The following is a 70,206-nucleotide window of genomic DNA, read 5'->3' on the forward strand; positions in this document are numbered from 1 at the left end:
CAACAGACCCAGGGAATGATTTTAATATGCTGTTCTTAGAAGCTCTGAAAAACTGAGGGACCTCATTATATGAAGTAGAGATGTCAGACTGTGATGGAAGATTCTGGAAGAAGAGCACAAAAGACTGAGTGAAGATGTCATGCTACAATATAATGGGTCTATATATCAGACCATAAAACCTGTTGTTCTGACTATGTTCTCCAGAAAGGCTTGAAGGACGCTGTATTTAACAAGGCCATACCAAATGCCCTGGTATGAGGGGCAGAAGCATCATTGAGAAACTCGTTAGTGGTCACCTTCTGTAATCTGGAACTGATGGTAGGAGATGCTGTTGTAAAGCATAAACGGGGATGATGGGATTTCCAAATAGTAGAGGACAGGTGGTAGCATTTTATTATCAAAAACAAGGTGGGAGTAATTACCTTAAATAGGCAACCAGGGACCCCTAGCCCACAAATATCTGGATATATCTAGTAAACATAAGGATATGGATATATCTAGTAGAACATGGTGTTCCTAAAGCAAGATGGCTAGGAAGCCCCCCAAATTTTAATTAATATATAATCAAAAGAGATCAGGGAGAAAGACGATCAGAAGGCTCATGTCAGTCACTGTGACTTATAAAGAGTCATAATCCTTTGCTGATTTTTAAGAATGGACTTTCAAGAATACTCTGACAGAAAAAAAAGAAAAAAAAAGCATGAGTTCCCAGAAGGAAGGGCCTTATATCACCCTGGCAAGGGTAGAGAGGAAAGATTTCCCAAGATCTTCTCAAAAAGAACCTATGACCATTTGTGTGGCCAATCATACCCTGGAGGAAAGAACTGTCCGTAGCTTTTGAGGATGATTGCATACTTAGTCCAAGCTGACAATGAAGAGTGCCCAAGTGCCATCGTGGCTCTCTCGTGGGGGTGGAGCATGTTAAAGTCAGGCCTGACCTCTGAAAACCCCAGACGAATCATGGCAGAGGACCATGGATTACCACAAATTACCCAATTAATTGCTCCAATGGCAGGTGTTGCTCCAGAGCTTGTATCTTTACTAGAGCAGATTTAATCTAGCTTCTGATATGCGGCTTCCCAGGTGGCTCAGACAGTACAGTATTTTTGCCTGCAATGTGGGAGACCTGGGTTTGATCCCTGGGTCAGGAAGATCCCCTGGAGAAGGAAATGGCAACCCACACCAGTATTCTTGCCTGGAAAATCTCATGGACAGAGGAGCCTGGCAGGCTATAGTCCACGGGGTGACAAAGAGTCAGACACGACTGAGAGACTAACACTTTCACACTTTCTGATATGTAGCATGTGGCTACTGATAGACCGAATGGATTGCATACCCAATGCATACCTGTTAGGAAAAGGAATGGGATGGCATGCAGTCACAGGGGGTGAACAGCAGCGTACCTGTTGTCCCCCAGCATACCTGTTGTCCCTGCTTTTCCCCAGGTCTAGGTCAATTTCCCACTTTCCGTCCCAATACAGGTTGAAGGAACCTAGACTGTGTCGTGGCACCTCAGATTACCATACCTATCCTCCATACTGACAGCGCCGTGTCCTTGGGACCTAAAGCCTTGTTAAGATACATGAGCTCCCAAGGGTGGAGGCAGCCTATGGATGGAGTGTTCAGGGGTGCGGTGATCTAGTGAATGTTGGGACAGCCTCTCAAGAAAAGGACAAGCGATTGCACTTTGCACCTTCAACCAGTAAGAAAGAACTACAGCTACTGGTAAACCACTCTGGCTTCTGAAGTCAGCATATTCCACACTTGGAAACACTGCTTCACTGACTTCTCAGATGATGTCAAGTGTTGAGGGGGCTAGTTTTGAGGGAGTTAAGATGAGATCATACTGGATTAGGGTGGGCCCCATATCCAGTGGTTGGTGCCCTTATAAGAGGCCATGGGAAAGCATCAGAGAGCAGAAGGCATATGATGATGGAGGCAGAGATTACAGTGACGTGTTTGGAAGCCAAGAAACACCAAGGACTGCTGGGAGCCCCCAGGAGCCAGGAGGGAGGCTGGGGATGGCTTCTCTCCTGGAGCGTTCAGAAGGGAATCAACCCCACCAACACCTTAATCTTCAGCTCTGGCCTCCAGACAGTGAGACAACAAATTTCTGTTGTTTTAAGTCATCTTTGTTTTTGCTGTTGTTCAGTTGCTAAGTTGTGTCCTCCTCTTCGCGATGCTATAGCCTGCCAGGTTCCTCTGTCCATGGGATTTCCCAGGCCAGAATACTGGAGTGGGTAGCCATTCCCTCCTCCAGGGGATCTTTCTGACCCAGGGATTGAACCTGTGTCTCTTGCATCAGCAGGTGGATTCTCTTCCCCTGAGCCACCAGAGAAGCCCCAGTTTGTGGTAATCTGTTACACACAAAACTTAAATCAGCCTCTCAGAACTGCCCACCCCAGGGACAGGAGACAGGGCATCTCTGCAGGAGTCTCCACTCTTCCTGGCTGAGTGGGGTTAATAACTTCCCTGCATCTCTGAATTGCACCTGCTCAGGGGTCAAGGGAGATGCCAGGGTACTGGAGAAGACCTTGGGCAGAAAGATTCCCATGGCTTATCTGAGCAGGGATGCCTCAGAAGGAGGTGAATCTGAGCTTACAGATAACTGGGGGTTGTGAACAAAATCAGGGGCGTCCAAGAGGATGTGATGGGACTCTCAGAGATGTCAGCTACAACCACCACCATAACTGAGGGCCTGGGGAAAAGCTGTCTCTCCTTGTTCACTCACACTTCCTGCCATGACTCTTCCAACCTTGCCCAAGATTATTTCATTCACTCATTCATTCCTGGATCACTCACTCCCTAAACTCCTGCTCTGTATTAGGCTTGTGAATATACAGATGGATGGATCCAGTCCCTGGGCTCAGTGAGTTTCCAGTCCAGTAAGCCTTGATCCCTGGAAGCAGAGCAGGTCATGGGAACACAGAAGGCAGAGGCAGCTTGGCCAGAGCTTGGGGCTGCGGGTGGAGAGGGCTGGGTGGAGAAGGACAGAATGGCTTCCGAAGAAGACGATGGAGGCAGAGGGAGGAGCACGTGGAGTGTGGAGGATTTGGGGGAGGACGTGCTGTTCGGTGTGGTGGGAGGGAGTATGGTGGGACAGATGGCAGATGAGTGACGGGGTCCTGCCTCTGCAGCTCTCCAGCCCCCTGCCCGTCCATCCTTCCTGCAGCAAAAACCTCTCTTCCCTTGCAGACTGCCCTTCCCTGCTCCAGGAGGTCCTTGAGGGGCTTGAAGCCCTTGCACCCAGTTGTATTCGTTTCCTGTTAACACATAACAAAGTTCCTGGCTTGAAACAAAGTTATTCTCATACAGTTTTGGAGATTGAAAGGCCAAAATCAGTCTCAAAGTCTCCTTCAGAAGGCTCTAAGGGAAAAGTCGTTTCCTTGGTTCACTTGACTTTCCCACCTTCTAGAGGCTGCCACGTTCCTTGGCTCATGACCTACTCCCATGTTTTCAAGGCCATCAGACTTGATGAAAACCTTCTCATGCTGCTATCTCATGTTCTTTCTCTCTTTTCTGCCTCCATCTTCCACTATAAAGAGCCTAATATGCCAGCAAATTTGGAAAACTCAGCAGTGGTCACAGGACTGGAAAAGCTCAGTTTTCATTCCAACCCCAAAGAAAGGCAATGCCAAAGAATGCTCAAACTACTGAACAATTGCACTCATCTCACACGCTAGTAAAGTAATGCTCAAAATTCTCCAAGCCAGGCTTCAGCAATACGTGAACAGTGAACTTCCAGATTTTCAAGCTGGTTTTAGAGAAGGCAGAGGAACCAAAGATCAAATTGCCAACGTCCGCTGGATCATGGAAAAAGCAAAAGAGTTCCAGAAAAACATCTATTTCTGCTTTATTGACTATGCCAAAGCCTTTGACTGTGTGGATCACAATAAACTGTGGAAAATTCTTCAAGAGATGGGAATACCAGACCACCTGACCTGCCTCTTGAGAAATCTGTATGCAGGTCAGGAAGCAACAGTTAGAACTGGACATGGAACAACAGACTGGTTTCAAATAGGAAAAGGAGTACGTCAAGGCTGTATATTATCACCCTGCTTATTTAATTTATATGCAGAGTACATCATGAGAAATGCTGGACTGGAAGAAACACAAGCTGGAATCAAGATTGCCAGGAGAAATATCAGTCACCTCAGATATGCAGATGACACTACCCTTATGGCAGAAAGTGAGGAGGAACTAAAAAAAAACTTTCATCACCTCTTGATGAAAGTGAAAGAGCAAAGTGAAAAAGTTGGCTTAAAGCTCAACATTCAGAAAACGAAGATCATGGCAGCTGGTCCCATCATTTCATGGGAAATAGATGGGGAAACAGTGGAAACAGTGTCAGACTTTATTTTGGGGGGCTCCAAAATCACTGCAGATGGTGACTGCAGCCATGAAATTAAAAGACACTTACTCCTTGGAAGGAAAGTTATGACCAACCTAGATAGCATATTGAAAAGCAGAGACATTACTTTGCCAACAAAGGTCCGTCTAGTCAAGGCTATGGATTTTCCTGTGGTCATGTATGGATGTGAGAGTTGGACTGTGAAGAAGGCTGAGGGCCGAAGAATTGATGCTTTTGAACTGTGGTGTTGGAGAAAACTCTTGAGAGTCCCTTGGACTATAAGGAGATCCAACCAGTCCATTCTGAAGGAGATCAGCCCTGGGATTTCTTTGGAAGGAATGATGCTAAAGCTGAAACTCCAGTACTTTGGCCACCTCATGGGAAGAATTGACTCATTGGAAAAGACTGTGATGCTGGGAGGGATTGGGGGCAGGAGGAGAAGGGGACACCAGAGGATGAGATGGCTGGATGGCATCACTGACTCGATGTACGTGAGTCTGAGCGAACTCCGGGAGTTGGTGATGGACAGGGAGGCCTGGCGTGCTGTGATTCATGGGGTCACAAAGAGTCGGACACAACTGAGCGACTGAACTGAACTGATGATTGGAGAAGACTCTTGAAAGTCCCTTGGACTGCAGGGAGATCCAACCAGTCTATCCTAAAGGAGATTAGTCCTGAGTGTTCATTGAAAGGACTGATGTTGAAGCTGAAACTCCAATACTTTGGCCAACTGATGCAAAGAACTGACTCATTGGAAAAGACCCTGATGCTGGGAAAGATTGAAGGCAGGAGAAGGGGACAACAGAGGATGAGATGGCTGGATGGCATCATTGACTCAATGGAGATGAGTTTGAGTAAACTCCTGGAGTCGGTGATGGACAGGGAGGCCTGGTGTGCTGCAGTCCATTGGGTTGCAAAGAGTCGGACACGACTGAGTGACTGAGCTGAACTGAACGATTACACAGGATTACCCAGATCATCCAAGATCACCTCCTCATCTCAAGGACATTAAGAACCTTAATACCATCTGCCATTTTAACTCCTTATCTTAACGTCATGAAACTTGACATCATCCCAGATCCTAGAGATTATAACATGGACATATCTGGGTGCAGGGATGCTGCTTATCACAATAGGATACACCAGTGCTAGCATTTCAAAGTATCATCTCATTTTGTCCTCAGAACAACAAAGTAAAGTAAGTACTATAATAATTCCTATTTTATAAATTAGAAGTAGGAGTAGGAGAGAGAAAGTGAAGTCACTCAGTCGTGTCCAACTCTTTGCCACCCCACGGACTGTATAGACTACAAAGCTCCTCCGTCTATGGGATTTCCCAGACAATACAGAACTTCCCTGAAGGGCAGGAGGAGAAGGGGGCGACGGAGAAGGGGGCGACAGAGGATGGGACGGTTGGATGGCATCACCGACTCGATGGACGTGACTTTGAGCAAACTCTGGGAGATGGTGAAGGACAGGGAAGCCTGGCGTGCTGTAGTCCATGGGGTTGCAAAGAGTCAGATACGACTTAGCAGCTGAACGACAACAATGACAAAGGCAGGCTTGAGGACCAATGGATTGTTGCTAAACTTTAATCTAAGTAGGAAGCATCCTATTAACTGAAGAAATTTTATTTTACTCCCGTAAAGTCTGCAAATTTGGGCCAGAGCAGAATTGTTCTGACTGCAGAGCAGATGTGGAGGCAGCCACTAGGGGTCCTCCTTCTCCACGCCTGCCGCCTGCTTCCCATAAATAGGAAGTAAATACTTAGAAAACATCAGTCCAAGAGGAAAACTGTTAGCCTGCTCAGAGGTCCCACTCATTGTCACTCTCTTCACAGAGATTCTTCCTTTCAATATCCTGCAGTGGATTTCTATCCAGATTTTTTCCCCCTAGAAGCTGAAGGATTACAAAATAGGAATCTTTATGGGGGAAGATATTGCGGGGTGGGGGGTGGGTAAAATAACAGTACATTTTCTCAGCAGGCTATATGCCATCCTGGCTTCTGACCTGCTTCCATCTTGGTACCCACCACCCAGAAGAGCACCCTGCCAGCTTCACCAGCCCTTCATGAAGGATGACCTGAAGAGATACAGGCCGTCTCCTCTCCCATCCACCCAAAGCTCACCTTCCAAAGCCCAGCTCCCCAGCTGAGGGCCCAGTGCACACCACACACATCACACATACATGCACACACACACACACACTAGAAAGTGAGGACCGGGAGATGATGCGATTTACCCAATCTGTGCAACAGCAAGAAGCAGAGTCACAATTTGAATAAACCTTTTCAGACTGCAGAACCCTCACTGCTTCTATCATAAAAGAAAAAAAAAAGGGCACACACAACTTTTTCTTGGCCTGGATGCCCTACACCCTTCTCATGTCACCACTTAATATTCAAATGTGGAGAATTTCCACGCTGGAGAATAAGAAGTCAAAAGATTTTCCCTAGAAGGCCTCGGAGCTTGATTTCTCACAAATGGCCCCAAGGATGGAAAAAGTCTCCCAAATTGAGACTGGCAGGAGAGCAGGGCCCATTTTGTCTGATATTTCTTCTCTCCTTTCTTGGCACTGGCAGGCTCGGCTTGCGCCAATGGAAAATTCCCAAGTGCCAAGCAGTTCTCAGATAATCTGCACGCAAAAAAAAAAAAAAAAAAGCCTTTTAACTAAGACAGCTCATGAGGGATTAAAGCGGGGCACCAGCCAAAGCATTTTTTTTTTTTTTTTTTCAGATTCCTGACGTCTTTTTTATGTCTATCAGGAGGTTTGCACTCAGCCTCAGTCTGCCACTTAGACCAGTGCTGAGTCCCATTAGAACCTGGTTTTGGGTTTCCTGATGACCCCAGGTCCAGGCTTGGAAGTTCCCCACAAGGAGGAAGGGGGCTGCTTGGAGGGCTGAGGAGGCAGGTCTCTGCTTGCTCCTGTGCAAACTGTGGCCAGGAGAGGTTACAGGCAAGCTTGGAGGTGACCAGACCAAGATTGTGCCAGTGACTCTGAGCCTGCTGGAGAGCTTGGAACTGAAGATGGAAGGGTGGAAAGAGGTAGAGATTCAAAGAGGTGGGAAAGACTGACAGGAAAAAGATCCTAGTTCATAAAGACAAAATCTAGTATGTAATTCTGTACCCATAAGACAAAAGATTTTTTTTTTAATAATCCTACATACATGACACCATCTTGTATTAACAGTAGTGTTCGTATATTCATTTAGGCAATATTTTTTAAACACTTAGGCATCAGGCATCATGTCGGGACGGAGAATTCAACAGTGAAAAAAAGAAAAAAAAAAAAAAACAGCCAAAGCCACTGGTGGCAGGGAGTTTTTAATCCCAAGGGTAAAGACAAGCATTAAAAATAACAGTAACAGAGCTAAGTGGTGTTGCCAGAGCCCTGTGAGAGCGTGGGACAGGGAAAGCCAATGTGTATTTGGCCTTGATGTTCTTATGACGCATGTTCACCCAGGGTCATTTTTAATCTTCCAAACAACCCTAGAGGTAGGTGTGACTGTTATAATCAGTAGCTTTTCCACATTAGAGATGAAGAAATAGGCTCAGAGAAGTTAAGGAGTTGGCTGGAGGTTCCCCAGGGCAGTCTAGAAGGCAGGTGGGTCTTCCCTGGGTCTGGGATGCTTTCCTTCCGTGCAGGGCCGGGGGGCAGCCTCGGCTGCCAGGCAGATCCAGGTGGAGGTACAGGCCCACCACGGCTCAGGCAGTCCAGCTCCACGGTGTGGGGAGGCTGCCTACCAGGCACCCCATTACTCAAGCTTCTGCTAGCCCCATGACCTTAGCAAGTCTATGCCTTTTCTGAGCTCAGCTTCCCAGTAATAGGGTTGGGTCTTTAAGGACCCTTCCAAATCTGTCCTACTCTGGGGTTAAGAACAGGCTGAGATTTCCTCCAGGAAGTCTCCTTAAGCATCTCTCCTGGTCAGTGGGGGCGACAGTGTTGATTTCAGAGCCGTGGTTTGTAGGGAGTGTGTTACCTGAACCGTGCATAGAACCTTGTTAGGATGCCTGTGCGGGATGGTGGATGGGTCTCTGGAAATGGTTTCACGGAGCATCCAGTTCATACGTGGGAGAATTCTGTGAGATGCTGTAAGTGATGCTTTCACTTTTACAAACTCCTTCCAGTGGCATAACATTAGTTTCCTGTGGCTATCCTAACAAGTTACCCACAAACTTGGTAGCTTGAAACAACGGAAATTTGTTCCCTCGACAGGACTAGAGGCCAGAAGCCCGAAATCAAGGTGTCAGTAGGGCTCAAATAACGAATGCTGGAGAGGATGCGGAGAAAATGGAAGCCTTCTACACTGTTGGTGGGAATGTAAATTGGTGCAGCCACTATGGAGAACAGGATGGAGGCTCCTCAGAAAACCGAAAATTGAGCTACAATATGATTCATCAATCCCACTCCTGAGCAGATATCCAGACAACTCGTGTCCGACTTTTTGCAACCCCATGGACTGTAGCCCACCAGGCTCCTCTGTCCATGGGATTTTCCAGGCAAGAATACGGGAGTGGGTGGCCATTTCCTCCTCCAGGAGATCTTCCCAACCCAGGAATGGAGCCCACATCTTCTGCATCTCCTGCATTGGAAGGTGGATTCTTTACCACTGCATCGCCTGGGAAGCCACATCCAGACAACACTACAATCCAAGAAGACTCCTGCACCCCTGTGTTCATAGCAGCAATATTCACAATAGCCAAGACATGGAAACACCCTAAAAGTTCATGGACAGATGAATGAATAAGAGTGGTACATATATACAATGGAATACTACTCAGCCATAAGAAAGAACAGAATAATGCCGTTTGCAGCAACATGGATGCCACTAGAGATGATCATAAGTGAAGTCAGAGAGAAATATCATATGATATGTGGAATCTAAAATATGGCGCTGATGAAACTATCTATGAAACAGAAATAGACTCACAGACATGGAGAACTGACTTGTGGCTACCAAGGGGGTGGGGGATAGAGAAGGGATGGACTGGGACTTCAGGGTTAGTAGATACAAACCAATACAGATAAAATGGATAAACAGCAATGTCCTACTGTGTAGCACAGAGAACTATATTCAGTATCTCATGATAAACCTGTAATGAAAAGAATATTTAAAAGAATGTATATATGTGTATAAATGAATCACTTTGCTGTGTAGCAGAAATTATTAATAATACAATATTGTGAAGCAGCTATACTTCAATTTGAAAAAATACTTTGAAAAAAATGGTGTCATTAGGGCTGAGCTCCTTCCGGAGGCCTTAGGAGAGGACCCTTTTTGTCTCTTCCAGCTCCTGGTTGGCTGTGAGTATTCCTAGGTGTGTGGCCACATCACTCCAACCTCGAACCCGTGGTCACAGTGCCTCCTCTGTGTGCCTCTTATAAGGACCCTTGTCACTGGGGTTAGGGCCCACATGGGTCATCCAGAATGATCTCATTTCCAGATCCTTAATTTAGTCACATCTGCCAAGACTATTTTTCCAAATAAGGTCACATTCACAGGTTACAGGTATTAGGATATGGACGTATCTTTCGGAGTTATCATTCAACACTGCTCATGGCATATTTGAGTTTTCAATGGCTCTTATACTTTATATAATGGAATTGTACTGGAGTGGACCCTCTGTGATGCCTCCATTTTTAGGATGGGGAAATCGAGGCCCAAAAGGACATCTGATTCACCCCAAGTCACATGGCTAAAAGTTGTGGAGATTAGCGACAACTCCTATGTCCCTCCATAGGGAGTGGTTACACGCATTTTGGTAGGTTTTGTTGGGGAATAGTATGCTCCTGTTAAAAAGGATGTGGTTGCTCTAATGAGCTGATATAAACTGAAATCCGAGGCCAATGATTGGATTAGAAAAGGAAGCTAGGGAATAATGCTCACAGCCTGGTTTGTGTGACGTTTTCCCTATTCCTGTGGGGTCTTGAGTACATAGGACTGGAAGGCTGCACAGGGGGAGGTTAGGACCAGGCTCCAGAGACAGACCTGGTCTTCCTCTCCACTCATCAACACTGGCTCTGGGCGAATTACCTGGCTGGCAGAGGACCCTTTTCCTCATCTGTGGTATGGGGACAAAAACAGGGCTTACCTCTTGGGTCATTATGAGATGGTGGCTACAAAGTACTGGATCAATTTAAGTGATGGGCAATAGTTGTTATTACTATTGTTTTCATTATCATCAGTGGATTTATTATTATGTAAATGTCTCAAAAATTTCTATGTCCATACAAACACTGCAGATGAAACACATTTATTTGCACTTCCTCTAACAGGCCACTACAATGATAGGAAAGGAATTTTTAAAAGGCATTCATCTGTGAGGACAAAGAGTGCAGGAATCAAGAGATGTCTGTAAGGTTTGGGAAGATGGTGAACAAACGGGCAAGTGGTATGCAGCCTAGCAGAGCCAGCTCAAGTGAAATCCAAGTCTTAGAGGAGAGAGTCTATAGGTGAGGTGGTCATGCCCAGAACCAGAGGATAAGACCTTGGAATTAGAGGCCCGGGTGTGTCTAGAGATCGGGCGAGAGACGAGTAGAAGCAGAGGGGACTGATAGAAAGTTCTCCCTTGTGTATGTCAAGATGCACACTCATCTCCTGTTCTAGTGAACCCCTGGAGCTTTCTTCTCTGGAGAAATGGACCCAGGTAGGCTCTGGCCTCCAAGATACTAGATACCTCTGAAGGAGGCAACCTGGAACTGGGCTGAAAACAGCATGAGGAAACATTCTGTACTTACAATGGGGAGACCTCATGGTGTCTTTCTCTCCTCAGCTCTCAGGAATCTACTGGCTAGATTCTACCCTCGATACCCTTACCAGGGAAGAAATTGATGGGAATCTCTCTGGGGAATCCCACTAGCTTAAGGGGAAAGGCCCATAGAAACTGTCATTTGGGCTGGATCACTGCCTTACTTACTAGAGGCTTCCCCAATGGCTCAGTGGTAAAGAACCTGCCTGCAAGGCAGGAGACACAGGAGACATGAGTTCGATCCCTGGGTCAGGAAGATCCGCTGGAGAGGGAAATGGCAACCTGCTCAAATATTCTTGCTTGAAAAACCCCACACACAAACAGAGGAGCCAAGTGGGCTATAGTCCCAAGGGTTACAAAGAGTCGGACATGACGGAGCACGCACTGCCTTCCTGCCCCATCAGGTAGCCCGCCTGTCCACAAGACCAGCCCATGCCCACAGAGCCTGTGGGCAACTTTTTTGTGCAGCATCGTTTTTTTTTTTTTTTTTGGGGGGGGGTGCAAAGATCATCCATTTGGGAAACACCTCTAAACGGGAAAGAAGAACTTGGAGAAAAAGAGAGACAATGAAGCAAGCAGAAGAAAACTTTTAAAATATAATTCAAAGCCTCAGAGAAAATACTGCGTCTGTGAAATAAGAACATAATAAGATGCTATAAAAAGGGAACATTCAGAGAACACAGAAGAGCTCTTAAATATTACAAGCATAACAGTAGGAACAAAAATATCAAGGAAAAGAATGAAAGATAAAACAGACGAAATCTCCTAGAAAAGCACTGTAGGACATAGGTGAGAAAAGATCAAAAAAAGATTTTAAAAACGTTACAGTTTCAGTCTAAGCAGCCTAACAGCCAAGCGATAGGACATAATAGGAATTCTGAAAAAGAACCGATCAGATTAACATTTCAGGGTAGTTTCTTGCAACCTAATGCCATGGGTTTCCAGACTGAAATGACTTACCTGGGGCTCAACACAAAGAATAAAAAAGAACCGCACCAAGATACATGATGATGATATTCCCAAGCAACAAGAGTAAGAGAAGGATCCCCAGTGCCTACAGAGATAAGACAGGAATCAGAATGACATCAGACTATCAGTAGCTGGAAGTGATAAGACCACAGAGAAATGGTTCCAAGGTTGCAGGAGCAAATATACACTCAAGTCAACTATCTTTGAAATGTGAGCATGAAATGAAGACAATCTCAGTCATGCAAAATTTTGAAAATTTTACCTCCCATGAACCCTGCCTCAGAAAGCTACTGAAAGAGATCTCCACCAACACAGGAAATAAACCAAGCAAAAATAAAAAAAAGAGGGGGCGGGGAATGAAACTCAGAAAACAGGGGTTCAACCCAAGAGAGTGGCAAAGGAAATGTCCCAGGTGATGTGGAAGAGACATTCAAGGCTGACAGCTGTGCTGTAGTGTGAGGGTAATACCAGTGGTAAGAGGTTAATACTCTCCAGGAAAATTACTTCACTGGGGAAAAATGAATCTGAGAGATTAGTGTGGTATCTGGTACATGAACTGGCCCTGGATAATTTCCATTTCTGAAAAAGTGAGGAGATGAATTAACAACAGACACACAGGAAATTATATAAAACTTAAAGGCAATTATCAACTCCAGGAAGAAGAAAAAGTTATACAGAACAGAAACATAGTAAATGTTAGCATATTATATGGGGTGATTGTGAACACAATTTACATAGTCATAATACTAAATAACTGAACTGAACTGAATACTAAATAATATTGATTTAATAAAAAAGGGATTATAATTAGACTAGCGAGAGGATAACTGGGGGAACTTGTGTAAGAGCTCATTTTTATGTTGGTAATATAAAGTCCACTGATAATGTTGGATACAGGAAAAAATCAAGAATTATCAGTGTAGAGATATTACTAAGAAAGAGGGAAGAAAACACCAAAAGGAATATCTAAATGTCGGAAACGGTTGCATCTAGCTAGAAGAATTGAGGTGGGCAGGATGCAGGCTGCTCTTTTTCATTATAAGTCTTTTAAAATCATTTCACTCTAAAAACTATATAAATTTACTTCTTTCTAAAAATAGCTTTTAAAACCCTACCATCTCTGGGGAGAATATTGGAAATATGCTCTATACTCTTTGTATCATTTTTTTCTCTCCCAGTGGGAAAGTCTTTAAAGTATGGCTTATATTAAAACAAAAACTAATTTTTTTAGTGGGTAAAAAAATGGATCTGGGATTTGAACCCAGAACTCTGACCCTCTTTGGGGACGGGGCTAGTATCTAAGGATGAGGGAGACAAAACTTGGACCAGCAAGACATGTAAGACTTGGAACAGCAGAGGGACTGGAAAAGGGAATTCCCAGCTGGGAAAAGACACCAAATATTTGGCTCAAAACAAGAAATCCACACAGAGATTTTGGTTTGAAGCTTTGGAAAACATTTGTTTTTGTTCCTCGTAAAAAGTGGATGACGAACCAAATTATTTGAAATGAGATTTTAACAAGAAAAAAAAACTAATAACATTTCATTAGCATTCTCTTACCAGACTGCTATTAACAAGTCCAAGGAGTGATTTTGAAGTTCTTTATCATCTCCAGTGAAAACCACCAACACCCGGAGAGAGTTTGGGTTTATTTGTCTGCTATTTGCTTTTTTCCTCCAACATTCTTTCTTCTTCTTCTAAGTGTTTTTCTTATTTTGCGTTTTTGCAACCATGTCCAGAGTGCTTTCAGAACTTATTATTGTATTTAAAAGGCACTTAAAGCAAGTGTGGGTGGACTGAATGGACATAGGCATTTGAACTTAATTTGAATTCCAGATACAGGCTCATTAGCTGTGTGATCTTGAGCAACTGACTTACCCACTCTGGGTTCCAGTATTCCCTGAACAACCAGGTCAGGATGCCCATGCCATCATATTAAACAACAGGAATAAGGGACCGAGTTGGCCCTCAGCAAACAAAAATCATTCTTTCTTTCCCTCAACCACATACAGAAAAGTACCCAAATGCTAAGGACTGAACCCTTATCTTAATTTCATCCTGGCAGAATTTCTTACATTCACCTGTACTTTAAGAACTTCTGGGAAATCTTTGTCAAAAATGATCTCATAGACATCACAGATGGAGGGCAAGAGCTTCTCGGAGAGCCTCAGCGTTCAGCGGCCGTGCCCTGGCCTGGGATCTGTGGTAAAACGGGGTCCAATTCGCTATTATGTCTTCAGGCTCCAGCTCATCCAAGTGCTGGAAAAGAAAGACAGCCAGTTGCAATGCAGAAGGCAGGTCCAAGGAAAAGCAGTGCAGTGTACAAATACAGTGGAAAGAGAACACAGGCCCAGGAATCCAAACATCCAGGCTAATTCCAGTCCGTTCTTGCCTGTGCAACCTTAGGCAAGTATTCCAACCTTTCTGGGCCTTGGCCTCCTCGTTTGGCAAAAGAGAGTTATAATTCCTGCCTTGTCAGCCTTGCTGATTTGGGTTGAGAGTCTACAAGAGGAAGGGCTTCTGTGATAGTCCAGTTGGTAAAGAATCTGCCTGTGCAAGGCAGGAGACCCTGGTTCGATTGCTGGGTCGGGAAGATCCCCTGGGATAGGCTACCCACTCCAGTATTCTTGGACTTCCCTTGTGGCTCAGCTGGTAAAGGATCCGCCTGCAATGTGGGAGACCTGGTTTCAATCCCTGGAGTGGGAAGATCCCCTGGAGAATGGAAAGGCTACCCACTCCAGTATTCTGTCCTGGAGAATTCCATGAACGGTATAGTCCATGGGGTCACAAAGAGTCGGACATGACCGAGTGACTTTCACTTTCTTTCTACGAGAGGAGAGTGGAGCTGGGAGACATATCTGTGTGTTTTTACCCCCCAGAATTTCTGCTTTTCTCTTTTCTCTTCCACCCTGGCTAATGCTTGGGCAAGAGTCGGGGGGACAAGATCCAAGCCTCAGGCTTTCTGGATTCTGAGTCCCAAGAAATTAATAATAGCAGTGACTTTTGAGGCCTTGCTAAGTCCCTGTCACTATTCCAAGCATGTCACATGCATTGACTCATTTAATCCCCATACTAGTCCCAGGCGGTAGGAATTATGACACCCATTACACAGATGAAAAAAACTGTTAACTAGAGAGGTGAACTAACATGCCCAAGATCACACAGCCAGTGAGAGGCCAGTACCTGAACCCAAGCTTCCTGGTTCCAAGAACAGCACTCACTTAACTCCATCCAGCTCCACATGCACACCCAGCCCATTGCTCCTCTGAACCTCAAGGTGTCCTGCATTCACTCTGGACAGGGATGCGGCAGGATATGAGAGCTGGCAGGCTTGCGTGGACATGATGGCCTTTTCCTCCTTTACCATTTTTCCTCGAGTCTGAATTCCCAGGGCTGTTGGATTGGAGGCTGTTGACTTCTCAGCACCCATCTGCCTGCCTCCTGGTCATTTAGGTCGCCCAGGTTCTCCTCTGAGAAATGGACGGTGGTGTGGACCATGACCAAGAGCTGGGCTCAGTGCTCACGGCCCAGTGTGCCAGCCAGCTGCGCCCCAGACCTGCAGGACCTACAGCTGCCCACAGAACCTCTCAAGACTCTTTCTGTGTATGAGATGATAAGTTTTCATTTAATTAATAACTATTAGGGCTTCCCTCATAGCTCAGTTGGTAAAGAATCTGCCTGCAATGCAGAAGACCCGGGTTCGATTCCTGGGTTGGGAAGAGCCTGGACAAATGGCAACCCACTCCAGTACTCTTGCCTGGAGAATCCCATGGACAGAGGAGCCTGGCAGACTACTGTCCATGGGGTCGCAAAGAGTCAGACACGACTTAGTGACTAAACCACCACCACCAAGCCCTACTATGCACTGAGCACTGTTCCAGGTGCTGGAGCATAGTCATTGCCTCAAGGTGCTGAGAGTCAAGTATGGGAGAGACAGAAAATAAACAGGTAACACATGCTCTGCTGTCAGGCAGTGATTTATATGAACATAAAGCAAGCTTAGGAGTGATCTTGCAGTGACAACAACACAATTTTATTTATTTTATTTTACATTTTTGGTTGCACGGGGTCTTTGTTGCTGTGCATGGACTTTAACTGCAGCGAGCAGGGGCTGCTCTGTGTCACAGTGCACAGGCTTCTCGTGGTGATGGCTTCTCTTGTGGAGCACAGGCTCTAGGTGCACGGGCTTCAGTACTTGCAGCTAGTGGCCTCTGGAGTTGTGGGCACCTGGGCTTAGTCGCTCTGCAGCATGTGAATTTTTCTGGACCAGGGAGCAAACCCACGTCCCCCTGCATTGGCAGGTGGGTTCTTACCCACTGTACCACCAGGGAAGTCCCAGCAATGAAACTTAGACAAGGTGGGGGTGAGGGGTAGGAAAGTCGTCTCTGAGACATTGGAGCAGAAACCTAAGAGAGAAAGAGAGAGAGAGTATGCAGGTATACAAGTACCCAGGGGAAAGCACTGCCGGCAAAGGGCAACAGCAAGTGCAAAGATCCTGGGGCAGGGGCACGTGTGCTATGCTTGAGAGACACCCAGAAAGTCAGAGGAATCACCATGGCCTGAGCAACTGGGAAAGTCATAGGAGTGCGGACGGGGTTGGGCGGGTGGCAAGTGGAGGATGGAGATCATGTAGGCCTTCTGGGCCTGGTATTATGACTCTGTACTTTGCTGTGAATGAGATGGGAAGCCATTGATGTGTTTAGAGCTGAGGAATAAAATGATCAGATTTCAGTCTTTTAAAGATCCCTCCCACAGGTGCTATGGCGAACTGGACAGGATGGGCCAAACAGCAAGATCAAGGGTCTTGGAAACCATCATAGCAAAACTCACCAAAGGCAGAGGAACAGCAGAGATGTTTGCTTTGGACTTAGGCTGGACCAGATAACCTGAGCGCCTGACCTCCCTCTGCTCCTCCTCCCAGTGGGACCCCCAGACTGTCACAAACTCTCTCCAAGCCTCAGTTTCCTCACATGGCCCATGAGGACCCGCACCCATGGCTGGCTGTCTACCCACCCAGCTAGCTCTCTGATTCTGAGCCTAAAACTTTCTAGAACCCCCACCGCAGACACATCACCCCTGAATCGAAGAGCAGGTCCTGCTGGTGTGCTCCCAAGGGCACGTCCTCATAAATCTGGGACTCCTGGGGAAGCAGGGGGCATCCTATTTTATGAAGACTTGCTTATTAGCTGAGAGGTGGCGCTTACCTCTGCCCAAACCCCTGGGGCCATGCAACTTTGCTGGCCGGGTCAGCGGTACTAAACCCTCAGGAAGAAATACCCACAGGCTACCTGGTACACTCATTGGAAAAGACCCTGATGCTGGGAAAGATTAAAGGCAAAAGGAGAAGACAGTGGTGAAGGATGAGATGGTTGGATGTTATCACCGACTTCAAGGGACATGAGTTTGAGCAAACTCTGGGAGATGGTGAAGGACAGGGAAACCTGGCGTGCTGCTGTTCATGGGGTCGCAAAGAGTCGGACACGACTGAGCAACTGAACAACAGCAGCAACCTGGTACACAGAGCGAGAACTGGCTGCATAGACTGTGGGGTGCGGGGCAAAATGAAAACGCACACCCCCTGTTCGGAACGCAGAGGGGAAGTGTGTTAATGGGGTTCATGTAGAAAGTGTCTGCCCCTCTCTGTGGTCTCGCTCTTGCCCTGTCTGTTGCCTATGCGGGATCACTTCCTTGCGCTCACAGGGACAATGGCAGGTGTTCCGGGGACACCACACGGTGACTTGGCTGCAAGTGCACAGCCCACCAGCTGCCAGCTGTTCAGCTCCCCTTTCTGCCAACCACCAGGCCTAACCAGCGATGGGGAGGTCAAATCAGTCAGGCACCTTCTCCTCCTCCTTGACAAATGGGTGATTCCCAAAGGTGTTTCAGTCTCTGCTGGGATGCGCTGGGTCCCGGATCCAGGTGGACAGGAGGCTCGCCCCTCCCGTGTTGCCTGCTGAACACGTGCCCCACCTTCAGATGCCCTGGGGCCTGCCTTTCCCCACCCGGGCACCCAGGCCCCTGCCAGATGGTGGGCAGCAGTGGTCATGGGGCAGGGGCAGAGGGGGAGGCTGGGTGGGTCCTGGTCGCCAAAGAGGAGGGGAATCAGGCAGCCAGAAACTATTGCTGGGAGGCAGCTGGAGGCAGGTCCAAGCCGCCAGCTCATAAGACATCACTTATGAAATGTAAGCACAATGATAAAATTACTAAGGACTTTGAGATGGGGGATGTCAGCCTTAAACCCCCAGCTTCGGTTTAAACCCAGCCTTAAACCCTCTTCTGAGAGTGGGTCCCTGTGTGATGGCACTGGTCGCAGGCCCATGAAGCCCATGAAGCCTTCCATGAGGAAGATGAAATCAGAATGGCCCCTGCAGCCACGGATCTGAGAGGCCGGGTCAATGAACTCCCTGGAGTTGGGGTCCAGTGACTCGGCCTCTCAGATCCATTGCTTCAACCCTGGACTCTGAGCAGCTTGATTTAACCTGGAGGAGCCTTAGATCTTAACTGATAGGCACTTTAAGAGAGCTCAGGAAGATTCTCAAAGCGCCTCCCTGGACCATGAAGTTTCCAGCTCAGCCCCCATCTCTCCTATCTCTCCTTGTCTCCTTGGAAACCACTTCCCCCAGTCCCGCCCCAAAGTGGAGGAAAAACTGGGTATTCCGGTCAAGTGTCTAGGGTTCACCCGGAAACTGCTTTGTGATCTTGGACAGGTCACCTGATGTGTGCAGACTACAGCTGACCCTTCTGGGAAAAGGAGTAAAAGACAATCTTTTCTTTAAAGGTCCTGGGGTGGATGAAATGAAATAACACGTGTTAGGCACCTGGTACAGAATCTGGCTCAGAGTAAGCGCTCCTTCAGGGGATGTGGCCAGCATGTGCTTTTCCACCCTTAGCCCTACTGAGCACTGGCCTGAAAAAAACCTAACAGACCATAGCCTGCCCTCCATTCACAGGAGGAAAGATGTTGACAGATGTACTTGGTGCCAGACTTGAAGCATGAATAAAGTGAAAGGAGGGACTCAGGGAGCTGAAGGTCCCCTTTTGTTAATAACTCCAAGGGAGCAGAGGTGCCTCAATAATGAGGCAATTGAGGGGGGAGTATCTTCACTCTTTGGACACGTAGTCCCTTCCCTCCAGGCACCCACCCAGCACTCACACAACCCCGAGAGTGAGTGCTTCCCCAAATTTTGCACCCTGAGCTCCTGGCTTAACTTCCAGGTTGGAATCTGGTCTGGCCACATGGCCTTGGGCAAGTACCGTCACTTCTCTGGACAGCAGTGTGCTTTTCTGTGCAATCAGTTCAGTTCAGTCGCTCAGTCGTGTCCGACTCTTTTCGATCCCATGGACTGCAGCACGCCAGGCCTCCCAGTCCATCAGCAACTCCCTGCGTTTACTCAAACTCATGTCCATTGAGTCAGTGATGCCATCCAACCATCTCATCCTCTGTCGTCCCCTTCTCCTCCTGCCTTCAATCTTTCCCAGCATCAGGGTCTTTTCAAATGAGTCAGTTCTTCCCATCCTGTGGCCAAAGTATTGGAGTTTCAGCTTCAGTGTTATTATTGTGTACAATAATAATCCTATGTATGTCCTCGGCTCTTGTGAGGATTAAATGGGATGGCGCAGGGCGGGCGTTGGGCTCAGAGTCTCCGCACCTGTGCAGGACACAATACCAGGCAATCCCCTGCCTTCTCTGGTATCCAGGCCTCAGTTTGCTAAGCTGCGGAATGAATTCGGGGCAGGCCCGGGAGAATGGCTGAGCTCCGGGGAGTGGGGAGCGCAGGCCGGGGGTGGGGTCTCACAACTGGCTCACAGCTGGGCCTCCAGGAGCCAGGCCGGGTGCCAGAGGGAGGAGGGGGGCGACGGAGCTGTGAGCCGCATTAGCCTTGGGGGGTGTCGGGGACGGGGTGGGGGAGGGGCGGACCCTGCCTCACAGCTGAGGCCCAGCTGGCTCCTAAGGTCTCCAGCGATTCTGGAGACTCCAGGGTGGGAGCTGGGGGGAGGCTCGGAGTCTCATATCTGAATAAGCTCGCGAGGGAAGGAAACTACAGCGGGGTCTGGGGCTTACCTCACCCCCTCCAGGTTGCGAAGCTCCTCCAGAAACCCTCTCTGTATGTGGGGGGCGGTGGGGGGTCGGGGTGGCGGGCAGTGGAGGCACAGAAGAGAATGAAGGGTGCCAAGGAAAAAGCATCTCTTCAGGGTTACCCTGATCCAAGCCATCATCACATTCCCTCTAACCAGGAGGGCGGTCCCTCCTCTTCCACCTTCCCGGTTCAACTACATCTCTCGGAGCTTCTGAAAATGCAAAGCGGACCCTGGAGGCCACTTCCGGCCTCGGCCCAGCCTCAGGGCCTTTGCACTTGGCTCCCCCTCTTCACAGGAGGTTCTTCTCTTGGCTCCTCTTTGAATTCCAGCTCCTCCTCACCTTTTGGGTTTCAACTCACAGGTCACCTCCTCAAAGAGGTCCACCTTGACTGCTTCCATTATACTCATCACCGCCCTTCCAGGCCTTCGTCTCTAACTGCAGTTGGTATTTGTTTGTTACGGTGTCCGCCTTGTTCCACCTCTGAGTGAATCAATGAAGGTACACCAGACCCACACTTTCTGCCTACGACCTGTTCCAAATAGCAGGACCCCTTCAAGCCTCCGTTTTCTCATCTGTCACTGAGGACATAATTCCATTGGTGAAAACATCGCATCTCTAAGGTGATGTCCAGAATGGTTTCTCCAAATCCAACATGGATTTAGGGGGGCACCAAGAATCTAGAGCAAGGCAACTGGTCAGTCTTGACTGTGGTCCTAGGGGTGGTTCTGCCAAGTGCTCTGGCCTAGGTGCCAGCGCTTCCTGGTGGCTCTGTTGGCATTCGGATGAGTTTCTTAGTTCATGCTGGAGGTGAGGGGGTTGGTGGAAGACACTGATGTGGTCTTAGGCACCTGTGTGACCTTTGGCAAATCACTGTATCTCTTTGTGTCGTTTTCCTCACCTGTGAAAGAAAGTGAAAGTGAAAGTGAAGTTGCTCAGTCGTGTCCGACTCTTTGCGACCCCATGGACTGTAGCCTATCAGGCTCCTCTGTCCATGGGATTTTCCAGGCAAGAGTGCTGGAGTGGATTGCCTTTTCCTTCTCCAGGGGACCTTCCCGACCCAGGAATTGAACCCGGGTCTCCCACATTGCAGGCAGACGCTTTACCGTCTGAGCCACCAGGGAAGCCACCTGTGGCTGTAATAAGGCTTAATAAGAGTGCCTGTGTCTCAGGGAGAGGATTTAAGGATTAATTCCGGGCCCACAAGTCTTCCCTGATAGCTCAGTTGGTAAAGAATCTGCCTGCAATGCAGGAGACCCCGGTTCTATTCCTGGGTGGGGAAGATTTGCTGGAGAAGGGATAGGTTACCCACTCCAGAATTCTTGGGCTTCCCTTGTGGCTCAGCTGGTAAAGAATCTGCCTGCAGTACTGGAGACTTGGGTTCGATCCCTGGGTTGGGAAGATCCCCTGGAGAAGGAAAAGGCTACCCACTCCAGTATTCTGGTCTAGAGAATTCCTTGGACTGTATAGTCCATGGGGTCTCCAAGAGTTGGACACAACTGAGCAACTTTCACTTTCTGGATCCACAGAGGGTTCAGAATCTTCTATCCTTCCCATCAGCATCCAAGCGCAAGAGCACCACACTGAGCAAAAAGAACACTCCTGCCGCTTCAGACTCACTCAACACCTTAGGACCACCCTCCTAGCCCTTGGGGAATCCAAGCAGGCATGTCTTTCAGTCGGCGGCCAAAGCATCTGAGGAGGCTACCAGCAAGACCAGACCAGCCAGACACGGGCAGACGCGTGTCCTCCAGACGTCCTAGTTCAAGTCACCCCAGCTTCCTCTGCATCAGTCTGGACATGACTCCTTTCTGGTGACCAGAAAACTGAGGCTCAGAGAAGCGAAAAGGTAGGTGACAGCGCCCAGCAAAAGCCTGCCTCTTACAGAAGCTCTGCTCAGCTCTCACTATCTCTGTGCTTCTTCCGGAGTCAATCTATGCCTCAGTTTCCTTGTCTATAATGGGGCTACCAGAACTGTGTGCTGTCCCAGTAGTGAGGATTCCTTGGTATGATCCACATGGAGCGCTTGGAATGGTCCTTATACGTGCCAGGGCTCTATACGTGTTAGTTTCAGTTATCTCAGGAAGGACAGGTCTGCGGTTATTTTCCATCTCCAGCTTGGGAGCGCAGGTGACATGCTAGACCAACAGACCTGGGAGGAGCGCTTTTCCTTTCACTCTTTCCAAAGCTCCACGGAGTCACTGTTGTGTCCATTTAGCAGACATGGAGCCTGAGGCTCGGAGAATCTGAGAGGGGAGTCCCGTGTGGGCTTGCCACTGGACGTTTCTTTGGTGGAAGAGCCCCAACTGCCACTGGGAAATAGAAACAGCGGAGGGGTCATCAGAGAGAAAACTAGGTATCTTTTTCAAATAGCATCCCCAAACGTAGAGTTCAGCCTTCACCGCCTGGGAGTCCGGATGGTGCCCTGCTGGGGAGGCAGGGAAGCGGCCCCGCGCAGAGGAGGCTTTGAGGTCGCGCCCCACCTGCCCGAACCTAACCCGCCTCGTTCCGGGTAAACAACGCGGCACGTGCAGCCTGTAGCGCCCCGCGTGCGCGCACGGTGCCTCCGCGCCAAGCGCGGAGAACTCCAGCAGGACCACAGTCCCGTCCGTCTGTGAAACCTGCTTCCCGTGGGTGGAAGAGACAGCCCCTGCGGCCCCACTGCAACAGACTGCGATCCAGCCACCGTTCGGCGCCCGCCAGGAGCTGTAGTTTCTTGGTCTGTAAAATGGGCAGCAAAGGGGGCCGCGGCGGGGCTGGGCTGCCCTGACCTACCCGGAGTCTCTGGTCGGGGCGATCCTTCTGTCCAGCCAGGCCCCCCGAATTAAGAGCAGGCGGTTGAATTCGCTTTTACTCCTCGCAAAAACAGGTCGATATGGCACTCCGCTGCGATGTTCTAGGTCTTGACAGGCAGGCTTTAGGGGCTGATTCTATAGGTTCCAAGAGGGGCATTAATTTGCTAGAATTCATCATCCAGAAAAGCATGAACTTGGATTTCAGCCCCCCATGTCTGAGTCGTCAGCCCCGACTCTTGGAGTATCTAGGAAAGTGTGTACAACACACACACACACACACACACACACCTCTTTTAGGTACTCACAATCCAGGGTAACTGCCGGCAGTGCCCAGCATCTCACAGAACACTTTCTTTCATTTTATACCAAAAATATTTCAAAGAGATTGTTGCCGCATTCCGCACTTTCTTTTTCGGAAAGTCAGGTTCAGAGAGGTTATGAAATTTGCCCAAGTTCACACAGCTAAGAAGTACCAAAACCGGGATTCCTAACACCAGATGGTCTGATTCCAGCGGTAAACTGGCTGCTGCTTCTAGAAGCACCACCTTCTCGCTTGGGGACAGGAAGGGGGGCGGCAGCTGAACGGATATTTCAGATCTTGAGCCTGGATTCTTCTGAGCACAAGCAGGGCGTGGGGTCTGATTCCAGGGAGACCCTGTGGAGGCTGAAAGCCGGTTTGGGAGAAGAAGGGTTAGGGGAGGGGGTTCCGGAGGAGGAGCCCCTGGGAGGAGGAAGAAGAGCTGGAGTCACCACGGGGTTCCAGGGAGTGCCCGGTGCTCCCTTTGGCATTCTCGATGCCTCCCGGGAGAACCTCTTGCGTCCCAGAACTGATCCGGCACACGCGCGCCGGACATTGCCCCCCCACCTTGTCCTTCACGCAGCGGATCTCCCCCACCCGGTTCTCACCCGCTGTGCTCAGAGCTGTGTATGCCCTTCCCCTGTGGAGCCCCCCACCCCCGCCCCGTGGGCCAATCTCCTAGTGCCTTGCCTCTGCCTGAAGTCTCTTTCTGTGGGCTGGACATCTCTCAGTACCTCATTTCTCAGTTCATCTCCCCCCAGTCAGTGTCTATCAATGGGTCTCCCCTGCCGCCTTTACGTTGTAAATATCAGAGTCACGGGGCAAAGAGACAGAACTCCTGCAGGGACGTTCGAGGACAGCTTAGAAGTGTTGGGGCTGTTCATTGGGACTCTGGGTGTTGGTTGTGTGCTGTGTGTGCTTGGTTGAGTATGTGTGTTGGTTTTGTGTGCACACAGTGTGCAGCGTCTTTGGTTTTGCGTGGTTGGGTGTCTGCGTGGGTTGGTTGTGGGTGTTGCATCGCATGTGTTTGGCAGGTCCTGTTTGGGTGTGTATCTGTTGACTGTGTGGGTCCGTGTGCTGGGTGTGCATGGTTGGTGACTTGTGCGAGTTGTCTGTGTGTGTGACAAAGGTTGATCTGATGTGTGTTGGGTGTCAGCGTTCGTTGTAACATGTCTTGCATGGGTCAGTTCTGTGTATGTTAGATGTGTGTTGTGCTGTATGTCTGAGTGTGTGCTTGCGCGTATGCTTGCGCGCGTGCGCGCGCGCGCAGGCGCTGTCTATCGCCGAGGGCGCCTAGCCGGGCGTCAGGCAGCAACCAGCACTGCCAGAGCAGGGGCTGTGGGCCCCCGAGGCCGCGGGAGGGCGCTGCGGAGGAGGCCGGCCGGGGTGATGAGAGGGTCGCGGAAGGCGTGGAGCAGGGGTGCGGCAGTGGGAGCTGAGTGGAGCGGCAGGAAATCCCAGAGTCTGGAGTGGGGAGCACGCCGGGGTGCCCTGGAGGATGGACCAGGGGCGGAGGGAAGGTTAAGGTGTTTCCCCGGGCGGCCAGCGGCGGGGCTGGGGAAGTGTCCCTGCGCGGCCGCGGAGTGAGCGGCTGAGAGGGGCGGGGACGGAGCCGGGGAGGCCGCACGGCCCCGGGGGCTCGGCCAGGCCGGCGCCAGCCGCCAAGTTGAAAGGCGGCCGCGGCCTCTCCTTGCTGCTTCCCATTGCGCCCCCGAGGGCTCCAGGCGGGGCGCCTGCCGAGGCCGGGGCGGCCTCTCCTCCGCGCCGGGGGTCACTCAGGGGCAGTGGTCGGTGCGCGGCCCGGACCAGCCTCATGGGCTGTGGGACTCGCACTCAAGGCTCCGGCCTCGTGCTTCGTAAATGTCTTCACTGAGTCTCCTGAGCTAGCTGGGCCTTCCGCCGCGGGTCAGAGAGCGGAGAAGGGAACCCTCGCACCAGGCGGTCTTAGCGCGCGCTCTCCAGCCCCTCTCCAGCCTCGCAGAGTCCCTGACCGCCCAGGCCCCGCCGACCTGCAACCACAGCTAGGAGCGTCCCAGGTCCCCTGCCGCCCCCTAATCTCAGTTCACTGGCTTCCGCGCCATGGGCTTTGGTCTCGCCGGAGCGGTCAGAAGCGGAGTTTTTGCTGACCGAGACTTATGTCTCCTCCCCAACACAACGAAAACGCCTTCACAGACATTGTGCAGGGCAGGTGAGGTGTCCCTCCTGATCCCCAAGGGTCAGGGCTAGAAGGAGTTAAATTCGGAGAGCCAGGGCCCGAGTTCTGAGGGGCGGGCTTTCCCAGACCCAAATTGCTGGCCCGGCACTGTGGGACCCTCAACGAAAGGGAGCCGGGCAGTACCGGAAAAGCGTGGATCCCCGAGTGGAATCTGTGTTCGGAATCCCTGCTCTCCCCTTTATTGGCTGTGTGACCTTGAAAAAACCGCGTAACCTCTCTGGATCCTTGTTTAAAAAAACAAAAAATCTTAATTTGTTGGGAAGCGTAGAGAAGGTGGTGCCCTCCGGAATTTCAGCACACAGTAGGCTGCATTAAGCGCTGGCTCCTCCTTCATCACAACCTCTAAACGAGGTAGGTGGCGACTCCGTTGTGATTGATCCCAAGTTTCCTGCCGGGGAAGGAAATTGATCCGTAGAGGACCGGACGCGGGAACCCCAGCCCACTCTGTCCTCACTTGATAAACAAGCAACTGCGTTCCAAGGGTTGGGCTGGACGGGAGGCAGTGCCCCCACCTCGCCTCGAATTCCCGCCGGACCCAGCTGAATCTGTCTCAGGTCCTCACCCCAGAGCAGAGCACCCTCCTGATCCAGCAACCATTTATTGAGCACCTTATGTGTGCACGCCCTATCGAGGGAGGAAATCCAGAAACAAAAAGCGGTGCAAAGAAGGGGCTGAACGAAAGAAAACAAAAATGGGGAAAACTGGGGACATAGGAGTGAAAGGAAACAGAGACCCAAGGCCCACAGCAGGGCTGGGGCGCGCGCGCAGGCGGGCGCGGGCGGGGGTCGCAGGGCGGCGGTCGGTTCCAAACAAGCAGAGGCTCTGAGTGGGGGATGGGGGCGCGCCCGCCTCGCCTGCAGCTACCGCCAGGCTGGAGCCTCTGCGCGTCTGCCGAGCTCGAGCCGTTGCTCATTACTGCAATTATGTAGCTCTAAGTTTGCCTCGACCCTAAATTGCCAAGTTTCGAGGAGCCAGGAGGCCGGTGAGCTCGGGCCGCGGGAGACACCCGATCCCGCCCTGCCATTCCCCTCTCCCACACGCGTGGAAAACATTCCGGTGTGGCCGATGCACCGTGAGCTGAGAAGATTCAATTCTGCTCGACATAACCGGGGCGCCCTCCCGCGCAGTAGCTCGTTAACACGTCCCCAAAATCCCGGGGACAAGGGAAGGATTCCCAGGCCCATTTCGCAGATGAGGAAACTGAGGAATAGAGTGATCTTCCCTACGCAGAGTCAGGCAGCGGACATCAACCAACGGGTTTCTCTGAAAAGTTTAGTACAAACCCCCAGTATAGGAGAGTGGCCGGGGGAGTTTCAGAAAGGAACTCAGATTTGTGGAAGCCCGGGTGTCCCGCGCGAGGTCACTCGGGATGTTGAGTTTATACGGGGGGTAAACATTCTTTCCGTGTCTGCAAGAAATAGTGATGTACCTAAGCGCTTTTAAGGGGCCGCGTGGGCGCCGGAGTCTGAGACATTTTTAAGTATCACTCCCCTCTCTTGGGGATGAAGAGGACCAATTCGGGCCATGCTTGTTGACCCAGAGGCCGGAGACCACCACCCCCACCCCCGACTGCCTGATCATTGGAACTTTCTTTTCTTAGGGAAGGGAGTGGTGACAAGTTCGACTGTAGCCCCATCCGCGGGACAGAGCCTTTGTCAGAGCTACGTAGATCGAAGGATCCAGGACGCAGGGTACCTCGGAACTCGCCGGCACCAGCTGAGAGCCCGCCCTGGGTGGCTGCGAACCACCCCGATCTCTCTTGGAATTCCGAGGCCAACCTCCACCTGGGGCTAGAAACCGCGTAGTGAGCCCCAGGTTTCCTCCCCACACCATAGCCGGTCTCTTATCTGCAGAGATGTCTATCCTCCCCGTGTCCAACGTCAGGTACTTCGGGTTCTGACAGCCCTTGGTCTCCTGGCTTCCTCCTCGAAAAGGCCGCCCGGGGCTGCCCTGTCGTGAAATTTGGAGACGCCCCCACAGCCGGACAGAGGTGGAGGTGAGCGGGGAGCCCTGATCTGGTGAGAATTAAGTCAGGGCCCCCAACTCGAAGGAGAACAGAGCGGCTCCTGGAACATAGTAGGCTTTATTTACTAGAGATCCTTTTCTGCCTTCAACATGCTAGCAAAATTGCCCCCGGAAGGCTAAACTTGGCGCTTGTTCAAATATATTCTCCTGGTAGCCTGAATATAACCTACTATATGAAAGAAAAACCTAGTTTGTAGGCAAGCCTCATACAAAGGACACCCCACGGCGCTTAGTGTATGGCTGCCCTGCGTTTTCAGCAAACAATTTTTAAAGGGGTCGTAATAGGGAGTGTGAAGGCACTCACATTCTGGCAGCCTCAAAATTAGTTCCTCAAACTGCGTCTACACTGGCCACAGCGGCGGGTGATTTAAGAGAAGGGAAACGATGCCTCTCCATCCCCCACCTGGCCTCCTGTGGGAAAAACAGGTTTGCGGGGGTGGGAATTGTCTGGATTAGCTGTCTGCAGTCATCAAACCATTTGGGTGATTCTCTTTGTTTTCATAGACGGGTTAAAAGGGGAGAGAAAAGAAAAGACTCGGTTATGGGTCGCCTGAACAAGTGTCGATTTCAGCTTAAAGTGAATTGGAAAATTGAGCCTAATTATCCAAGGTAATTGCTTCAATTCTCCACTTGACTTTGCTAAGGCAGATCTGTCCTGTGTGTTCAAAAAGGCAACCCCTCTGTCCCTGAATATTGTTGTCACCTTTGAAAAGTTGCTGGCACCAACTACCACCAAACTGAAAAGCAACCAAATCTGAAGAGATGGCAAGGAGTAAAATTAAGACTAAACGAATGAGATAATTTCTTGTAGCTTAAAATTAATTTATTTAACAAATATAGCTATAATATAAATGATAATAAAATTTCAAATATACAGTATATTACAACAATCCCTTCCAAAGGGAATCTTGAGAGCCACCCAAATGTACTGTTAAATAGAAACAGAAGTTTTTAATTTTTATTTTACAATTTCTTTCTGGTACTGGTAAGAGAGAGGTCCCTTCAACCTACCTTTGTCACGCATCTGTGTATCACTCCCCCCGCCCCCCCAAAAAAGCAAATGTTTTACTGTTGAAGTTCTTTTAAAGTTTTCTGTTGGCAAGACCCAGGATCTGCCTCTCCTGCAAAGTTCTTCTCTTTCTCCCCAACTGTTCTCATTTCCAAAATCTTCAAACATGAATTTTCTCTGTGCTTTTTCCTGCCAGGTGTTAGGACAGGAGGCAGCCACGCAGGAGGCACGGCCTCTAGATCTGGTCCAACCACTAACTCTGCTGGGGACTGTGGATACCTTTGGAAACCTCTCTGTCCTCAGTTCCCCCATCTGTAACTCGAAGGGATAGATCTAGCTTCTAGAAGAGCGTCATGGGGCCCTCCCAGCCACTTTGGGGGAGGGAATCAGACTTCAGAGAGTTTACTCCGGTAGCAACGGAGGACAAACCAGAGCAGTGTGGGGGTTAAAGAGAAGGTGCCAGGCGGTGCTGAACAGGGGAGCACCTCGTGGGAAGGCTCCTGTTGCTTGCTGGAGGGATCGGCTGGCACCCTAGGTAGGCAACCCTGGGCCTTCTATGTCAGGTGGTACATGCTGTAGCCCACGTGGGCTGTGTAGAGTCCCACGGGCGCCACGGGCAGCGCGGCGCGCTGGAAAGGGCCAGAGGCCCCGTAGAGCGAGGCGCCCGCGGCGGCTGCTACGGCGGCAGGGCCTCCCAGTGGGAAGGAGAGGCCGAAGGCTGCGGGGGGCAACATGGGTTTAGCGGCCATCTTCAGCTTCTCCAGCTCGGCCTCCTGCAGTCTCTTGGCCTTGGCGCGGCGGTTCTGAAACCAGATCTTCACCTGCGTCTCGGTGAGGCTGAGCGAACTGGAGAACTCGGCGCGCTCGGCGATGGACAGGTACTGCTTCTGGCGGAACTTGCGCTCCAGCGCCAGCAGCTGGGCGGTGGTGAAGGGCGTCCGCGGCTTGCGGTTGGTCTTGTGCTTGCGCAGGGTGCAGGCCGGAGGGCTCAGCCGCCCTGAGGGGCCGAAAGAGAGAGAAATGCAGAGGGTTAAGAAAGTGGAGCGCCATCCGCCCCGAAGTGGGAATAATAATAACAACGCCCGCTATTCATTTGCGTCGAGCACTTAGGCGCCAGGCGCCCTCCTGGAGCGGCACTTGGAAAATGTCTTCTCCAGCTCCCACCGCCGGCCCACAGGGTAGACGTTCTTGTCTACCTTTTGCAAATGAGGAAACGAAGCTTCCAGGTAAAGCTCAGCCGTGTTCAAAGCCAGATATAATTGGGAAGAGGTAAACAGCCCTTAAATCTAAGTGGCTGCTTAGGAAGGCTTTCTCCCACCACCACTCAGGTTGGGACGGGTGGATATTAACAGGACAAGAAATGCGCAGAAAGAGGCCCTGCACCCGAGATCATATTTAATTTTAGGCGTTGGCTAAACATTTATCATCTGTGCCCACTAAGTGCTCAGCGCCTGGGGATACGCCGTTCTGTGGCTGAAAATCCGTATCTCCCAATCCCACACTCTTTCACTTATAACAGTGTGGTCCATGGGGTCGCAAAGAGTCGGGCAGGACTTAGTGCCTATTCTAAGCTCGGGCCTCGCTGACCAGAGGTGGAGCAACCCCGGATGTCACACCATAGCCGAATCTCAAATATAAAAATGTGCCACAGTCTGGGGCTTGCTTTTAACGGGGCTTTTTCTTATGATTGTTCCAATTGTGTTTTAGGCCTGTTCCACACCCAGCTCCTTGGCCTCTGGTCTCTCTCATACGTGTGCCTGTTATGGGCAGAATGCAATGGCTTCTCCTCGACCAGTGCTCCAGTCCACAGAGATCAACGCTGCTGGTGCCCAGCTGCCTTTTTACTTATGGCTTCAAAATATACCCTCAAGGATGGGCGGTGAGAACACCTTGGCAGAGGGCTCACGCGGCCCTGGACAGGGTCGGCTGGGCGAGTCAACGCCTGCCACACCCAGCAGCTGCCGCCTAGTTAAAAACGTGGAACACAATTATTCCCAGGACAACAGAGATCACCCCGACTTTGGGTCAGAACCCAGGCCTGAAAAGAATTCTTAAGTCCTGGAAGGGACGCTTTGCCTACGCAGCAGCTTCACTGGGGGAGAAATGAATTCAAATCTAGAGAATGTTTTCACCAGACGGGTTTTGCCTAATTATGCAATTTTCTTTTTGGAATGCTTTAAAAAAAAAAAAAAAAAGATGATCCTCTGGGCTCTCAGGCCACCAGGATGTGAGTCAAACGAAAACTGGTGCTAACATCCCCCCTTCTTCCCTGGTCGAGACCATTGGGAGTCCGGGAAGCAGTTGGCCCCCGACTCGTTTTCCGCCGGGCCACCCGAGGGGCGGGCGCCGAGGGAAACGTCACACCCTTCGGTAGTTAACAGCCCAGCGCTAGGCCACCTTCTCCGGCCATTAGGCCCAGGGAGGGGCTAGCCTTTCAAAGACGTTTAATCCCCCGATAAAAATCATTCCTCAGCATCACGCCATTGAATTCGGGTTGCTATTATGCCGCACCAAATAATCGGAGGAAACGAGGAAAACTTGGGAATTTCCCGTGCTCCTGAAATATCTCCGAGTGTGTTCGCTGGGCAGAGAAGCCCGGTGGCCCGCGAGGCCTCGGAACGACCCCAAAGGGGTCTTTGGCGGCTGGAGTCCGCTTGCACCACCCAGCCCGAGACATTTGGGAGCTCCAGATCATGTTGGAGGGGGCGCCTCCCACTAATTGACTTGGTGCCCCGCCCCCTCCACTGGAACCTGAGCGCTTCGCCTCCTCCCCCTACATGATCCATCCACCCTGAGCACCAAGTATCCACCTGAAACACGAAGGGGGCGGGGGAGGGGGGATTTTGCAAGAGCTTCGGAAACACAGTGGGCAAAGAAATACTCTGGTGGGTGGACGTGGAGAAGGGGAGGGGGGCGCACTAGGCTTCCACGATGAGAAAGTGAAACTCTGCTCTGGAAAGATGTCCCGCACTCTTCGAACCCACCCGTTGGGGTAACGGCGAAGTAACAGGGCTTAGGCTCTGACAGAGGAGCCAGCCGAGACTCCTGGGGTCGTTTGGTGGGGGCCCGAGGAGATGGTGCCCAGACACCCGTGTCCTACAAGTGAACTCCTACCCGCAGCGTCGCTTGGACAAGGCGAGAAGCCCGAGAAGGTGGACCGAGAGCTGGGCCTGGGCCAGGCCTCGAACCCTCTTCCTGGGTGGGAGTGGGGAGAGGCGTCGACGCCCCCCCGCCCCGTGCTCCGCGACCACTCATCTGCAGCACCGGTTCCAGGTACCCGGCCGCAGGTACGCAGACGCCGGAGACAAACAGGCGCCGGAGCGCGGCCTGGCGCCCTCGGGTCCCACAACCCCGCCGGCCCCCTCCCCCGCAGCCTGGGTTCTGGCTACTCACTGGACGGGGGCGGGGAGAAGCGGGGATTCTGCATCCACGGGGTCCTCTCGGGTTTCTCGGGGCTCTCGGCTTTGACGAGCGCATCTTCTGGCAGTTTGAGGAGTCCTCCCACCGAGAAATGGCCGAGCGGTCGCGGCGAGGACGGCGCATCCGGGGCGCCCAACGACCCCGGCCGGGCACCTAGAGGCTGCGCGGAGCCGCCCGCCGCCTGTGCGCCCTCCGAGGCCGCCAGGACGCTGTCCTTCGCCCCGGGCTTCCTGTGATCGGCCATGAGCGCCTCCACGCTGAAGGGCAGGAGCGAAGGGGACACTTTGGGCTTGGCCCCCTCCTCGTCTGCGCCCATAGCGGCCGCCGTGGCCGCGGTGGTGCTGGGGGTCTGGCCTCCGCCGCCCCCCGCCGGCTTGCCGAAGGCGGAGTCCTCCACTTTGACACCGAGTGGCAAAGAAGTCATGTCAGCAGCCGGGGCCATGCAGAGCCGGGCCACCCCTCCAGCCGCAGCTCCGGCCAGCCGCCGGGCATGAGCTTCGGGCGTGCTGGGAGCGCGGTCGGCCTCTTGGAGCGTCCGGGGCCCTGGCCGGGCGGGCTCTACCGCGCGCGCCTCCCGCCCCTTCCCAGAAGGCCAGCTCCGGCGCTCCGGGCCTGGTTATCCGCTGGCGCCGCCGCGCAGGCGGAGTTCTCGGGCTCACCAGCCGGCTCCGGGTCGGGCCGCCGCTCCCCAGAGAACTTGTTAATAAGGCGAGGCCAGCGCGGCGGCGGCCAATCAGCGCGCGAGGGGGAGGGTCCGGCGCGATCCATTGGGCCCCGCTCGGGCGGACTTGCCCCGAGGCGCGCTGGGCCTCGGGGCGCGTGGGGCTGGGCCCAGGCCCCAGGAGGGCAGAGGAGGGGAGTGGGCGCCGGAAAAACTTTCCTCCAAGCTACAGCCCGTGCCGCCTGTCCCTGTGTGGGTCCCCCTGGGTCTCTTATTTTTTTGTGTTCCTGGGGGACTTCCCCTTGTGCTTTATGCTACTCTTCTGCTCTACCCCCTTCCTCCCTTTGCCTTATCTCCCTTCTTTCCAACTTCTCCCTTTTTTTCTCTATTCCTTTCCTGTTTCTCTCCTGCCTCCCCCTTACCTTTCTGTTGTGTCAGCTGCTGGTGTGTGTTTCTCCCTAGTGGATAGTAGAGGATGGTTCCCCCTCCTTACCACGGTAATTGGAGTTGAAGTCATTTCTTGTATATTCTTTTTATAGTTTAAAAAAAAAAAACCTGCAGGCTTATTTATTATAGTAGAAAGACATAACATTAATGTATTCTGTAAACACCTTCATTTTCTTCTGTTTCAATCTTCAAAACTTTACCTCTGCGTGTAAGTGGGCCTTTGTCTTCGAAGTGCTGGACTGAAGTTTGCCTAAGAAGCCACTTTGGCGTGGTGCTACGGATGTTAAGAATAAGATTGCATTATGTTATCTGGAATGCATAATCGAGTTTCTCGCTGTGAACTTTAGGGGTGGGGGTGGGGTGGGATTACAACACCTATACTGGCTACCGGCTGGGGGAAGGCCGGTCATTTTGATAAAGAAGTTACTGAATATAAAACCAACAGAAACGACCCCAAAACACTAACCTGGCCTTAATGTGACCTCGATCGCGTGTCCGCAGAAACAATGATAATTCTCCATCTCTGGATCTGATCTTGGGGGGTTAGGGAGGTGTGGTGGTACATTTGGGAGAGAGGGCGAAGAAATGAGGACACTCCCAGGGACGGATCCTCCACGCTGGGTATGAGAACTTTTATGCTGCCAATTTCGGAGGAAACGTGATTTTTATTTTTGCTGTTTAAAAAAAGAGGGGAACATGAGTTGGGGGGGGGGCGGTGTGCGGAGACGTAAGATCTACACAAACTCGGATCGTGGCTCCGCTGTTTTCTGCGCCTCCTCTTTATGGCCTCTTATCCCGGGGCCCAGGCCGGCGGCTCCCCGGGAGCTGGCGGCGGTGATTGGCGGCTCACCGGCACCGGCCATTGATGGCTGCGGGGTTCTAATCTCCAGGAAACACAAGGGGCTGCTGTGGCCATTTAGGGGTAATTATCCGACCGCGGAGGGACAGCGAATTCCCTCGCCTTTTAACTGGGCGCAATAAAAGCTGTAGATTAGGGGCGTCCAGATTAAGGAAAATGAATTACTAGAGCGGGAACTTTATTACCTGGACGGCGTCCGGGGTCTGGCGGAAGGGGTCGGGATGCAAACGCCGGGGAGATTGGCAGCCTCGCAGAAGTCCGCAGGCTCCACGACGTTTAAGGCCTGGGGCGGGTTAGGGAATATCCTCGCGTCTGTGAAATTCACGCCGCCTCTGCAGACCTCCTGCACTCCCAAGCCCTGGGCAGGGTTTAGGGCCTCCAGCTCGCGTCTGGCCCAGCTGGAGGCGCGGCGCACCGTTGCGGCCTCTCTAAAGACAGGGGACCCCTGGGGGAGACAGGAGAATAGAGTCCTTCTTCCAGGCCAGGAAACCTAGGCCCCGGAGGTTTGCTTGAGGGTTCAAGGATAAAAGGACATATACTCCCACTTTAGAACTATAGGAACTGACACTCAGCGAGGCTCCCAGTCGGGATGACCAACTTCTATCACCCGCATTTCCAATTAAACTCTCCCTAGGACAACAGGCACGTGGGAATGTTATTCTGCATTAGGGTTCAAGAGGGAGAGACAACCGAGGCCCCTAAGTTGTTTAGGTCAACCTTTTCAAATTGATCAGTGCGACTTTCTGTTGGGACTTGCTTTTGTTCCGCCCTTGGCTCCCATCTCAACAAGTTTGGCTTCCAGATCACTTTGAGAATCTACTATATCTCAGAACTTTCTCACTAGAAAATGCACACCAGTAAAAACAACTTCAAAGGAGGACCCCCTTGGAGTCCGCCAGATAAGACCACCACCACCACCACCACCACCACCCCCTGCTTTAGGGCTTTAGGGCGGACCTGGGGCTCGAACCCCGAAAGTGCAGGCGCGAGGCGCAGAGGGGGCTCAAAACTGTGTCTGGCCGGCGCAGCCAGTCCAGGCCAGGCCGCGGACCGGACGGCCGGGCGGCGGGAGAAGGGCCGCATCGCTAATTGCGGGGATAAACAATCTGTCACGATCCCTCAGCGCGCCTAATAGGCAGACGAGGATGTTGTTTTTAGGCGCCAGCGGCGGCCCGATCAAAGGCAGCAGCCGGCGCAGGGGCCCTTGAAGTCGCGCGCCCCCGCCTCCTGGGAGCAAACTGCCTGCACCCGCAGCCCAGGGCCCTGCCGCCGGCCCCTGGGTTTCGCGAGCCCGGCCCGAACCCCAGGGCCTCTTTTTTTTAGGTTCGGACTGGGTTCGTGTCTCCTCTGGCACGGAAACGGCGGGAAGGATGTCTGCGGAGGAAAAGGGGTGCAGAGCCGTGGATTCCATGTGGAATCCGTGCTCGAAATCGCGCCGGGATCTTCCACCGATCCGCCCCTGGGCTGCGGGGTAGCGGAAACGATGCCCACAGTCTCAGAGAAGGGACTTTGAGAAAAGGAACAAAATATCTGTCTCCCGGGGCGTGTGGTTCCCGAGGAAGGAAGGGCACACGTTGGGGGCAGTGAGAGAGCGCCTTCTCTGCGTTGATTTTTTGTCTGGGCCTTTTCGGATTTCCCGGTTGGCGGTTTCCAAGAGCTGACAGGGCCGGGGGGCTGCGCCTGTTATCTCGCCGCCAGCACTAGCCCCCAGGCGCTTCTACTGCCTGCATTTCTCGGCGTGGCCGCGGCAGCCCAGAAAGCCGGGCTGTAATTCATGCCTGGCAAGGGCAGGGCTGGCTCGCCGCAGATAAAGCTCGGGGACTGGCGTTCGGCTTCCATGCTGTCGCACTCCGCTCCCCTCCCCTCCAGCCTCGCTCCTTCTCCCCTTGTTCCCGGATATCTTAAAGCACTCCCCGCGCCCCAGATGGGAGCACCTCCACGTTTCGGATCCTAAAGACGGCTTGTCCTGCAGCCACTCTCTGGGCAACTGGTGGTGGTGGTGCTCTTCCCCTTTCTCTCCCTCAATACCCCCCCCCCCCCCCACGCCTATTTTATAGGACTGTGTGGCGGCCGAGGAAAAGTGGTGTTTTTAGCACACACACCCCCCCCCCGCCCCCGCCTCCTTGTGGGCAAAGATTCCTTTGGCTAGGCATCCCGTCTTAGAGACCGCCGTCTTTATCTGGGTGTTGGCGCTGCGGGTTCGAAGAGCCCGCAGCAAGATCCCTCACTTCTGGCATTCGTTGTCACCTCCGTCGGGTTTTTGTTTATGCCCCCTCCCCCGTTTCCCAATGCATTTTGTGGCCTCGACCCAGGAGTCCCGCGTGCATTTTTTAAAAATGTGCAGCTCAGTGGGATCCCCCGGCAATTAGCGAGCCCCAAACAGTCCTCTTTAATAGAATGAATGTGCTATGAAAACCGATTACCCGGAACGATTTATTTTGGTGGGAATTCACCAATCTTCAGGAGGGCGATGGAGGGGGACGGGGGTGGGGGTATTTTGTCATGGGGATGGAGGCGGGTTGACAAGTAGACAGAAAGCCCGACCAGGGGATCCCCCAACCTGCGGAGGGGGGCCTCCCGACCCCAGTTCTCCCGCCTATTGGCCTCTGTCTCCTAGAAGTGAGCGGCTGGGAGTCAGAGGTTTGGGAAACTGGGAGTCACTGATGGAATCCTTTGGGAAGAGTTACAGCTTTCCAGAGAAAGACACTGGAGAGCTCAGAACTCCAGGGAATCTTCAGCTATTGCCTGAATATCCGCAGCACAGATGCGGAGCAAAAAAAGCTTTCTGCTTGCCTGGGACCTGGACAGAACTTACGCCTTTTAAGAGTTTTGGTGCCCTTTTTAATTCGAAGTAAAAAAAAAAAAAACTGGTTGTAAAAAATATTTTCTTCTTCTTGCTATTCCTCCGCTTAAGCGGGCCCCACTTGTGCAGTGGAACTGCCCAAGTGCAGTGCATTTTACCCGGCGCCAGAGAGAAATCGACAAGTCCGACTCCCTGCTTCTTCCCCTTCCCGCCCTTCCATCCCCTCCCCCTTGCTTCTTTCCTCCAGATCGGGCCTGGGCTTCCTTGTGTCTTTAAATTCGGAAGAGGGTGAGGGGTGTAGATCTGCGGGGGAGAGAGTGGGCCCCCCTTTCAAATGGCCCAAATTAATGTGATCGCGACATGAGGGTGCACTTGGAGAAGATGAAAGCGGAGGCCGGCCGGCTCCTCCTAGAGCTCTATAATTATAGATAATATATCCCATTTCAAAGCAATTAGACCAATCAGGCGTAACGAACCACTTTGCTGCCGATGAATAACAAAGGCGCACGGTTATTTAAGCCCAGAGATGTCAGGCAGACCCCGAGGCTCCAGGGGCCGACCAAACATCTTCCATCCTGGCTCTTCCACCCTGGGCTAAAGAAGGTTCGCCCTTCCCGCCCCCTCTAACCCCCACCTCCAGGCTTTCCACCGAGGGCCCCATCTCAGTTCCAGCAGGGGCCTGGAGGGGCAGGGGGTTGGAAGAAGTGGAAGGAAAAGAATTGACTTTTTTTGAGCTGGGTGTCAGGACTCTTGTCAGAGGTTTCACAAACTTTATCTGATTTAATCCTCTTTACTTTGGGAGATAGGTATTATTACAGGCTTTCCCACTATTTCCAGATGAGAGAATAGAATCAGAGAGGCTAAGTATCTTGCCCAGGGTCACACAGCTAGGTAGTAGTGGCGCCAGGATCTGGACACGGGTGGGTCTGAGCCCCGAATCCACTCTTCACTCTGTGGCAGTCTCTCTCAGGGAGCTTTCAAAAGAGGAGATGCTCTAAAACCCAGAGGGTGCTGTTAGGACTTAATGACACTGCCTCCCTCAATCCGAGAAATGGGTTTTGGTCCATCACTTACTACACTTCTCTCCTGCGGCCCACCGCCTTCTAGAATTTTGAAAACTGTCCAGTTTTCCCATGAATTTATTAAATGTAGAGAATCTCAGGTCTTTCAGAAAAAAGACATCTGGGCTGCGAGCTGATACACCAACCAAAGGCCGAGGACTTTTTTTTTTTTTTTTTCCTGAGCCTCGATTTGTCGGATTTAAAATAGGTACTCTGTTCCTCAGTTCAGATAACGCTGTTGGCCCTCCGGAAGACGCCACACCGCGGGACTCCACCGCACTGTGGCAGGTTCCCAGCGCTTTGAGCACATCTGAGGCATCCGGGATGGGCTGGGGGGTCTGGAGCCTTCCTCAGGGCTTGCCATTTCCTCTCCTGCAGGAGGACGTGGGATGGCATGGGCGGCCCTACCCCTCGAATGGAAGGTAGCCCAAGGTACCTTCCAGGTGGGGAACCTCATATTTCACCCCCAGCTCGACCACGGGGAAAAGAGACTGAACGGGGAAACCAGACCAGGGCGGAGATGGGCAGGAACAGTCATCAATAGACACATGAAAAAAAGACAGCCACGGGGATGGCGGAGGATAACAGCCCTGGATACAACGATGCCGAGAAGCCGAAGAACCTCTGCCATCCGGGGACTCTTGAAGGACCTAAATATGAAGTGGAATGGAAGGCGAGTTTGGGATGCCTAGGAAGGCCAGCGCTGACACGGGAAAAGAGAGCAGTCGAAGGTGGGGCGGGGCGGGGACGGCTCAGGGAATGTCCTCCGAAGTGCGGCGGACACCCCACCGTGGCTGGGCCGAGCGCGCGCGGGCCAGGAGGGGTCCCCGGGACTTGAGAGGAACAGCGGGGATGAGGGTTTTGGGTGGGGCTAGGTAGTCTTGGAGGCCCCTGGGCCCCGTTCTCACCGCGATTCCCACCTCCCCTCCTCTTTTTCTTGGGTCCCTGACTTTTCCTTCTCTGCGTCCTCCTTCTCACCCTCCGTGTTTCTCATCTGTCTCGGAGGCGGGTCTCTGCCTCAAGCGTGTCTCTCTTGGTCTCTTCGGAGAGATGTGGAAACCTCGATCTCTTCACCCCTCTGCCGTATCTGGGTCCTTCGGGTTCTATCACCAAGTCTCTTTCGGCCCCACTCCCCCGTCTATCCCTTCTCCGAGGTTTTTATCTTATTCTCTCGCCTCCCGCCCCGGCCCGTTTCCCATTTCTGGAGCGGCAGTTGGCACCTTCGGGAGCGGCAGGAAGCGCTCTTCTGGGCCCTGGTACTGCCCTCCCACCCCCTGCCCGAGGCTGATCGTTTCTCTTCTGAGCCTCGGTTTCCCTGTCTGGACCTTACAAGGTCTCTTCCTTCTAGGGTTCTCGAAAGGATGGAAAAGGGAGGTGGCAGAGCCGAGAAGGTGCCCAGCGTGGGCACCCAGTGGGGTCAGCAGACCTCCAAGGTATCGCTCAGAGTCCTTCACCCCCAGCGTCCCAGGATTGACAGTGGAAACACGGAGCAAATGGAAACACAGAGCACGCTGGGGAGGGCGCGGGAGTGGCCGGGGAACCCACCAGAACCGCCGAGAACTGGGGAGGGGAGGTTCTGTAAGGAGAAGCCCTGCTCCAAGTCCTTGACCCAGCCTGGGGCGCTTAGGCCCGACCCCAGCCATTTCCCTCCTGGCTGGCTACTCAGGACCCGACCTAAGGGCCCGGAAGGGTCCGGCCAGGCCGTCCCAGGTCTTTGCGCTCCGGCCCTAACTACCCTCCGCCTTCTGGAAAAGGCAATGACCCGCCTCTGCCCTCCACGGCTTTTACGCCTTTGCTATCCTTGGACCTCGCTTTCCTTGCCGATGAGCACGAAGCAGGGCTGCTCCGTGATTTAAAATGAGTTGGGCGCTGCCTTCCTGGGGAGGGCGGAGGGCTCTGGGAGACACAGGCGGGAAAGCCTCCAGCCTGCACTTAATCAGTGCGCTACGGAACACACACTCCATAGACAGGGAAACAGACCCAAAGAGGAGTCATTTCCCCCTGGTCTCTGAGCTAGAAACGGACAGAACTGGCACTAAAATGTAAGCTGTCCAACTCCTTTGTTTTTGTTCAGTCACGACTCTTTTTTAACCCCACGGACTGTAGCCACCGCCGCCCCCCCCCCCTCAAGATTCCTCTGTCCATGGGATTTCCCAGGCAAAGAATACTGGAGTGGGTTGCCATTTTCTCCTCCAGGGGTTCTTCCCCACCCAGGGATGGAACTGGTGTGGCCTACATTCACAGGTGGGTTCTTTTATCCCTGAGCCATCCGGGAAGCCCAGCCCCTTACCCAGTGTTCATCCGTCCCCACCCTCAGGAAGGTCAGGAAACCCTGGACGTTCCAACTGTGCCCAGTGGCTTGAATCTCTGTGACCATCCAGAAGACCTTGTCCATTTGCGAGGACTCATTTGCAAACGGGGCTTCCCAGGTAGCTGTAGTGGTAAAGAGCCCTTTTGCCAACGCAGGTAGATGTAAGAGACCCCTGGTTCGGAAGATCCCCTGGAGGAGGGCATGGCAACCCATTCCAATACTCTTGCCTCTCCAGGCATAGACAGAGGAGCCTAGCAGGCTGCGGTCCATAGGGTCGCACAGAGTCGGACACGACTGAAGCGACTTAGCACGCACGCACTGGCGCACTCTCGCCCTGGTAGGTTCAGGGAGCGTCTGTCCTGCCTCTCCGGTGAGGGCCGGAGCAGGGGCTCTGGCACCCTGGGCCAGGCGGGGTTAGGTTCTTGAAGCCAGGCAGGCTGGAGGGACCCGCTTTGACTGAGCACCGCCTCTGTGCTAGGTGCTTTCGATGCATCATCACAGCTCCCGAGGTGGTCGTCCTCCTTCCCAGATGAGAAAAAAAAAAGAGAACTGAAGTAGCACATTCTGGGCCGCGCAGCTGAGCCTGGGGACACCGGAGCTGGGAACGGTGTCACGGCGCACTTTCGCTGCACCACGCATGTAGGGACGAAGGGAAGTCTGCTGTGCCTCGCTCAGCCTCTGCAAGGGGTAGACGGGCCGTGGAGGTTGTAAATGCCCGAGGCTTTGATTCCGTTCTGCTTTCCCCCCACTGCCAGCAGGTTTCGGGTTGGAATCTCAGACCCGCAGGTTCCTGAAGCTCTTGGAAGGGGCAGGGTCACGGCTTCTTCTGGGGCCACGCCCTTCATTACGCCACGCCCCCTCGCCTCGCCACGCCCCTCGCCACGCCACGCCCCTCTGGACTCCGGGCTTGCCTTGGGGCTTTGGAGCATGTTACAGAATGAATGACGACCCTCTGCCGGACCTCAATTGCTGCATCAGTGCTATGCAGACCTGAGCTCCTCTTTGCCGCCCTCCCTGAGAGTGTGTGAGAAGGATCTGAATCCAAGGAAACTGGAAAACTGAGGAGACAAATGCCAAGATGGGGAATCGTAAATTCTATTAATATTAATAATAGTTAATACAACAATGACTATTGCAAAGTACTCTTCTGAGCTCTGAGGGTGACTTAATTCTTTGAATCTTGGCAGCAACTCTATTTTTAACCCTGGTTTACGTACAGGAAGGGCTTCCCTCATAGCTCAGTTGGAAAAGAATCCGCCTGCAATGTAGGAGACCCCCACCCCCACCCAGGTTCGATTCGTGGGTTGGGAAGATCCCCCGGAGAAGGGATAGACTACTCACTCCAGTCTTCTTGGGCTTCCCTTGTGGCTCAGGTGGTAAAGAATCTCCCTAAAATGTGGGAGACCTGGGTTCTATCCTGGGTTGGGAAAATCCCCTGGAGAAGGGAAAGGCTACCCACTCCAGTATTCTGGCCTGGAGAATTTCATGGACTGTGTAGAGCATGAGGTCGCAAAGAGTCGGACACGACTGAGCTACTTGCACTTCACATAGGGGAAAGATGGAGTAAAGTAGTTTACATGAGCAAAAACGGTCTTGCTAGGTGGCTCAGTGGTGAGGAACCCATCTGCCAGTGCAGGAGACACAGGTTCGATCCCTGGGTGGGAAAGATCTCCTGGAGAAGGAAATGGTAACCCACTCCAATATGCTTGCCTGGAGAACTCCCTGGACAGAGGAGCCTGGCTACAGTCCACAGAGTCGCCAAAGAGCAGAACATGACTGATTGACTAAACAACAATAGCAATGAACAAAAACAAGGTGTTCTAGGATTTCCCATGGCACCCAGGGGATTCTCAGGCCCGCCACTGCATGGATGGACCTCCCTCTGGAGACCCCTGCTCTGGACTCCCTGGTGGGGAAAGGGCAGAGCAGGCTGCAAAGCCTGGCCCACTCACAGCACTGGTGCTTCCAGCTGCCCAGCTCTGATCCCTGGGAGTGCCTCTGGGGTGGCTCCCCAGAACAAGCTTGTGTGAGCCCCCAGGACTAGGACAGGGCCAGGCAAAGAGGGGACACTTCAGAGTCGAGGTGAATGGATGACCAGAAGGCAGTGTCAGATCTTCAGCATGAGCTGGGCCCTTAACCCAGAGTATCAGGCCAGACCCATTAGGGCCAGAGACCTGAGCCCTAGGCTCAAGTGTGAAAACAGTCCATCTCAGCGCTATCAAATAGTTCTTGATGGCCTTTTAAAAGAACACTCCCTGGTCAGGGAACTGGATCCCTCATGCTGCAACTAAGGTCTGGTGCAGCTAAATAAATAAATACAAATTATATATATGTATGTGTGTGTATGTGTGTGTATATATATATAAAGAACACTCAATTGCTGGCCCTGCCAAGTTTAAGCCTCCTTTAAACCTGAAGTTGAGTTCTCAAAATCACTGCAGATAGGGACTTCAGCCATGAAATTAAAAGACTCTTGCTCCTTGGAAAGAAAGCTATGACAAACCTAGACAGCATATTAAAAAAGAGACATCACTTTGCTAACAAAGGTCCTTATAGTCAAAGGTATGGTTTTTCTAGTGGTCATGTACAGATGTGAGAGTTGGACTATAAAGAAGATTGAGCATGGAAGAATTGATGCTTTCAAATTGTGGTGCTGGAGAAGACTCTTGAGGGTCCTTTGGACTGCAAGGAGATCAAACCAGTCAATCCTAAAGGAAATCAGTCCTGTATATTCATTGGAAGGACTGATGCTGAAGCTGAAGCTGCAATACTTTGGCCACCTGATGCAAAGAGCCAACTCATTGGAAAAAACCCTGATGCTGGGAAAGACTGAAGGCAGGAGAAGAGGATGACAGAGGATGAGAGGTTGGATGGCATCACCAACTCAATGGACGTGAGTCTGAGCAAACTCAGGGAGATGGTGAAGGACAGGGAGGCCTGGCGTGGTGCAGTGCATGGGGTCACAAAGAGTCGGACACTATTGAGCAACTGAACAACAGTAAGCTACCCTTCCTCTGAAGAAGCCAAGGCCCAGAGAGATCTGACAGCAGGCGCATGGGGTCGCCCAGAAGGCCCTCCATGATCCAGCGGCGTGCCCCTAGCCAGCTGCCTGCCTCCACCCTACAGGACCTTCCCTGGCTGCCTGTTTCTCCCTGGGTGTTCTGACACCGACTGTGCAGACTGCTGGATGCGGGGAGGATGTGACAATGCATCTTTCATCCGGAGGCTCTGCCCTTCTGGAAGAGCTTCCCGGCCTTCCCAGTAGAAGAGAAATATTCTGGACAGCCTACTCCCCTACCTTTCCTGCAGAAATGAACAAATTCTCAAAGGGCCCTTCCCCAGCTAGGGGTGCCCCCAACCCTCTTGGACTTCCCAGTCCAACCCGACCTCAAAGGGACCCTTTCCATCCGCACAGAGACCTCCTATCTGATCCAATGGTGGGTCCTGGGTCGTAGCCCAATTAAGTGAAAATATATCTGGGTTTATCAGGTTCAGGCGTGGTACCCTCGGTGGTCCCCCGGCGGCCCCAGAGGGTCCCTGTCTGATTTTCCTGCTCAGACACACTTGTTTAAACAGACCCCTCTGGGCCTCCCAGTAACGAGAGCCAGCCCGAAGCCTGATTGCCAGGTAAAGGGAGGCCTGGCTCACGTGGTGAAGGGAAAGGCGAATGGGCGAGCACAGGTGGAAGCCGCCTTTGGAACCCTGAGCCATCTCTAGAAGTTTGCTCCGTGGGTTCAGCTCCCAGCTCCCTTCCAGCTTTGTGCCCTCCCCACCGCTCCTCTGCCTCCCTCCCTTTCTCATTCTGGGAGAGGATGAAATGAATAGGAATGCCTCTTAAGTGCTGAGATGGAGTGATCGATCTGGTGGTTTATTTCTGCCATCACAGTGACCCCAGGAGGTGACTCCTCCAAACCTGGGAGGTTCGCACTGCTGTGCCTCTTTACTAGGTGAGAAAGGCAGGGTCCCAAGAGGTACAGGGGCCTGGGTTGGCCGATATCTAGAGAGAGAATCCCTGCAAGCCCATGATCTTTGCACCCCCACGGTGCCCTGAGGACAGTTTGTAGCTGAGTCAAGGTCCTGGACAGTGTTTGCACATGCTGAGCAGAGGAGAATCAGCCAGTCCAGGTGGGAAGAAGAGGAAGGACAGAGGCAGGTGGGGGAGGAAAAGGTAGGTTGTTTAGCATTTGAAGACAGAAAAGGTGACCCTGGGGCTCTACAGCCACCCAGCCTACCCTCTGGCATTCCCAGACACTCTGGGCTTCTGGTGAGGGGAGGGCATGGGCCAGTGTGGCCTTACATGGACTCTGTTTTCCCAGCAATAATAGTCATTAAAGCTGTCTTCTCAAGCCCTCATTATCCTGTGTTTATAAACCTTTCCAGAAAAACAAAAGCCAGCCCAGCACGCCTCTCCCCGGATCATAGGCAGGCATGTCGGTTCTCCCTTCTTATTGCAGAGAGAAGTCTTCCCTGAGAGTCTAGTGACGGGGCAGTGACTTTTATAGCCTCCTGTTGCCTGTGAGGGCGTGTTGGAGACTTTCCATTTTGAAAGGCAAATTCGGAAGAATTTTCTGGACTAATGTTAAGATTTTGCCGTTACGATGCAAAGGAGGGCAGTGAGAAGGGAAGGCAGAGAAGTCAGTCATGTTGGCTCTGTGTAAAGTGCTTTAATTATCTTATCACACCCAACAACCTTTACATCCAGGCACTATTAACCCCTACATTCAACAGATGGGAAAACAGAGGAGAAAACAAGAGGCTGTGGTCCGAGGCTAGGAGTTTAGTGGACTGTTTGCTTCTGACCTCAGGCACCTGTAGGATATTCATGAAGTAATTACCACCATGAAACTTGCCAAACACCCATGGTGTACAGACTTTTCATACATGATCTTGTTTAATCCTCCTGGCTGCATGTGGTTCATGCTGTGGTCTCCATTTCCTGGGTGGCCAAAAGGGTGAGGGGTGACGTGACAGGGCAGCTTGCCCAAGGTCATTCAGCTTTGCAAAAGAGGAGGAAGTAGTCACTTTGGCGGGGGGTGCGGCGAGGGGAAGACTGTAGAGGCTGGTGAAACTAAAAGGAAAGGAAACCAATTTTTTGCCTGGCCTCCTTGCCCCACGCCCCTCATTAAGAGCCCCCGCGATCGCACCCTCCCAACATGTGCTCTGACATCAAAGGTGAGGGAGGCAGATTCCCTCTGCTCAGCTGGTGCATCTTAGGCAGAACAATCCCAAGCCAGAGGCTGGGTCTCTGCGAGAGCGGGTCTCCAGATCAAAGGGACAGAGGAAGGAAGATGAGCCCGAGGAGGAGGAGGAGATGAAGGTTCATCAAAGTGGCTCCTCCCTCCTGCTCCGCTTGGGTTTGCTGTGCGTGTGCAAACCCCTGGGGTGGGATGGGGGTCTTCAAGCAGGAGACTTGAAGCTCAGCCTCCTCCTGGGTACTGGGGTGCTCCTGAGTAGCGACACAGGGCTTCCCAAAGAGAAGCTAAAAGGTAAAAATCAGTGCTATGGAATCCCGCCACGGCACCAGAAATCCCATCTACTCTCTTGGTGCTTCACAGACTGGTTGCCACGTGCTCTTCAAGTCCGACCTGCAAGGTGGCCTTGTGGTCCCACCGGTTCTGGGAGAATGGGTCGGGTGACTTGCTGAAGGTCGCTCAGCAAAGCGACATCCCTGCCATGGGGCAGACTTTGACTTGAAGTTGTCCTTTCTGTTTGTTTCCAAGGGCAGTGTAATGAAGTATCGATACCACAGAAGGCATGGCTTAAGACAGAAATGTGTTTTCTCACGGTTCTAGAAGCCAGATCAAGGTCTTGGCAGGGCTACACTTTCTCTAAGACTCTGGGTCGAATCCTTCTTTGTCTCTTTCTGGCCTCGTAGCCGCTGGCAGTCCTTGACTTCCAGCTGCATCACTCCAGTCTCTGCTCTGTCTCCTCTCTGTCTCCACATTGTCTTCCTTCTCTGTGTCCGAGTTCCTCTGTTCTTACAAGGACAGCAGTCCTATGGACGAAGTGTAACTTCATCTTGATCACTTCCTCAAAGATGCTGTTTTCAAGTAAGGTCCCCTTCACAGGGCTGGGCTGTTAGGGCTTCTTGGGAGGGGACATGTACAATCCACGGTAGGATGTGTGTGTGTCCTCCTCTGTGCCCAGGGAGCTCTCTGGTGCTGCTGGACACCTGGGCTTGGAAAGCAGTAACCCAAGAGCAGAATGATGGCAACGTGCCTTGAAGGGAACCCAGTGCCGTTTTGTGCAATAGCCGAGGGGCGCCCTTAGACCCATTTTACAGATGAGGAAGTTGACGTTTGGAAAGATTCAGTAGGAAAGCCTGGATCTGAAATAGTATCGATCTGACTGGATAACCAACCACTGTCCCCAGGGATTGGGGTGGGCAGGCAAGGGTTAAGGCTGAGGCGGGGCAGGTGGGCTCAGTCCGAGCCATGCTGACTCACTGGGCCTTAATACTGCTGCTCTGGCTGCTCCCCGTGGGCCCTGTCCGTTGCCTGGGAGCTGATTAAGATGTCACAGAGGATTATGATGTCAGGTGCAAGAATCACACTCCAGGAGGGGTGACTGCTGGGCCGGGAGGGAGGTTACCCTTAGCAACGGAGACGGGACATCCATGCAGAGGAGCGGCACAGCCCAGTGGGAAGGGCAAGGGGGTGGGGTCACGCTGTCCTGGGTGTGAATTCCAGCCCCTCGACTCTCCAGCTGGGTGACCTTGGGGAAGACACCACACCTTCCTGGGCTACCTGTTTCTCAGATGCAAGATGAGGGAGAATACTTCCATCCCCCGTGTAGATCAAACGGCTGAAGAAACCCCCTGCCTCCGTAAGCCTCTGCCAAACGGCGGTCCCCAAGGAAGCCAGGCATCAGCTCTGGAGTCGGGGCTCAGGCGTGGGCAGGCTTGCCAGAGGTGGCAAAGAAATGGTGCCAAACCACCTCACTGCCAAGAGCTGAGGCTGCTTGGAAAGCACCATCACCTGGCCACGGGGAGCCCCGTCAGCAACCTTCTTTGTGTCAACCAGCAGGCGGTGAGTGGCTCTGCCCCGAAGCCTCCTAAATGTTCCGCTCAAATAATGCTGACCGCAGCACGTAGTCACTGCCTGTTCACTTGTTGCTTTCACTGTTTGGCCCTGAACCCTGTTTCTTTAGAAGCCGGCATAGTGCCAAACAAATGTTTGAAAAATGAAGGGCAAAAGGAAGGTGTTTTCTCAACTTCCCTTTGTATTCCTTGGAAAAAAATTTCTCCTGTCTTTGAGAAAGAAATATTCCTCCTCCTCTGCAAAGCCATGCTGCCCCAGCGTCCTTAATTCTAGTCCTCTTATTTCCTCAAGTCTTGACTTTTATTCATCCACTCACTCATTTAGCACTCAGCTGATCAGCCATCCACCCATTCATCCCTCCTTCATCTATTTATCCACCCACCCATCCTGTCATCCATTTTTCTATTCATCCATCCATCCATCTACCCATCCTGTTATCCATTTATCTATCCATCCATCCCTCCACCATCCACCCACCCATCCATCCTTCCATCATCCATCCATCCTTCCATCATGTATCCACCCAGCCATCTACCCATCAGGGCAACAGGCAAAAGACTCTGAACCACATCCTTTTCTAGGTCTGCAGGGCCCACAGGGTCAAGTCAGATGAGTACCCTGGCCCTACGGAGTTCTCAGTCTTGTAGGGCTGAAGAACCATGAATGGAAATGCCCTTGAGGCATAAGAGAAAAGGAAGATACTTCAAAGAAGGGAAGGCCAGGTACCGAGGGGCCCACAGAGATGCTCCACTTGGGAATCAGGGAAGGCTCCTGGGAGGAGCAATAGCAGAAGGGAGGGGCTTCTTGGTGGAGTAGAATTTGGGCAGCAGAGGTGAGCAAAGAGGCAATTGGGAAGCAAACTCACTCTTCCACAGCCAGTCCCACGTGCTGGTGTCTCCTCTCCTTTGCAGAGCCTTCACACCCATCCAGAGAGGTTGAGTAACTTCCTCCAAGTCACTCAGCTTTGTTGGTAGAGGCGACTGGAGAAGTTCAGGTTTCATATCCTCAGAGAGGCCTTCCTGGACTGCTTCTGCGGGTCTCCCTCTGCCTGTCTCCCTCACGCCCTGTCTGGTCACGCCTTGTCTACCCCACTGGGAGGCTGGCTCCAAGAGGGCAGTGACCTTGCGTGGCTCCCTGTCTCTAGCACCTGGAGCACAGCGGGGGCCCAAAGACTTCTTTCCTGGGGTTCCGTGTGGTGGGCACACATTCTGGACCAGGTTCCCTGGTCCCTGACTCTCTGAGGTCCTTTTGTCTCCGGATGCCTCTCTCTCAGCTGCCTTCTGACTCCACCAGCCTGGTCTTCCAGGTGTGCAGGGCCCATCAGCTGAACACAGCTCAGGCCTCCTGGTCACGGCGGGCGTCCCCCCTGCACATTTCTGATCGTCTTAGGAGACGCATACAGAGCAAGAAGATAATTGAAAAGATTATCCGGGGATGGGACTGGTGGATGGTTGATTTATCGCGTGTCATCCCTACTTCAGGGTTTTTATTAGAAATTGAAGAATGGCTTCCCAACTTGAGCCTCGGGGCTGCGTTTAACCTCCAGCCGTCATGCCGACCTGCACTGTTTTCCAGGCTGTCTGCAGTCATCACATCTCAGAGCTCTGGGTGTGATCCCAGTAGCAGCAGCAGCTACCCTGCGCTGAGACCCAGCCTCCCCGCTTCTCCTTCTTCTCTCCTCCCTCCTCCCCTTCTTCTCTCCTCCGTCCAGCTCCAGCTCCCCACCTCCTCCTTCCACTTCTCCCTTCCCTTCCCTCTCCTTTCTGTCCTTGGGGGAGTTGAAGGAGGTGGTTGGTAGGATGGGAGGGGGCTTTACTGAGAAGGTGGAGGACCCGTACCGATGTTGAAGTCGACTCCAGCCTAGATGCTTAGCCATTATCCGGGACTCGGCTCAAATGACCTTCTTCCATGGGGCCAGCCTTGATTCTCCCCTCCTGTGTGTTTCCAGAACTCCTGGCTGGCCCTTCTGTTCATAGGAATGCATTCTTCCCACCTGGCACTGCAGTTGCCTCCTCCCTCTCTGTAGGGGCAGAGGCTCTGGACGAGGGGGTGTAGTTTGGCAGGGGCTTGACCCCCGGGGGGAGTGGGAGCAGGATGAGAGGCCCTGAGGTGGGGGCAGCTAACCTGTTGGGGGTCAATGACAAACAAGGAAGATCGGCTGGGGACCAGTGTCATAATCCAGGTGAGACTACAACCTGGTTGAGCTGTGAGGCTTTGAGATCCATTCCTTTACCTCTCTGAATCTTGTCATTTCTCATTTATATTCTGGTGATAATGACACCCACCTTAGATGCTCGCCTTGGAACAATATTGTCAACTGGACCAGCCCATATCAACTTCATCTGAAATGCAGATCTCAGGCCCTACCTTTGACTTGTCGCCGATTTGGAAAGTCTGGAGTGGGGCCAAGCAAACCCTCCAGGAGACTCTTGCACAGGAGAGTAGCTGCTGAGAGCAATACCCGGGATAAGGCAGGTGAAGGCGTTGGCGCAGAGAGGCAGTGGGGACTCCATGTCCCTTCTTGCGTGCTGTGATGAAGCCATGGGTTTTGTTCTGATGGCAAGATGCTGACCAGAAAGGAGTGTGTGATCCGGGGTCTGTAACAGCAAATGCCGGCAGACACACAGATCTGCAGAGCGCCTTCCCTTCCCAAGGCCTCCTCGAGCTTCAAGGAAGGAAACAGCCCCTGGGGCAGGCCCTACTGAGGGAATGCTGGAAGCTCCAATCTGAGAAGGAAACAGCCCAGGGTTCCAAGCAGCCTGGGAGGAAGCCTTGGGAAGGAAGGGCAGCAAGCTGCTTGAGAATCAGTGCAGGGTGATCTGAGCTCCTTTTGTGTTCCGCCTGTTTCTCATCACTAGACCTTTCTCTTAGAGAGAGGTGGATTGCCCGTTTACTACCCTTAAGGAAGGTGGGGGCCCAGAGCTGTGCAGGTAATGGACACCTGCACCTGGGAGAGAGAGAGAGAGGCAAGGACTGACAGTTCCTACTGTGGGCCAGAGATCTGGGGAGAAGCCTGGGTGAAGACAGAGGCAGAGATGGGGACGATACAGTCACAAGGAAAGGAACGCCATGGGAAGTGAAAGAGCCTGGAACAGCTTCTCTCCTGGAGCCGTCGGAAGGCACAGGTTCAGCTGATGCCTTGACCTTGGACTTCTCACCGCCAGAGCTGTGAGAGATGAGCTTTCTGTGGTTTAAAGCCCTCTATCTGTGATCCTTTGCTATGTCATCCCTGGGAAGTGAATACAGATTTGGTTTTAGTCCCACCAGGAATGTTCTGAAGAGGGTATGTTCCTCCCCATTACGCAGATGAGAAGGCTGAGAGTCAGAAAGGTGAAGTGCTGAGGGTCACTCAGCGCCCAGGATCCCAGACCAGATGTATCCGCACCCAAACAGTGTGTGTTCCCTGCGCAGCTTTGCTGCAGGCAAATGCCCACCCGTGGGCTTGACTGGGACTTCTTTCCCTTTGCTCCTGTCTTGGGCTCCCGGTGGGACAGGTGTTAACACCTCTGACCCCAGCACCCTCTTTCTTCTCGCTCTCCCCCTCGCTGCTCCCCTGGATCTGGCTTCAGGGGTCCTTTCATACTTTCCTATCTCCTGGTTGAATAACCTGGAAACTCAGTCCTGAGCCACTCCCATCCTCTAGATGGCTGAGCCCCCACCACTCCGAGGGTGGTCGCCAAGCAGCAGCAGCAGCCTCACTGGGGATGGTCAGCAATGTCTAGAGCACCGCCAAGACAGAATTTGCCTTTTTACAGGACCCCCAAGAAGCCTGATTGGCACTTGGGTCTGCAAACTGGAGTTTGGGTCTGCGTAGCCTTTGGCCCCCATTGCTCCTGGGGTGTCTGTCCCGACCTTTGACTCAGGAAGGGTCGTGTCGGGCAAGTCACAGGGAGTGCAGGCTTTGTCACTCAAACCAGAGCTTGATGTGACTGCTGGCTCTGCAGCTGGTCAGCTGTGTGACTTTGGGTCGATTTCTGAGCCTCTCTGAGTCATGTGTTGACATCGGTGGATTAGTGAACCAGGGTCCTTCACAGCGCAGGAGCCCACAGAACCGCACTCAGCGGGCTCACCCAGGTGACAGCTAAGTGCCCCAAAGTGGGGACTTTATGGGGACAGGAGCTGAGCTGGAGAAGTTCCTGGGGCTTCTGGGGAGATGCTTTCTAGTTCCCCTGATCATCATCACACCGCCACCCCCACTGCACATTCTCCTGCCCTATTTTCAGAAAGCCTTGGTCGCAGGACCCTGGGGTCTGCGGAGGGCAATGGTGATCAAGGCCAAGGGTAGTAGGTCTTCCTTCCCTCCTGCCTGGGCTGGTGTGTGTGTGTGGAGTGTGTCTCCTGGTCCATGCCCCCCACCTTCAGATGGCTGTGCTCTTCACCTGCTTTGCCACCTGCTTTGTCATTCTGATCCCAACCCTCTCTCCTGTGTGTCTTCTCCCAGCCTCCCACCCTCCTCTCTCCCCTCCTTCCCTGCCCTCTGCCCTGGCACAGGTGGGGAAAGGTCCTTGGTTGCCTCTTCTCTATTCCTCCCACACCTGACCCCTGTCCTCTTGGTCCTGACAAGTGCCAGGTCAGGGAGTGAGAGTGCTAGTCACTCAGTCGTGTCCAACTCTTTGCAACCCCATGGACTGCAGCCTCCCAGGCTACTCTGTCCGAGGGATTCTCCAGGCAAGAGTACTGGAGTGGGGTTACCATTCCCTTCTCCGGGGGAATCTTCCCAACCCAGGGACTGAACCTAGGTCTCCTGCATTGCAGGCAGATTCTTTACTGTCTGAGCCTGCCAGGTCAGGACAGTCCCTAAAATAAGCTACTGGCGATCACGCCCAGTTCCCAGTCCCCTACCCATCTCTATTTCTTCCTCCCAGCCACCCGCCTCCGTGTCTCCCTCTCTGCCCCTTTTCTTGTTTCTCTCTGTGTTTGCATGTCTGTTTCTAAGTGTCTCCCTCCTTTTTCACCATGGAAACTGATTTTAATTCTGACCTCATTCAAATGATTACAAATAGGAGGGGGAAACCACAGGCCTGGAATCTCTGCAAGGAGGCGCCTTCCTTGGGTGGGGCCGGGTACCCCTCTCCCTGATCTGAGCCAGGGTGGAGCAGGGGCTAGGACACACCCCAAGGCCCTGGGGTCAGATGTCCACGTGACCCAGGCTGGTCTGGGAACACTGGGCGGCCCTGAACTGGGCTTCCGGCTTCCCTTCATCACCCCAGGCCCCTTTCCTGCAGCGGCATCAGTGGAACTTTATGCTGACCAGGCCCTGGCTCTGGGGAGGATGGGGTTGGGAAGCCCGTCCTGAGGTCGGGCAGAGGCCGGGACAGCTTACCTATCAAGACCTGTTTGCCTGATTCCTGCTTCCAGGAGGTAGGCTACAGGAGACACAATCAGGGGCGGTGGGAATCGTCAGACCTCTTTCATCAGCGGAGATCTGTCTCTCCCTTCATCCTTCGCCCTGCCCTGAGATAGACCTGCTATCACTCGAGTACTGCAGAGAGAGAAACGCCTCTGTCCTCATCCAGTCCCGAGGTTTAGCCAGTAAGGAAGGATTAGGGTTTGCGAGATAGGGGATGTTGTTATTGTTCAGTCGCTCAGTCCAAGGGATTCTCCAGGCAAGCGTCCTGGAGTGGGTTGCCATTCCCTTCTCCAGGGGATCTTCCCGACCCAGGGATTGAACCTGGGTCTCCTGCATTGCGGGCAGATTCTTTGGCATATGGAATCTTCCTGGACCAGGGATCGAACTCATCTCCCCTGTGTTGACAGGCACATTCTCAACCACTGGACCACCAGGGAAGTCCAAGCTAGTGTTTTTAAATTGTGAAATTCCTAATAAAAATTCGGATCTCCAGCATCTCCACAGTGTCCGACTCTTCGTGGCCCCATGGACTGCAGCACTCTAGGCTTCTCTGTCCCTCACCATCTCCTGAAGTTTACCCAAGTTCCTGTCCATTGCATCAAGATTACCTTAAAAGATTTAACTAAGAGATAGAATTAAAAGGTTTCGTGTTTCTTGCCTCTGTTCTGGGTCTTAAAAATGAATGTTTTTGTTCCAATTCTGAGGCAGTTAGCCCCAGTCCTGGGCTTCAACCTCCACCTCTAATGCTGAGCCCTCCTCCCCAAAACAACACAGACCCGCTCGACATGGAGACACATTCACATCCATGCACATACAACTCACACACTTGCATACATACTAAGTGCTCCTACACACCCGCCCACACTCAGATAACATACTCACACACACAAGCTTATACACACTCACATGTAGTCATACACTCAAATCACATATACATGGCACACAACTCTCTTGCACACACACACACACACACAGAATTTCCCCAGCTTTAACTGAGAAAATACACAGACTCGTAAGACTGCTGATGCTACAAAGAAACCTCAGAGGCTCTCTGGTCCAGCAATTGCGAATGCACTTGGCCCAGACACAGGCTGACCCCTGGCTGATGGGGCTACCCTACTGTGATTTTAAGAGATGCTGTGGATCTGAATTTTTATTAGGAATTTCACAATTTAAAAACACTGGCTTGGACTCTCCTGGTGGTCCAGTGGTTGAGAATGTGCCTGTCAGTACAGGGGACATGGGTTTGACCCCTGGTCCAGGAAGACTCTACATGCCAAGGGGCAACTCAGCTCACATGCCACAAGTACTGAAGCCTGCATGCGGCAAGTACTGAAGCCTATGTGCCTCGAGCCTGCACCCCACAAGAGAAGCCACCACAGTGAGACGCTTGCACACCACAACGAAAAGTAGCCCCCACTTGCCACGGCCAGAGAAAGCCTGCACACCAACCAAGACCCTTCACAGCCAAAATTAAAAACAAACAGAAATGCTGGCTAATGGTGTTAACTAAAAGCAACAACACAGCTCTTCAGGTTCCAACCGTTCTGGGGGCAGCCAGTTGAGAACCTCTTAGAAGGGCCAATGCACCCATTTCCCAGATGGGGAAACTGAGGTTCAGAAACGTTAATGGCTTTTCCAGGGTTGCTCAAGAAAAGAACTAACACAACCTGAAATAGAGCTGAGAGCTTTTAGGGTTTTCTCAACTGCTCGAACCTGATAAATCCAGATTATTCACCAAAACAAAGTTGATCAAAACAGTCATTTCCCTTAACCTGAAGTTAATATTTCCTCCAACAGTTCAAATGTCACTTACTCAGAGGGTCCCATCTAGAGGACCTCCTACCCTTTGCACTCTCCTCTCTTTACCCTACAAACCTGTTTTTGTTTCTTCCTTGCAGTCATCCTGATTTTCAATGAGCTTCCTTTGCCAGAAGTTTATTTTTAATGGTAGTCAGTGTCCTGTTTGCTCTACCCTCAGGCACATGGGGAGTCCCAGCACAGCCTTTCTTGGCCCCTCATCAGTGGATAGGGCCATGTGACTTGTTTTAGCCAGTGATACGGAGGCAGAAGTAACTTATGTCACTTCTGGTAAAAGACTTCATATCTGTTGTGCAGTCCCACTGAATACCCTTCCTCCCAGGCTTGGCAACAATCAGTCTGGTCCCCAGTGATGAGCAGAAGCAGGTGGCCCTCGTGGATGTTCAGCCTGAGCAAGAAATAAACTTGTAGTCATCATGGAAACTGAAGGGTTGTTTGTTACTGCAGCATAACTTTTCCTATCCTGACTGTTACACTTTCAATATGCCCATTTCCCACTATTGCAATGTAGGAAAAAACCTTGCCTGTTTGTTCACTCTTGGTTCCCAGTGCCTGAGACCCAAATCTGGTACTTCGTAAGTACTTAATGAATGTCTGCTCAATAAATGAATACATCAGATGGTGCAGTGGGTGATAGCACAGCCTTTCAAAGTAAGACAGACCCAGACTGGAAACCCAGCTCCGCAGAATGAGCAAGTGACAACTTGTCTGAGCCTCACCTTTCCCTCCTGTCAAATGGGGACATGATGAGCCCCATCTCACATGGGTGTGCCACAATGGCTTGAGAACATCCGTCCTGCATTCCCAGCCCTGTGCCTGGAGTGGGGAAAGTAGTCAGGAAGAAGAACTGATGATATTCTCATTAACGTGATTGATGTAGCCACAGGAGCAGCTTTCAGAGTTTCCCCAGACTCAAGGTACAAAGTCTATGCCAGGGTCCCGTCCTAGAGGGTCTAATCCAGTAAACCTGGCCTGGAGCCAGAAATCTGCATTCTGAACGGGCCTCCTGGGTGATCTGATGCAATGGCTTAAGAAAGCTCACTTGTTTTCATTGAGGAGCCTGATCTATTGTTAGTTCTGGGAAGGTGGAAGGCTTGGTCTGCCTGTATTTAATCTGGCATCAGATCAGAGGGGTCATGCTTTTCTCATGGCAATAATACTGAAAACAGTTTGAAGCACTTGCCACGCACCAAGCTCTCTGCCAAGATGGCTAATGGTTCTCCACTCATAGTGACCCAAGAGGAAGAAGTCATATCCCCACTTTACAGATGAGGAAACTGGGGCTCAGAGAGGGACAAGTCTTGCCCAAGTGCACCCAGCTAGGGAATGATGGAGCCTCTGAGGAACTAGGTTTCAAATTCTGTGATGTAATGAGCGACTCAATCTGTAAATGATATTGATGTGGGTGAAGGGGTAGTGTGGGGAATCCTGCAGGGATCTCCAAAAAAAGAGAGGCTTAACAAGATTAAGTCTAAATGCTGACATTTACTTAAAACAATTGTATTGAGTTATAAGCAAATATGATAAGATACCCATATTTAAAGTGCATGATTTGTTAAGCTCTGACAAATTTTTAAAAAAATATTTATTTGGCTGAGCTGGGGCTTTGTTGCGGCACCTGGGATCTCCTTTGTGGTATGCGGGATCTTTTTAGTTGTGGCATGTGGGAACTAGTTCCCTGACCAGGGATCGAACCCTGCATTGGGAGCCAGAAGCCTTAGCCACTGGACCACCAGGGGAGTCCCAAGTATCAATAAATTTAAACACCCGTGAAGACTTCATCTCAGTCAAGATCATGAACTTGATATTTGTCTTGGTCCTCTTGACCTCTACAGCAAAACGCCACAAACCAGGGTCCTTGAACATCAGACATTTGTTTCCTCGAAGCTTTGGAGCCTAGAAATCCACCTTCAGGGTTGTGGGATGGTCAGGTCCTGCTGAGGCCTGTCTCTCTGGCATACAGGAGGCTGCCCTCTCCCTGTGCCCTCACGTGGCATTTCCTTGATGTGTGTTCATAGAGACAGAGGCAGGTCCCTCTCTCCCTCTTCTTATAAGGCCCCCAATCCTATCGGACTAGGGTTCCAGCCTATGAACTCATTTAACTTTAATTACCTCATAAAAACTCTATCTCCAAATATAGTCACATTGTGTGTTAGGGCTTCAAATTAGGGGGGAATATAACTCAATCTTTTGCAGTAACTAGCTCTAAAACTTCACTCCTTATCTAAGCGTGGATAGAAATTTATGTTCATAAAAGTTTATTGCAAAATTATTGTAATAGTGAAAAACAAAAACTACTTAAATGCCTAACCATCAGAGAAAAGCCAGATAAATTATAGTGCATCTATTAATACACAGTAAATTATAAATGCAAACCCAGATCTAGGACAGTGCCTGAGACTTAGTAAAGTGAATGAAAATTTAGTCGCTCAGTCGTGTCTGACTCTTTGCAACCCCATAGACTGTAGCCTACCAGGCTCCTCCATCCATGGGATTATTCAGGCAAGAGTACTGGAGTGGGTTGCCATTTCCTTCTCCAGAGGATCTTCCTGACCCAGGGATCGAACCCAGGTCTCCCACATTGTAGGCAGAAGCTTTACCATCTGAGCCACCAGGGAAGTCCAAGACTTAGTAAGTGCTTAATAAAAAAGTTAAAAGGCTATGCTTATGAAGAGTTTCTAATGATATGGAGAAATGCTTTAGATACAATATTATATGAAAAAAAAAATCAGGATTTAAAATGCCATTAGAAAGCTACTTCTAACTGTGTGTACAACAAATATAAACACAAAGAAAAGACTAGAAAACATAACAATTTTAAGAGAGGTTGTCTTAGGATGATTGAATTCATGGAAATTATATCTGTTGCTTTAAATAAATACTCTATTTAAATTCTTTAGTTTCCTAATTCTTTAAAATGAACACACACTACTTTTATAAATAGGAAAAAACCCTGTATTTGTGAATTAGAAGCAGCACTGGAAAACTGAATTGCTTAAAAATGAAAGAGGAGAAACCCAGCTTAACAGAGGTTCATAAAAATTACCCTAAAACCCTGAAAAAATAAGACAGTTGTGGGTTTGTGTCACAGATTCTAACAGATGCGTAACTGGGGGCAATTCACTTAGATCTCCTTGGGCCTCAGTTTTCACATCTATAAAATGGGCGCCACAATGGTCCCCTTGGGAGCATGCTATGAGCTCAACTGAATGTGTTTTTTATCCTTACTTTTCCTGTCTTCATCCTCCCTGGTCTCTTTCTTTCATCTTTTGCCTGCTCCTTACATTGCTGATTCTTTCTCTTGTTTATCCAATTAAGATTTGTTGACAGTTTTTTGCAGGCTTGGTCTAGCTCCTGGGATGCAAAGATAAATCAAACATTTGCTCTTCGCCTTCAAGGAAGAGGAAAATGTCCTCAGTGGACCAGAGACAGGCCAGGCTCTCAGGGCCAACCCCTTCTTGTTGTCAAGACAGCACAGGAACCCACTCACCTGCTGAAGGAACCTGTCTTACATCGACTGACCTATCTGTGCCCACAAAGGGGACTGGCTCACGTGAGCCCTCTACTAGCAAGTTCTAGATCCATCATCCTAATTCCACAAAGGGAGCTGAGAAGGCTGCAGATGAGGTACATAACTCTGATATCAGATGGACTTGAGAAGGAGCAGACGTCTGACCCAGGCATGGAAGGGTTAAGTAGGAGCTTAACAGACAAGGAAAGTTCAGGGGAGAGGGACAGAGTCTTCAAAGGCCTGGGATTTGACCTGCATTGTGTGCAGCGTGACTCGTTCTGGATGGAGTGGAACATGGACTGTACAGTCAGCCTTTGGACATGGCCAAGGGGGTAGACGGGGGGCGGGGTGGGGGCAGGAGTCACATCCCAAAATGCTTTGTAGGTGGAGCTGAGCGGTTAGATCTTTAACCCAGAGGAACCAGGAGCCACTGAAGGGCTCAGGCAGAGATGCCGGTGGATCAGTGAAGAGGGTAGACCAGGAGAGAGAGAGAAAGCAAGAGCAAGTGTGGGAACTGTTTCATAATACAGGGAGGGCTGTGGGGACGTGGTCTGGCGAGGGGGAGGGGTGGGTGGTAAACTCGGAAAGATACAGGGAAGGGAGAGTTGACAAAGCTGGGTGACTGTCTGGATGTGGGTGGGGCGGGAGTGGAAAGGGACTGCCTAGCTCCTGGTGGGAGTGACTGTGAACAGGGATGGTCCCTTCAAAGGCAGGAAAGGCTGGAGGAGGCTGGGGAGGAGGGGGAGAGGGTGGAGGACTGGGAGGAGGAGGAGAAAGGAGTAGGGAAGAAGAGGAAAAGGGGAATAGGATGGAAGGAGGAGGGGAGGAGGGGGGAGGAGGGGGAGGAAGAGGGGAAGTGGGGAGGAGGGGGAGAAGCGGGGAGGAAGGGGAGGAGGGGGAGGAAGAGGGGAAGTGGGGAGGAGGGGGAGGAGGAGCTGATTTCTTCCTTAGAGGGACGGGGTGAGAGAACTCTGCCCAGAGGGGAGTGGAGCCAGGAACCTTTTCCCCATGCCCTTGGGAGACCTTCCTGCCCTTCTGAGGCCCTGCCAGGCTTAATAAGGGCCTGTGATGTGTGCAGACCGTCAATTATGGAGATGAGTTTATTTTGAAGTCCAAGATAGGAATGGCAGTGTCTCGATCAGGTATGTGTTTACACCTCCAGGTCAGAGAGGCCAAAAATAAACACGTTGTCATGGCCTCAGAGGTAAGCCCTGTCCCTAGAAAGGTGCTGTGCTGAGGTCTGCCCTCCAGACTCTGGTCCTGGGGGAAAGGGGGTGGGGGCTACACTCATGTACGGGGTCCCTGCAGTGGGCCAGGCAGTGCTGAGAGGCAAAAGTGGAAAAGCGTTAGTCACTCAGCTGTGTTTGACTCTTTGCGACCCCATGGACCGTAGCCCACCAGGTTCCTCTGTCTGTGGGATTCTCCAGGCAAGAATACCCGAGTGGGTTGCCATTCCCTTCTCTAGGGGATTTTCCCGACCCAGGGATCAAACCTGGATCTCCTGCTTTGCAGGTAGAATCTGTACCATCTGAGCCACCAGGGAATCTGAGAGGCAAGAATGGTGCAGGAGGGCCAACAATGGCCCTCCAGGGTGAAGGCCGTTGTCTGGAGGAAGCAGGCAGGACCAGGCAATGACAGTGGGATGTAGTCAGTATTGAGAGCAAGGAAGGACTTGGACTTGGGGCTGGGGACCCCGGTGTGGCGGGGACGTCTTTGGCGAGCGCTGGAAGAAGGTAGTCTGGGGCAGGTGCTATGATGGGGTGGGTGGGAAGCTGCCCCTCAACTGTGTTAAGTGTCCCGTGGCTGCTGTAACACGGAACCACAGATCGGGGAGCTTAGACGACAGGGACTTAGCCTCTCACAGTTCCGGGGTTCAGAATCCAAAGTCAAGGTGTCAGCAGGGCTGGGCCCCCTCTGAAAATCTGGGGAGCTACCTTTCCTTACCTCCTTTCAGCTTCTGGTGGGTGCCAGCAGTCCTCCGCTTGTAGCTACAAGCTTCAGCTTGTATCTCAGTCGCTTCAGTCATGCCCAACTCTTTGCAACACCATGGACTGTAGCCCGCCAGGCTCCTCCGTCCGTGGGATTCTCCGGGCAAGAATACTGGAGAGGGTTGGCTTGTAGAGGCATCATTGTAGCTCCTACATCGTTTACACAGTCTTCTCCCTTGTGTCTGTGTTTCTTCTCTTCTGAGAAGATCACCAATCGTATTGGATTAAGGTCGACCCTAAACTAGTACGACCTCATCTTTTGTTTGTTTAGAAGGGCAAAAATAAATTGAAATTTACATTAACGTATGTGGTACTTCTTGTTCAAAAGAAATGCATTCGTAATCGACACTCTACAAGAAGTAGAAAACTACATTTATATCATCTAACTGTTTATATCATCAACAAATCTGTTGCACTAAAAAGAAATTTTCTCCATAGAGACAAAAAGTAGAATAGAGGTTCCCAGAGGCTGGGAAAGAAGGGACCCGTAATTACTGCTTAATGGGTGCCCAGTTCTGTGTGGCTCATGAGAAATCTGGGCAAATGGAGAGAGATGATGTTTGCATAACCCTGTGAAAGTACTTAACGCTCCTGAATTAGTACAACCTCATCTTAATCACATCTGCAAAGATCCTGTTTGCAAATAAGGTCATATTCACAGGTGCCAGGTAAAGATGACTTTGGTGGATGACCATGTTCACCCCAGTGCCAGAGGGCCCGGTGGCACCGACTTCCACCTGAGAGCAGGGAGAGGTGCTCAGCAGACCCAGCTAGAGAGGGGAGGCAGAGGCCAGACTGGGGTGCGCTGCAGGCCAGCAAAGAGCCTTGGCCCTGGATTGCAAGGTCAACAAACACACGTCCCCTGCTCAAGGAACACAGATGGATGAGCCTGAGTGGAAAATCCTTGCAGAATATTGCAGAAGGGGACCTTGGTTTGCATCTCCAGAGGGCTGTCTGAACTCGAGGGTCTCTGGCCTCCTCTCTACCAAAACCAACTCTGCAGGTTTATTCCTTGGCAACAGTTAAGGTAGAGAAATGCAGTCAGCCCAGCAGCAGCCCCCCTGTCTGGTGTCTGGCATTGCTCTCCTTCTTCCTACAGCAGTTCTGTCTCCGGAAGGCCTTCCCTTCCCTCCAGGGAAGACCCCTGCTTTGTCTGCCAGGCCTGGTTCTCCCTGTCCCAGACCTTCTTGGGCTCCCTGAGTGCAGACCCTTGGGGTCCCTGGGGATGCCTGGCTCCCCAGCTGCATATCCTCTGAGGAGGCTGGAAGGACAGGATGCTTACTTCTCAACTTCCTGGGTGCCAGCCATTATGGGCTTCCCTAGTATCTCAGAGGGTAAAGCATCTGCCTGCAATGCAGGAGACCCAGGTTCGATCCCTGGGTTGGGAAGATCCCCTGGAGAAGGAAATGGCAACTCACTCCAGAATTCTTGCCTGAAGAGTCCCATGGACTGAGGAGACTGGCAGGCTATCGTCCATAGGGTTGCAAAGAGTCAAGCGCGGCTGAGCGACTAACACAAGCTAGGCATAATGCTCAGTGCTTTGAATTAATTTCTGATTTGAAGGCTCCCAACCACTGTGGGGTGGCTCAGTGGTAAGGAATCCACCTGCCAATGCAAGAGATGCAAGAGATGTGGGTTCGATCCCTGGGTTGGGAAGATCCCCTGGAGGAGGAAATTCATTCAACTCATTCCAGTATTTTTGCCTGGAGAATTCCATGGACAGAGGAGACTGGCGGGCTACATCCATAGGGTTGCAAAGAGTCTGACACGACTGAGTGACTAAACACACACGTACACACACACACACAGTCACTGTGGACTTGCTTAGCCTCATGTTAAAGAGGTGGGTGCTGAGGCTCAGAGCAGTTCTGCCGTCAGCCAGTGAGAGTGTGGTGGTTAATGCATCACCTTGGCAAGGCCACGGGGCCCAGTTGTTCAGCTGAACAATAGCCTAGATGGTACTGTGAAGGTATTTCTTAGGTGTGATTAACATTTGTATCAACGGACTTTACAGACAGAGGAAGACGGTACATATGATCTCACTTATATGTAGAATCTAAAAGATACAACAGACTAGTGAATGTAACAAAAAGGAAGCTGAGTCACAGATACAGAGAACAAGCTAGTGGTTACCTTTGTGGGCAGGGGCCACATGGGGGTGAGCAAGAGGGAGGTATGAACTCCTGGGTAAGATAGGCTCAAGGATGTATTAGACCATGTGGGAATCAGGGCGAATATTTTTTAAATAACTTTCATGGGAAGCAACCTTTTAAATTGTATAAAAGATTTTTTAAAAATAAACCAATTTTGACTTTGAGTAAACCAATTTTGGACTTTGAGTACAGTGATGGCCCTCCATAGTGTGGGTGGGCCTTATCCCATCCAAAGATGATGCTCTTTGCTGAAGAGCAAAGACTAAGATTTGGAGAAGAGAAAATAATTGTCCTTAAGACTGTGCCCTAAGAATCACCAGTCCAGGTTCAATGCATGGGACAGGGTGCTCAGGGCTGGTGCACTAGGATGACCCAGAGGGACGGGATGGGTAGGGACATGGGAGTGGGTTCAGGATGGGGAACACATGTACACCCGTGGCTGATTCATGTCAATGTATGGCAAAACCACTACAATATTGTAATTAGCCTCCAATTGAAATGAATAAATTTTTTTTAAACTAAAGTTAATATTAAAATAAAAAGACTGTGCCCTAGAAACTTTGCCTGAGTAATCTTTCTCTCATCTATCTATCCATATAGGATAGCTATATAGATATTGGGCTTCCCTGCTGGCTCAGATGGTAAAGAATCCGCCTGCAATGCAGGAGACCTGGGTTCAATCCCTGGGTTGCCAAGATCCCCCTGGAGGAGGGCATGGCAACTCACTCTGGTATTCTTGCCTGGAGAATCCCCATGGACAGAGGAGCCTGTCAGTCCCAAGTCCATGGGGTGGCAAAGAGTCAGACACGACTGAGTGACTAAGCACATATAGATATAGATACACACAGAGATCTAGACACAGAGATATAGATGTAGCTGTAAGCATTTTTATCTTTCTGTCTATCCACCAGTTGGTTCTGTGTCTCTGGAGAAGCCTGATTTACATAAACAATGAAGCCATGATTCAAATGCTGGGTTGCCTGGCCCCAGCTTCTGCCCGCCCTCTCCCTTGCAGAGGCCCATGGATGAGATGCCCCAGGCACTCGTGGGTGGTGTCTGCACCCTGGCCACACAAGGTGCGCTCCGAGGAGCAGCAGCATTTCCGCATCAACTGGGAGCTGGTTGGAGTGTGCAGTCTAGAAATCTGAGTCTGGTCAGAGGGAACCAGAGACAGCATCTCAACAAGAGCCCAGGTGATGCAGAAGTACACTGCTGTGAGAAACGCCATGGCTGGGAGGGCAGGTCTTCCTTCCTCTCCAGGCAAGCCTTCCATGTCCTCACTGTACCAGCCGCCTCCTTTGACACAGGGTAGGCACTTAATCAATTCTGATTGGCTGATGAGTTGACCTCTGTCCAGCCCCTAATATTTAGAATTTGGCCTTCCAGCCTCTGTATCTTTTATTTCCTCTCCAGATTTCTTTTTTAAAACTGGGGTAAAATACATGGAAGTCTTGCCGGTTTAACTGTTTTAAGGTCTCCAGTTTAGTGGGGTTAAGTATATCCACACCGTTGTGTAGCCTCCCACCGTCGTTCATCTTCAAAACTTCTTCATCTTCCCAAAGTGAAACTGTCTCGTTAAGCAAATTATTTCTCCTCCCCCAGCCCTGAGCACTCACTGTTCCACTTTCAGCCTATGCATTTGACTCTAAGTGTCTCATATAAGCAGAATCATGTAGCATTTGCTTTTTTTTTGTTTGGGTTTTTTTTTTGGTGACCAACTGATGCTGGGATTTCTTCGGAAGGAATGATGCTAAAGCTGAAACTCCAATACTTTGGCCACCTCATGCGAAGAGTCGACTCATTGGAAAAGACTCTGATGCTGGGAGGCATTGGGGGCAGGAGGAGAAGGGGACGACAGAGGATGAGATGGCTGGATGGCATCACCAACTCGATGGACGTGAGTCTGAGTGAACTCCGGGAGTTGGTGATGGACAGGGAGGCCTGGCGTGCTGCGATTCATGGGGTTGCAAAGAGTCGGACACGACTGAGCGACTGAACTGAACTGAACTGAACTGATGCTTATTTCACTTAGCCTAATGACCTCACGTTTCATCCAAGTTGTGGCAGGTGTCAAGAGTTTCCCTCTTTTTAAAGGCTGAATTACGCTCCACTGCATGGATGGACGGCCTTGTCCATTCATCTCCTGATGGATTGTAGGTGGTTTCCCACCTTTTGCCTATCATGAATAAGCTGTGAATGTGAGTGCGTAAATACCTGTTTGTGTCTCTACTTTCAGCTCTTGGGGTGCATGTATACCAGACGTGGAACTGCTGAACCACATGGTAATTCTGTGTTTACTGTTGTGAGGAATCCCCATGTGGTTTTCCACAGCAGCTGCATCTTTTTACATCCCTACCAGCAGTGCACACGATTCTCATTTTCCACATCCTTGTCAATATTTGCCATTGTCTGTTTTTTTTGGTTTTGATAGCAACTGTTCTAATGGGGACGAGGTGATATCTCATTGTAGCCTTGATTTCAGACTCCTTTTCACACCTGGTGCCCCAAAGACATTGTGTTTTATTTACCTGCATCCTCAGCACCTAAGACCCGTCTAGTCAAACTATGGGTTTTTCCAGTAGTCATGTACGGATGTGAGAGCTGGACCATAAAGAAGGCTGAGCACCAAAGAATTAATACTTTCAAATTGTGGTGCTGGGGAAGACTCTTGGGAGTCCCTTGGACTACAAGGAGTGCAACCCAGTCAATCCTTAAGGAAATCAATCCTGAATATTTTATTGGAAGGACTGATTCCGAAGCTGAAGCTCCAGTACTTTGGCCACCTGGTAAGAAGAGCCGACTCATTGGAAAAGACCCTGATGCTGGAAAAGATTGAAGGCAGGAGGAGAAAGGGGCGACAGAGGATGAGATGGTTGGATGGCATCACCGACTCAATGGACATAAGTTTGAGCAAACTCTGGGAGATAATGAAGGACAGGGGAGCCTGGCGTGCTGCAGGCCTTGGGGTCATTAACAGTCAGACATGACTTACCGACTGAACAACACAACCAGCATTTAATGTCACACAGAGCAGGACTCAGTCACAATGTGCTGAATGAATGAGTTCATTGCTTGAGAGATTTGTGGATGAATTCCGTAAGCCAAGCTCAGTTTTTAAGCCCTCTACCTGATGGAACTAATCTGCCCTGCATTTCTTTGCTACAGTTCCCATCATTCTAGATCAGGAGAGCAAACTACATCTGTCTGATGCCACCACCCCAGGGACCTGGAGAAGCTAGCTTCAGGGCAAGGGCAGCCTGGCCTGTCGTCCCTCAAGTCAGTGAGGGCTCACGCCAGTGAAGGGCTCTGATTCAGTGAGGGCTTTTTTTTTTACCTGTTGTAATTTTCCCCCAGTGGATCCATAATTTCACCAGCAATTCATGATATATGGTGGCGTGTGTGTGTGTGTGTGTGTGTGTGTGTGTGTACTGTGTGTGTGATGTTTTGTTCCCTGTAGAACTACGATGGTTCACAGAGGAGCCAACGCCAGCTTTGCACTCAAACAAGCTGGGATGTAAATTCCAGGGTGGAGATAGCCCTCGGAAGGGGTGTCTAACCATTGGGAGGCCTCGGATTCCTTTTGGTATGTAGACTGGGGACAGCAGTCCTCTCCATGTCTGTTGGTCCTGAGGATATTAGATAATAAACATTTATCGGCTGCATCTGTGCCTCACGTATATCAATGCATTTGAGTTGGGTACCTTGATCTCCATTTTTCAGATGAGGAAATGGAGGCTCAGAAGGGTGGGTGATTGCCCAAGGTCACACAGCTCGAGAGTGGCAGAGCTGGAGTCGAAACCCTGATGCTGTGGCTCCAGAGCCCACGCGCTTGACCTCTGGGAGGTCCTCTTGGGACAGCAGCAAACCAGCGAGGCAGATGTTGTCAGCGCAAGACTCAGAGAGGTTGAGTGACAGCCCAAGTCACACAGCTGGACTGAGGTTCAACACAGGTGGCTCTGAGGCAGAGCTTGAGCTCTTGGCACTGCACGGGAACCACGGTCGTGAATGATAACTAGCAGCTAGCTGCCAAAGCTGGGGAATTTCACCTACACTGCTCTTTCACCAGCTTTAAGAAAAGTGTCATGGTTGAGCCGTATGGCCCTGAGCACCCCGGCTGCTCGCCAAGGCCTCTGTGGACGGGGGTGGTCCTGCAGGTGAGCCGAGAGCCTCTTGTGCAGGGAGCCCTCCACTCAGCTGCCCCGGGGTTGGGATTATCCCCACTCCGGCCTGAAGAGCCCTCGCCATCCAACAGTCAGCCGCCGCCTCCCTCGCCATCTCCCGCCCTCTGGGGGTTGTCACGGCAACGGCTTGGGCATCTCAAAGGCGTCTCCTTCAATAATCTAGGCCTCTGATCTCCGGCAGGCCTGTAATGAAGGGACAGTTTGTTAGCGCTGACATAAACACTGGGTTACCCGAGCTGTCTATTTCATGTCGTGTAAGAAGTCAGCTCAAGTCGGCCGACAGCCCAGCAAACTGTGAAGATATTTATTTGTTCAGCTTCCTACGGTGAAAACCAATGTTTATGAGGCCAGGATTTTTTTTTTGTAGTCGTTGATTTTTTTTTTTAAGAAAAGAACAATGTCTCCGAAAGTGATCATGTACATTTCTTTCCTTCAGCTGACCCTCAGCTAAGGCAAATGGAACACCAATAACAACAGATGGGGGGAGACCGTATTTGCTCCAGACTGTCTGGTTTATGAAGCCCTTTCCTGGTTTACAAAGCCTTTTCACTGCTCCTTTGGTGACATGTCAGTTCTGAGAGAAGGCAGGGCATCCATGCTTGTCTCTGTGCGCGGAGGTGGGGAAGGAAGGCAGAGAGGTCTAGTCACATATCCAAGGCCGCACAGTGGGTGCATGATGGAGCAGGATAGGAATCCACCTGAGGCTTTCGAGGAAAAAATCCACAGTTCCTGCCTCTTCCTGTGCAGTGATGCTTTCCTGCAAGGCATGCAAGGAACCGAATATCTTTTACCCAAATTCACAGTTGGAACCGGACAGGGAGTGTGTGTCTTCGATCTTTCTGTGGGTTTTTATTATCATCAACTTGATGGTGATTTTTTTTTCTAATAGAGAATTATAAGAGCACTCTCAAAACCAAAGACTTGCTGCTGTTGGTTTTATATTTCTTCTTCTTAGTCAGCCCCTTTATTGTGGGTCTTGGGGGAAAAGGGAAGGGTCCAGATTCTAGGAACTTGGCAGGGCCCAGTGACCACCAGGGCCTCACCCTGGGGCTTGGGGCTCCTCTGTCCATCCTGGGCTTCAATCTTAGGGTCCCATTCTACCTGTCTGGCAAGGTTCCACCCCTTGCTCTGGCCCGCTGTGACCATGTGAGGTAGGGCAAGTTTCCTCACCACTCTGAACCTCAGTTTTCTCTTCTGTAAAACAAAGCTGACAATCCCCGTCCTTGCCTCACAGGTCAGATTCCTCACAGAAAAGGAGCACCTGCCAAACATCAAATATGTTTAATTCTTGGGCAGCCCGGTGATGATGAGGAAAGAGCTCTGGGTCCGGCTCAGAGCTTCTGATTCTGCGTCCTCTGAACGGTTTACATCACTTCTTGTGTTTCTGCTCATTCATTGCAAAACCAGAGGCCATCCTGTCCCTCCTGTGAATTTTTTTCATCCATCATTTACAACTCTCTGAGCATATGTACCCATTTGACAGAAGAGGAAAGTGAGGCTTGGCAAGGTCAAGTCACTCAACCGAGGTTCCTGGAGGTCCTACGTGGCGGATCTGGGATTTGAACCCAGGTTTGATTAGCTTCTCCTTCAGGGCCACAAAATGCCCCTTGGGAGAAGGGTGGGAAATGCAACATTTCATCAAAAAGGGATTCACCCGTGCTTCTAATTTTCCTCTCCTGCTTCCACTTCCTCTAACTCTGGAGGCTTCTCTGCCTTCCACCCTTCAGAACCCAGGCCTCCCAACCTCTGACAGGAGGAAGGCATCCTGGTCTCACCCACCCTCTTCTATCTGTCCTCCCTTCCCGGGGCCCAGCCCGACGAGCAACGGGCGGGGCGGGGTGGCTGGCCGGCCTCATTCCTCCCAGAGCCGCTTTCTGCAGGAGCCGGTCCCCAACTGTCCCCTGGGGTCAGATCCATCACACCACTCGATCAGGCCTGCTCCGCAGGAGGGTCAAGTGGCCGGCTGCTGCTGGGCGCTGGGAGCCCCTCACAGCCATATTTAATTTAATTAAGGCTGTCAGCACTATTGATTTTGGCAGTTTCAATTACTAGCCTGTTATGGTTTCTGGATCAACTGATCTGTGATGGAGCCTATCAGCAAAGACACACATTGAGGAGAGGGCCCTTCATCTCCTTTAAAACCCGACACATCCTGCCACGGGCTGTAAGTTATGGCTTTTATCCAGTCCTGCGCCCCTTCCCTTCCTCATAATTAATTTCTCATTAGACAGCTCTTTATTGTTTAATTTGTGCAGTTTATAATCAAATTGGGCACATTAATTGTCGTTGAATTTAAGGCTAATGAAAAATAAAGGTTTTCAATAACTTATTCTTCCATTACTCCCGACAAGATAAAATAAAGCCCTCGGAGAAGTGTCAGCTTTTTAAATTATAAATTAGGTTTTTTAAAGAGCATGGGCATTTAAGGAGCAGTTATCACACATTTAGTAATTAAAATCCTATGCTGCAAAACAATTATTAAGATATAATTATGCTGCTTTACTCTTAGGCAGCCCAGCAGCTGGGTGAAGCCTTGATCCTTCATTGTAATGGGGTGGGGGCCTCTGTTGGGTTCGAGGAGAGAAAAGCTACGTGGGCAAACTGGGGAGCCAGGAGGTGTCCCTGTGCTTTTGATTGAAATTATTTGATCAGAGGAGGTGGGTATTGAAGGGGCGCCCACTCCTGGGTCCTTCGGGTCTTTGAAAGGCTGTCTGGGGCCCATGAGTGTGCCCGGCCTGGGCTGAGTCCTAGAGGCATAGCCACCAAGCAGACATGGCCAGACTGACAGACACACAGACAAAGGGACGCACAGGTTGGCAGGGAGTGAATGAGGGAGGAAGTGGTCAGACTCACCTGCAGGGTGACTAAGTCCACCCGTGGGAGTGGTCAGTTTCACCTGTGAGGGTGATGAGATCCACGTGTGGGGGTGTTCAGATCTGGCTGTGGGGGGGGTCAGGTTCACCTGTGAGGGTGTTCAGATCTAGCTATGCGAGGGTCAGGCTCACCTGTGCGGGTGTTCAGATCTAGCTATGGGGGGGTCAGGCTCACCTGTGTGGGTGTTCAGATCTAGCTATGCGAGGGTCAGGTTCACCTGTGCGGGTATTTAGATCTAGCTATGGGGGGTCAGGCTCACCTGTGAGGGTGTTCAGATCTAGCTATGCGAGGGTCAGGCTCACCTGTGCGGGTGTTCAGATCTAGCTATGCGAGGGTTAGGTTCACCTGTGAGGGTGTTCAGATCTAGCTCTCAGGGGGTCAGGTTCACCTGTGAGGGTGTTCGGATCTAACTATGCGGGGGTCAGGTTCACCTGTGAGGGTGTTCAGCTCTAGCTGTGGGGGGGTCAGGTTCACCTGTACGTGTGTTCAGATCTAGCTATGGCGGGGGTCAGGTACACCTGTACGGGTGTTCAGATCTAGCTATGTGGGGGTCAGGTTCACCAGTGAGGGTGTTCAGATCTACCTATGGGGGGGATGATCAGATATACCTGAGGGGTGAACTGGATTCTCTTGTGCAGGTGGCCAAGTAGGGTTTCCTAGTGGAGGTGATAACTTGAGAGGTAAAAGTCTTCACTGCTGGGAGAGTGAGGGGGGCCCTGAAGGCAGGGGTCCCAGTGTGAAGAGGCTGGTGGCAGATGACATGGCTGTTCCTTCGCAGGAGAGACTGATCTCTAGGTGGGGCAGAAAGTGTAGAGCCTGGAGGTCACCATGGAAGGACCAAGACTGAGGGAACTGTGTGTGTGTGTGTGTGTGGTGTTTTAATGACCAGATACCAAATAGGACACTGCAGCTGAGTGCCTACTATGTGCCAGTCACTCTGCTAAGCCCTGTCGTAACATTACTTCATCTACTCCATCCATGTTCCTCAGGGAACATGCTCCCATTTTTCAGACAAGGAAGCTGAAGCCCTTGGAGGTCAAGCCTACCTGGGTCTTGGATAGCAGCATTAGATTTAAACCCAGACCTCTTTCACACTCCACTACTTTGCACCAGCAGCTCCGTGAGCATCTATCATGTGCAGGGAACCACGGCAGGGGTTGCAAGAGAAATAGGCGAGGTAGACAAGATGCAGGGCTTCCCGGGTGGCACTAGAGGTAAAGAACCTGCCTGCCAATGCA

At 51.5% G+C, this 70,206-nt stretch overlaps 2 protein-coding genes across 2 annotated transcripts; both read right to left on the minus strand.

The window, feature by feature from the left end:
* Positions 1 to 28,277: 28,277 nt before the first annotated feature.
* MSX1 (msh homeobox 1) lies at positions 28,278 to 32,573 on the minus strand. Its single transcript, XM_019963087.2, has 2 exons — positions 31,882 to 32,573; positions 28,278 to 29,485 (listed from the first exon to the last, which is right to left on the minus strand). Exons 1-2 carry the CDS (start codon positions 32,348 to 32,350, stop codon positions 29,043 to 29,045), a joined length of 912 nt encoding a protein of 303 aa, XP_019818646.2. The 5' UTR covers positions 32,351 to 32,573; the 3' UTR covers positions 28,278 to 29,042.
* A 107-nt stretch (positions 32,574 to 32,680) lies between these two features.
* Positions 32,681 to 36,112, minus strand: LOC109560669 (uncharacterized). The gene is made up of 5 exons (XM_070790748.1): positions 36,043 to 36,112; positions 35,810 to 35,895; positions 34,061 to 34,320; positions 33,483 to 33,690; positions 32,681 to 33,290 (listed from the first exon to the last, which is right to left on the minus strand). The coding sequence occupies exons 1-4, from the start codon at positions 36,110 to 36,112 to the stop codon at positions 33,489 to 33,491; spliced, it is 618 nt and encodes a 205-aa protein (XP_070646849.1). The 3' UTR covers positions 32,681 to 33,290; positions 33,483 to 33,488.
* Between the last annotated feature and the right edge of the window lie 34,094 nt (positions 36,113 to 70,206).

The sequence above is a fragment of the Bos indicus genome, chromosome 6, assembly GCF_029378745.1.
Source record: "Bos indicus isolate NIAB-ARS_2022 breed Sahiwal x Tharparkar chromosome 6, NIAB-ARS_B.indTharparkar_mat_pri_1.0, whole genome shotgun sequence".
In the NCBI taxonomy this organism is placed as follows: Eukaryota; Metazoa; Chordata; class Mammalia; order Artiodactyla; family Bovidae; genus Bos; species Bos indicus.

What these genes read in the sequence shown, in the direction of transcription:
- MSX1 (XM_019963087.2), bottom strand. Translation starts at nt 32,350, where the DNA reads ATGGCCCCGGCTGCTGACATGACTTCTTTGCCACTCGGTGTCAAAGTG. An exon ending in CTTCTCCCCGCCCCCGTCCA is followed by an intron (nt 29,486 to 31,881) that starts GTGAGTAGCCAG and finishes TCGGCCCCTCAG; the next exon opens with GGCGGCTGAGCCCTCCGGCC.
- LOC109560669 (XM_070790748.1), bottom strand. Translation starts at nt 36,112, where the DNA reads ATGCCAGAAGTGAGGGATCTTGCTGCGGGCTCTTCGAACCCGCAGCGC. An exon ending in ACACCCAGATAAAGACGGCG is followed by an intron (nt 35,896 to 36,042) that starts GTCTCTAAGACG and finishes GGGGGTATTGAG; the next exon opens with GGAGAGAAAGGGGAAGAGCA. An exon ending in TTAGGATCCGAAACGTGGAG is followed by an intron (nt 34,321 to 35,809) that starts GTGCTCCCATCT and finishes TGTCTCCCCCAG; the next exon opens with GGGTCCCCTGTCTTTAGAGA.